This window comes from Panthera pardus, unplaced genomic scaffold (genome assembly GCF_024362965.1).
Source record: "Panthera pardus isolate Hobbes unplaced genomic scaffold, ASM2436296v1 HiC_scaffold_6, whole genome shotgun sequence".
In the NCBI taxonomy this organism is placed as follows: domain Eukaryota; kingdom Metazoa; phylum Chordata; class Mammalia; order Carnivora; family Felidae; genus Panthera; species Panthera pardus.
In genome coordinates, this window is record NW_026526991.1 from 35,306,303 (window position 1) to 35,378,391 (window position 72,089).

Sequence of the window (72,089 nt, forward strand, 5' to 3'; positions counted from 1 at the left end):
ACCGAAGCCTGTAAATTTTGCTTCTGTCAGTTCAGACAGGGTTCAGGTAAAATGTGAGCTCATGGTCTCTAGCCAAACCAAATGAGAGGCCAAAATCCTGGTATTGTCAGAATACTCTTAATAATTTCAACATTTATTGTTCCATACTCTTCTGTCTACAAATATGGGTGAATAATAAGCATTTTTTTTTTACCAGAAGTATATTGCCTTTGTAACTATACCTATGCTTGCTGTTAATAAACTATACTGTAATTAATAGTTGTAAACTTTTTGGATGAAGTGATTTATAGAATCAAAACTGATATCTCCATTTTCACAGTATTCTGGAGGAACCAACCTCAGTAATGACTGCTAGGTTCAAATATTAAGGAAAAGCATATTAATTCTAAAATAAATCTTTAGTTGCTTTGTTTTTGCGAGTCTATAAGGAAACCAACTGGAAACAGATGTATTCTCACATTACAATAGTTAGAAGAGGGTTTATGGATCAGGGATTAATTACACTAGTGTAATGTATGGAGGAAGTAAAACGGATAGTGCAGAAACACAGCTAGAGCAATGGGCTGTCATCACTGCTAGGCCCAAGGGACAAGGGGAGAGCTGTTACTGGAAACTGGAAGGAAGGAAATGCATGTACAGTCAACCTCACTGAGAATAACAGTGATCTTCCCTTTCAGGAAAGTGAGTCCTGGTGATTTCAAGGAACCAGAAAATAAATATATGACTTCTCTTTCCTCCTTCCCAAGTGTCCTGATTAGTGTCCCATTGGCACAACTTAAACTGAAGGCAGAGTCCAGGTTGCAGTGATGTAATTTATGAATATCAACATCCTGGTTAGAGATCAAGATAGGCAAAGGTGAGAGATCTGGAGGGACAATTGAAGAAATACAGCATACTGTAATATTTCAAGCTCAGGAAGATACATTATAGGAGAAAAACAAAAATAAAGTATTGACTACATTACTAAAATTCTGATTGGAAAAATAACAATAACAAAAAAATCCCAGATTTTTCAAAAGGTAATGTGAAATGCTAATGAAAAACTAGAGTACAATAAATAAGTTAGTTATACCACTTCCTTTTGTGTATACATATATACTTGAGTATTTTATTTTTCTTTTGAAGTAAAGTTAATTAAATAATATTTTAAAAGCTTTAAATATTTAATATCTACATGAAAATGTATTACAACTCTAATACTATAAGCATTCTTCTGTGATAATAAAAATTCCATTGTAATGAATATTTCCATAACAAAATGAAATATGCCATTTTTCCAGAAAAATTAAATTCACATAATAGTCCTCAAAGGTATTTTTTAATCTCATAATATTCTAAGCAATAAAAAGTTCAGATAATAAACAGTTAATATTAAAACCTGGATATAAATTTTAAAGTTTCATTCCACTTTATCTTCATGATTCCAAAGACATTTACGAGACTGTAAAACTTTATTTCCTCCTTACAGAGCAAATCAGGACAACTTTTAAAATGACGTATATTTTCTTATAATTTTACTTAAATATTTCATTCCTTTTGGTAAATGAGAAGCAGATTCAAAATGAGGGAATTTGATTTCTTGGTGAAATACAGATATTTGGTGCCATTTTTTATTTGTTTTTATTATTTTGGTAGAGCTAAGAATACTACCTCTGTGACCACAGAAACCTGGGTTAAATTCTGACCTGGGCAATTTTTTGCTACAAATAGGCAAGGTACTTAGTGTCCATAAGTACAACTTCTTCATCACTAAAGTGGAGATAATAGGAATGTAATTAGCAATAGCAATCATAGCAATCATCATAATAAATAATAATAACTACCTATCTAATGTTTTTAAAGATGTGAAATAAGACAAGGTATCTCATTAGTAGACATTACTCTTCTATCCCACAACACCAACAGTTAAAGCAGATCTCAACAGCTACTACCTCCTAGTAGGAAGATTTAAGCAGGTTTCTGCTAGGAAGAAAACTTCCCTAAAGTCTCTGAGACACTTAGCAAGTTCTTTGATTGGAATATGGTGCCAGAGCTATATGCTAAGAGGGAATTACTTGTTTGTACAATACTTTAAAAAAGTAAGACAGATTTTAATAGAGCACAACAAGAGCCCACTGTCTCTCACCTCATCTAATGAATTATTTTTTCATTAAACATAAGGTTCGTCTGCATTAGGGTCTTTCAGAGAGACAATATATAATAGGAAATTATATATATGTATATATTAATTATATATTATATATAAATTATATATATTTAACTATATTCACATATATTCACATATACATTCACATATATATTATATTATGTATATAATTTTATATAATTTCATAATATTATAATATATTATAGTATATATATAAGAACCAAATAATGGAATATATATATAACTTTTTTAAGGTAAACTTAGGACATACATTTAATTAATAAACATTGTCTTATAAAATTACAATTGTTTATGTTTGCTGAAGCTGAAGTTATTATAGTACAGGTTTTATTTTATTGCAACGTGAATCATTTGCAAAACCTACTTATTTACTAAAACAAGGAAATTTTATCTTACTTGAATTTGTAAGTATCTGTCTTGAGAGTTACTTAAAAAATATGTAATTTAACTGAAGAAATATGTCTTATTTTTAGTCTAGAAACTATATATTAGCTTATATTAAGTAAGAAAATATTTTTGTTGCCTAAAATTGAGGCTTTGTTACAGATTAGTTGGAAATTTTACTGTAAGATATCAAGTCTTTATTGTATAACTCAAAACAAAGATACAAATATAATAAACTATATATTATATAGAATCAATCCATTTGTTTCAGTCTACAAAACTCTATCTAATATTCTGGCAAATAGTCTTTATCCATACATTTGTGTATCTGATATTTGGTTTGGAAAATGTTGCCACCATATAGTGCCAAAATATTTGGGGTAGTGGGAAATATTTAGAAATATTAGTGTATCATCATGTGTCAACTAGCTTTTTCCTTACATTCCACTCTCTCTCTTTTTACCCTTATTCCTTCTTGGGTAGATTATCCTTTGTTAATTTCAAAATGGATGTGTATTTTCCAAGTGTACATATTCTGACTATATTCCCTTCAATTAAAAGCACTTAGTCTATAAAATCTATTACAGTTAAATCTAGGCATTGAATCTAATTCTTACTAAAGTTAAAAACCATAAGGCAGAAAAAGAGACTCGATGAATAACAGGTGATGTATGCATCAGCTTTCAGCATTCTTTATATTGCACAGTATAGATATGTGAATATTCTAAATTAAGTGCCGCAATCTTTCTTTAATATTATTTCCTCTAGGTATTTAATAGAACCTGAAAATAATAACAAAGTGCTAATGTTTACCACTAAGAAACTTGGAAAGTAGTGAAATTCTAGATAATTTTAGATCTTTTTCTCCAGTGAGTATCACAAAAATGCTAGCTGTTTGCCACAATCTGTTTACTTCTCCGTTTCTTCATGGGCACTTAATTAGTTAGCCTGTATGATCTAACAATCCACCCCAGAATTAATGGTTCAAATAAACAATCATTTTGTTTCTTTGGGTTCTTAATTTTGTGAGTCAGTAATATGGACTGGGATCAGCTGAGACGTTTTTATGGTCTGGGTTGGTCTTATTAAGGCACCTGCAGTCAGCTGGTAGACCTACTGGTGCTGGATGGTCTTAGGATGGCCTCATTCACATGTCTGAGGTTTTAAAGGCTGTTTGCCAGTTTCTTCTCTATGTGGTCATTCTATCCAGTTTACACTGATTTCCAATCTTGGCAGTATTGCAAGAGAGAGCAGAAGCTGCAAGACTCTTAAGTCCTAGGCTCAAACGTGCACAAGTCACATCATATTCTTTTAGTTAATACAGGTCATTTGGGCAAGACCAGATTCAAGGAGTGGGAAAAAAGACCTCACCCCTTCATGAAAGAGACTGTAGAAATATGTAAACAGTTTTTTCTAGCTCTGTGAGAAATACTTCTGGTATTTTGATAAGGATTGTATTAAATGTTTACATTGCTTTGAGTAGTATTGACATTTAACAATATTTGTCCTTCCAATCCATAAGCATGGGATGTCTTTTCATTTCTTTGTGTCATCTTCAGTTTCTTTCATCAGTGTTTTATAGTTTTCACAGTAAAGGTCTTTCACCTCTGTGGCTACTTTTATTCCTGGGTACTTATTATTTTGGGTGCAACTGTAAATGGGATTTTTGTCTTTTCTTTCTACTGCTTCATTATTAGTGTATAGAAATGCAACAGATTTCTGTATATTTATGTTATGTCCTGCAACTTTACTGAATTCATTTATCAATTCTAGTAGTTTTTGGTGGAATCTTTAGGGTTTTCTACATACAGTATCATGTAATCTGCAAATAGTGAAAGCTTTATTTCTTTTTACCAATTTTGGATGACTTTGTTGTTGTTGCTATCTGAAAATATACATTACTTTTTATTTTATTTTTTTATTTCTTTAAGGTTTATTTATTTATTTTGAAAGAGAGAAACAGCACATGAGCTGCAGAGGGGCAGAGAGAGAGAGAGAGGGAGAGAGAGAATCCCAAGCAGGCTCTACACTGACATGCAGAGACCAACATGGGGCTTGAACCCATGAACCATGAGGTCATCACTGAACCAAAACCAAGAGCCAGACACTCAACTGACTGAGCCACCCAGGCACCCTTAGATTACTTATAATAAATGTATTTAAAGTGTTTTTTTCTTTTTAAAGTAATTCATGGGTATATCAAAATCTACTTAGTACAGAGGATAAAATGATAATTAAGTACCTCTCTGTCTGTCTCCATGACCTCAACTCCCTCCATTCCTAAAAAAAAAAAAAAAAAAAAAAAAAAAATTAGCGACTCTCCACAAGAGAATTCAAAAAAAGAAAAATTATTAGTTTTCTTCTCACAGTTTCTGTAACTGGGACTTTCAAATAATAATATAATTTAGAGATATTTCTATTTAAAAATGTACAGAAGTCTCCCTTTTATGACTTCAATTTTAGACAGGTTTTAATTGATTCTTCTATGAAATATAAGGACTTTAACACACTTACACAGTCTGTCATTTCTCTTCCACCATCTTTTTCCAAATATCCTCATGTTTTATTTTTATGTTATCAAGATTTAAGACATTGACGTTCTGCTCTATATGTTAAATTCCCAGAAATATTTTGTTACAGTTTTCTGTTTAAATGCTTTTCATTCTTACTGTCATTCCTTTATCAAAGTTTCTTTAAAACTGAGATAGGTATTATTATTTTGATACATCTCTAGTTGGCTAAATTTCAACCACAAGGTTATTAATTTGCATTTGAAATTGCTAGTAACTTGTCTGGGAACAAAATTACTCAGTCAGATCTTAGGTCTTAAACTTTTGTAGACCCACCAAATGTTATCTTCTAGTATTGACTAATAAATACTATACAACAAGCCATTAAATCAAATTGATTTTTTGTTTATTTTTTTTTTTTCATTAATAAGTGATTGGCTTTTTGTATTTGGAGACTGTGAAGTTTTGTCTTTAAAATGAAAAACAAAAACAATAGGGGCATCTGGGTGTCTCAGTCGGTTAAGTGTCTAACTGGACTCCAGCTTAGGTCATGATCTTGCATTTTGTGTGATCGAGCCCTGTGCTCTGTGCTGACAGTGAGGAGCTGCTTGGGATTCTCTCTCTCTCTCTCTCTCTCTCTCTCTCTCTCTGCCCCTCCCCTGCTCTCTTCCTCTCTCTCAAAATAAATAAATAACTTTAAAAAATGAAAAAAAAACCCAACAAAACAGTATATGACGTTGTTGATCATCATGTGCCAAGGCTTCTTGGAGCTTGATGTGTCCTTTCAATGGAAAGATACAAGTCGTAGTAAATGCTGTGTTCTGGCTCTATCATTTCAATTACTTTTATCATCCTCATGGGCACCAGCTCCCAGTGTGCGCTTACTCAAAACAATGAGCACCTGAGTCTCTCTGTTAGCAGCTGTCCTCAGGTTACTGGATTCATTTGGCCTGCTCTTGACACGCTGGAGTTCCTGAGGATTTATATCCCCACCTGGACTGGGAGTAGCTGTTCAGCAATGACTGATGCACTCAGGATATAAATGCTATGGTTCCCTTGCCTCTGGGTGGAACAACTCTCAGATAGGAGCTGTACTGTCTCCAGAGCTGCCCTATGGGATTGTATTCATGTTTCTCTCCTCTGGTATTTTACTAGGTATCATACCACTGTTTGGCTTCCTTCCATTTCTGTTTCTGTTTCTCCACTCCCGTATTGGTTTTATCTCGGAAAAACTCATTATCCTTTTCATACATTCTTCATCTCAAAATCTGCTTCTGCTGTATTGCTTTATTTTAGAAAAGTTTTCTCCTTTTATATCAGAATAATTTTTAGTGTATTTGCTACTTCTAGTTTTAAAGAATTTGCAGTTATGCTTATGCATTTCCTTTTTTCTCCTTATCTATCATCATTTCTTTAATCAGATTCTTTGCTACTGTCTTTTTGTTTGTTTCATATAATTTCTTTAAGCTGATAATATACATATTTTACTTTAGCTTTCATTGCCTAGTTTATTTTATTGTATAAAATTTGTATTTATATTTTATTTTTATTTCTAGTATAGTTTTCATGTCTAAAAACATCTTTATTATTATGTTCCATTTATTTCCAAATTTCTGCCAGTTTACTTTTCATACACCTTTTCAGTCTTACTTCTTCTGTGCTCTCTCACTCTCTCAAAAATAAATAAACCATTAAAAATAAAAAAAGAAGGGTGAGGGACGGTGGATGAGAGGAGATAAGGTGAGTAATTCTTTCCAAATGGAGATGTTCCTACAGTGGATCTCTCAATTTACACATTGTTCACATTCAGTCCCTTTTGTTATCATGTCTTACTTTGTCAAGCAGTGGTCTAATAAACCAGGAAAATGTGAAATATTCACTTAGTCTTCTTACATTGTCTCTTATTTTTGCAATGTACTTCCTCCATTCTAAACATTCTTTCTTTTAGGAATTATTTTAATTTTAATTTTTTAATTTTTTTTAATGTTTATTTTTGAAGGAGAGAGAGAGAGACACAGCATGAGTGGGGGAGGGGCAGAGAGAGAGGGAGACACAGAATCTGAAGCAGTCTCCAGGCTCTGAGCTGTCAGCACAGAGCCCGACGTGGGACTGGAACCCACGACCCGGGAGATCATGACCTGATCGGACACTTAACAGATTGAGCCACCCAGGCACACCAAGACATTATTTTAATTAAAAAATTTGGTGTGTTTTTTGAGAATTCAGACATCCCTATGATCATACTTTCCAATTATAAAAAACAGAATAAAAAAGTTCCGCATGGTGTTCTGAAATCCATGGAAATGGTAAGGATACCAACTGAGTTTGTTTAAGAACCAATTTTAATTCGCTTCAAACACCAGGTCGGGCTCTGTGCTGACAGCGTGGAGCCTGGAGCTGGCTTCAGATTCTGTGCCTTCCTCTCTGTCTGCCCCTCCCCCCTTCACACTCTGTCTGTCTCTCTCTCTCTCAAAAATAAACATAAAAAAAAGAGCAAATTGTAATTCTAAACTTACTTTGGGGCAAATAATATGATCTTTACTTCTTTATTATTGAACTTCCCTGTGTTGCCTTAAATTGGATTTATTCCAAAACTTATATTTTAAATTATCACCTATAATTTATTTCAGAGATGTGTGATGCCCCACATATTAATTCACTGTGCTTCCTTTCAATACACACTTGTAGTCAGAAAAACATTGATTTGAACTTTATTTAATGCCTTAATCTCTCAGACCCTGGACAAGGAATGTAATCTCTTCAGAGTTGGTCAATGACTAACTTAGAAGTTTTGGGTGAAAATCAAAGTATGCTAAGGCATGTTAAGAACACTCAGCATATTGTAAATAAATGGTAGCTGGCATTCTTGTTTATATTTGTCTTACTCTTGAGTCACTACTTTTTGTCTTGGACTGTATTTAAATTATCAGCTTTATAAATCACAGAAAGTAGTCTATGGTTTGGGATCTCAGTGATCTAAAAGGACTCACCCTTGATGATAAATAATAAAAACAATGAAATATATTACATTTTTTAAAAACTTAGGAACAGCATTGTAATGATTAACTGGGTGATAGTGATAAGGGAAGAAGTTGAACATGACAGACAAAAGGGGCAGGCTCAAATGTGTTGCAGTACCTGATGAGATATAAGATTATTGATAATAAATGCCAAAAATTCAACTACATAGAATAATGTCCATGACACATTGTTAAATTTGAAAAAAAAATAAAAAGGAAACAGAACAATATATATAGTGTGAATATATATATTTTTTTATTTTAATGTTTATTTATTTCTGAGAGAAAGAGTGTGACCCGGGGAGGGGAAGAGAGAGGGAGACACAGAATCAGAAGCAAGCTCCAGGCTCTGAGCTATCAGAACAAAGCCCGACATGGGGCTCGAACTAATGAACCATGAGATCATGACCTGAGCTGAAGTCAAACGCTTAACCAACTGAGCCACCCAGGTGCCCCTAGTATGAATGTTTTTGTACAAATGAATAGACATGGGACATTGGTTAAGCATCCAACTCTTGATCTCAGCTCAGGTCTTGACCTCAGGGTTGTGAGTTCAAGCCCCACTTTGGCTGCATGCTGAGTGTGGAACCTTCTTAATGAAAACACACACACACACACACACACACACACACACACACACACACACGCACCAGAAGAACATATACACAAACATACATTGCATTAGACCTTTCTCATTTGATTCTAAATGTCAGAAGACTGATTTGAACTTTCTTAAATAAAATAAGGGAATTTATTAAAAGCATATTTGATTTTCTCATGTAATAAAAAACCAAAGACAAGTCATGAGTCTAGGCGTTATGGACTTGTAGAACCAGATATTCATCATTCTCTCCCTCTCTCTGTCTTCTTTCTCTATTTCTCTACCCCTTTTTTCTAATTTTTATCTGCACATCAGTTTCACTCTTTCACATCACAGAGATGTCTGAATTCTCTTTAGATTACCTGCTACTATTAGTTCATGTCATGGCTTCCAACAATTTTGTCTCCCGTGGAAGATACACCAGAGAGAGGCCAGTCTTCTTTTTCTAAATCCTGCACTTTTCTAAAAAGTACTGGTGAAGAATTCTGAAAATCTCAACTAAATGAAGTTTTTACCCACTGATCATTAGTTGCATACAAGGAGGTATTGTCAAGCCATACAGTCATGGGCGTTGAGACCCCGTTATTTAGTTTCAGGGTGATTCCAGAAGAACATGCATCATGACTCTAGCAGCTACTTCAAAGAATTTTATATCTTTATACATTAATTTATACATTATATAATTTATATAACTTCTACATTATATCTATATGTAAATCTATATCTGTGTTTGTATATGTATAAATATATGAAATAAAATGGAAGGAAAGAAGGGGAATGGTGGGAAAAAAGCATGAAAGATGGGGAAATTTGCTTTTACTTACTATCCTTATGACTATTTGTATATTAAGGATATTTTTTGATGTGGCCACATAGCTCCTGATAAATTATTTGGTGGCTGCCAAAAAAAAAAAAAAAGTTAGTGTGTGCTTAGAGTGTTTCTGGTTGCTTTAATAGACATAAGTCTCCAACATAATGGGGAAAAGATCCATTTTAATTCAATTAGGCCACATTTGAAATGTGTGTGGTGGGTGTAGTCAAATTCTAGCAGATCTGTTCAAGAGCAATCAGCAAGGGGAAGGAAAACTATAATGGGAAAAAGGAGTTTACTATCAGGGGAAGTCAAAGCAATAGCCAATTAGCAAGTTTATGGTAGATGATATTCATGTATCAGAAGGACAGCTGTTAAATCAATATTTGTTATTCTCAGAGCTGAACTGAAAAACTTCAATATCACTTATGTTTTTATCTGTTCACATTTGATGTAAGATAGTATTTTATCAAATTTCCTTTCCAAATTTCCTTTTAAAGTTTGAAAATGACAACATTAGGTGACTGAGTTCTTACTCCTCTAAGATTCGGTACTGTTCCCACATGACTTACAGCAACCATGCCTGTAACTGAAAGGGCGGGCCTACCGGCCGACTCCATCTTGTTCTGTGTCCTTTACCTTGACCACGCCTCCTCCCCTTGAGTAACCTCCCACTCACCCAACTTCCCAATCAAAACACGCCCTGTGACCTGCGTAACAGGACTCCGACCCTTCCCCAGCCAATTGGCTGAGGCCACAGCCATTACCTCAACAACTGCCCCTAGACCCCCAAAAAAACCTTTGTGCTTTTGAAACTCGCTCTCTCTCCCCGGTATCTCACTGCTGCATCGGTGCAGGTAGGGGATTGAGCTTGAGCTAGCTCGAATAAAGGCTCTTTTCTTTTGCATCGGACTCGGCTCCCTGGTGGTCTTTGGGGATCACGAATACTGGGCATAACATTTGGGGGCTCGCCCGGGATCCCCAAGACCCCCGAGGGACCCCTGACCCAGAGAGCCTGACTGGCCACGGTTAGTGTCTGTTCTTTCCCACATGACTTACAGCAACCATGCCTGTAACCAATACATCTCAGTGCTGATTAAAACTGACATGAATAAAGTGACAATTTCATTTCCCTTTCTCATAGTTTTATATATTGTATTTGATTCAGTTCCTTTTTAAAGTTGTTACCTTTACTTTAAAATATACCATGATGCTGTGAAGTTATGTTATGTAAAATGTATTTGTGAGGTATGCACAAAGAAACATTTGATTATATAATTTACTTCCTTTTATTATAGTGGTCTCTTGAACTTAATAGCAAGTTAACAGCACCTGATAAGTATAGCTTTCAACAAATAAAATAATATAATATGAAAATTACTGATTTTTTCATCTTCCATTTAGAAAAAACAAACTACAAATAGGATATAAAATACATGAAATACAGCAATTTTCTTAAAGCAAACTATATCTATAAATGGGAAATTATAGAGATATATTCAAACTTTGTAGCACACTATTGATGGGGTTTTGGGGTAATGGTGACGTGGTCTGGAGCTGATGGCCAAGAAAGAATTCTTGAAGAAGTCTTTGGTGCAAAAAGGTGATTTTATTAAAGCACAGGGACAGGACCCAGGGGCAGGAAGAGCTGCCCTGGGGTCGTAATGAGTAACTGATTATATATCCTCAGGTTGGGAAGGGGTTAGGAATAGAGTAAGTCTCTAAGGAACTTTGGAAGCAAGGTTTCCAGGACCTTGAGAGTTTAGGTGTTGTTAGGAAAACGCCATTTACTACCGTTTAGTAAAACCTGTCATGAGACTTTTTCAGATGTATATCAGGGGGCCATAAGCTTGGAGTATGATTGCCAGCATATCTTGGAGCAGCTGAGATAAAGGAAGTTTACAAAGAAATTTTTATATGTTAAAGTAGACTTACAGGATCCTCAAGGTTGGAATTAAGCTAAGATTCCCTTTTGCCCCTAGCAAAGTGTCATCCTCGAGGCAGCTGAGCTCCTAGAGGGAGGTCTTCTGCTGGTTTCTAGGACTTGTAGGCAGTAAGGGAATTTAATTTTTTATTTGCCTTAGTTTCCTACATTGCCATGGCAAGTACTTAAATCTCTTTTCTTAACTCCTACTCTCGGGTTAGCCAAGGAGTGTCTCTCTTAGCCAGGAGTGTCCAAGGAATATCACATATATCCCACCTGGTGGGGGAGGGGAGGGGAGGTTGTTGTTAGCCTATACTTTGCCCTCAACTTTCCCCACTGTCCCTTATCATTATGGCATATTAAGCACAAAGGTAAAATAAAATTTTGTCTATTTCTGAATAGTACATATTATTTTATTGGGGACTATTTTGCAATTTACACAGAGATAGTATTGTTTTATCCTGAAGAAAAATAAGAAAGCATAATTAGAACTATTGGTTGAGTGACAAACATAAAACAAACAAAAAAAAAACCCAATAGAATAAGACTATAAACTAGACTGAATTAAATCTTAAGAAGATAATTTGTAGGTTTAAATAAAAGAACAAAAAAAATAGTTAATAAAATTATGCGGTTTTGGAGTGATGGTAGAGTTCTGAGCCAACAGCCAAGAAAGAATTCTTGAAGACGTCTTTTGTACAAAAAGGTGATTTTATTAAAGTGCAGGGACAGGACCCCTGGGCAGAAAGCGCTACACTGGGGTTGTGAAGTGTGACTGCTTATATACTGTGGAGTTGGGGGAGGCAAAGTCAAGAGGAAGTTTCTTAAAGGGGTTTCCACCTGCTAAGGAAGAATCACAAATTACTGAGGTTTAGCTATTGTCAAGCTAAGGTTGTTTTCCCCTCTAGCAAAGCATTATCCTTAAGACAGTAGGAAGTTCTTGGAGATTAGGCTATTAATAAGATAGCCCTTTTCTTACAAAATTACTAAGATATTTGTAAACTGATGGAAACTCTATCAGTTTAACCATTTGTTTTCCATCCTTTCCTTTTTCTTGGGCAGACATGAGAGCCTGAGGAATGTCACACATGTCCCACCTGGGACAGGGACAAGGGGTGGGGTGTGGTGGGGATGGAGGATATGCTAGCTTGTGTTTTGCCCTCAGCTTGGTTTATGGTCCCTCATCAAAACACTAAAAAAAAAAAAAAAAAAAAAAAAAAAAAGAGGAAGAAAAGAACATGTCTTCAAGAAATTATTTATTTTTTCTTTTTGGATAATTCAATGTGAAAAGATGTGAAAAATCAAAACAAATTCAATATGGTCACCATATAGTTCATTCATCAACAAATATTTTTAGCATATACTACCTATTCCTGGGATAAGAGTCCTAGAGTTGGAGGTATTATAAGGTTGCATAAAAAGTCGAGGTTAGATAGTACCCTGTATGAGAATACAATGTGAATGCACAAATAGGATGAGTTGATTTGACATATGCAAATTTAATATAAGAAAGTGAGTATGATTATATAGTACTCTGCAGCTGTATCCAACTGGCCCAGAACAAGGAGGTACAAAACAGATATTTAAATTGAACTGGCTTTGCAAGTAAGAGGTAAAGGAGTTGAAGGTGACTGCAGGAATTTGATGCATAAAATAAATGCATATGATTTATTCTGGAAAGGAGGGAAATGTTCTTGAAAAAAGTAAAAGCATGCTAGGATTAATGGATTTTAAGTCTTGATGGAATTGAAGGATTGTTCAAATTGTAGAGAGAGTGAGCTGGAAAGGTGGACAGTGTGGGTTGGAGATTTTGATGCTTAAACCAAAAAAAAAAAAAAAAGAAAGAAAAAGAAAGAAAGAAAAAAAAAAAATCTCCAACCAAGATTAAATTCTTTTTATATAATGTGAGTTTTTTTTTTAAAGACACCAGTGTAGATAACAGCACAGCTCTCCATATTTATAGAAACGCATGTCAAAGCATATGTTCTAGCCATGGAGGGCCAAGAGCATGAAGAATAACATGCTTATGTCATTGTCAAAGGTCCTGAGAAGCTTTACATGCTCATCCAGGAGAATCTTCAGCAGCAGAGGTGTTGCTGATAATGACAAATATCTTAAATATATTCTGTTTGTTATGGAACTCTTAACAGCCACGATAGTAATAATCTTTTGTGTAGAATAAAATACAATGCAGTTCAAAGTTATATTTTCCATTCAGAAAGCCTTTTACTTTTGGTGAAGGGTTTACATTTTATAGTAAATACATATTCTTAAATTTAAAATTCAGGCAGGGTGAACAAAAAATAAAAAGATTCCTCTGACTCCATTATACATCCTGATGTAAATCTTCTTAAGAGTGTCCTGTGTATATTGATGTAATATTCAGAAAATCATTTAAGTTAGCAAAAATTAAATTCCTAAACAAATTTTTAAAACAAAGAACAATTACAGTTAAAACAATAAAGGGGCGCCTGGGTGGTGCAGTCGGTTAAGCGTCCGACTTCAGCCAGGTCACGATCTCGCGGTCCGTGAGTTCGAGCCCCGCGTCAGGCTCTGGGCTGATGGCTCGGAGCCTGGAGCCTGTTTCCGATTCTGTGTCTCCCTCTCTCTCTGCCCCTCCCCCGTTCATGCTCTGTCTCTCTCTCTGTCCCAAAAATAAATAAAAAACGTTGAAAAAAAAAAACAATAAAAATGAGCGGATCTGTTTTAGAAATGTTATACTATGACACTCACTGATTATAAAAAATAAGGTGTGATAGTAAATAAATGCATCTTGAAAAATGTTTTATGGTATAGAGATTAATCCTTCTAATTAATTTCACTACCATACTGTTTCTGTGCCTGAAGAAAAGGTGGAGTGGGGGCAGTTTTGATTTCTGAGAGCATTTTCTTCATTATTAAATATTTTCAAACACTAATAATCTTATTTTGAGAAATTCTATCTAAAGACAATAGCTTTTGTTTCTTCTACAAATGGAGTTTTATTGAACGACAAAGTGAGATGATTTGTCCGTACAAGATGTTTCCCTAAACACCTTGAATATACCATCAAACTTTCAAGTACACCAAATTTTAACCTGTAAATTATTTGAGAAGCTTTTTTATATGCACACTGTAATCTAGGAAAATGCATACACCAAGGGGAGACCATATCCTCCAACAAATACATCCTTGTGTTTCATATAAATTATAATTTTCTTTCCTATGCAAGCAACTTTGAATTTCTATTTTCAGCCTGCTTGCTAAGTAAGTCTCCTGCTATATATAAATTTGAGGTATCATTACATTAAAGGAGTTACCAGGAAGAACTATTGAGAGAAAGAAAAAACAGACAACTCACCTTCAACATACACAAGCTATGTAATTAAATAAACATCCACATGGACAGAGATACAAACTATTCCATTGAAAAGAAAATAATGATTCCTCAATGATAAAACAAACAAACCTAAAGAAATACTCAGAGAGAAGGGACCTTTTACAACTTCTATCCCACTGGCACACCAGTTCCATTACTGCTTCAGTAACTTCCTACTACCATGTTATGGAGGGAAGATTCAAGGCAAAGGGCCCTACAACTTGTACCTCTACACTTTTTCTGCTAGAACACATATGACCACATTTGCTTCATGTTGACATAATTGGATGGAGACCTGAATAATTTTCTTTTATTTGAGTCTCTTAGAGATTCTGGGGTGTAAAGATACATACCCATCTAGATGAGAGGTAATAGTAGTTAAAAACTTGGTCTCAGCAATTATGTCTGAGAAAACTTTCCTCTTCTACATATTACATTTCTGGCCTTGGGTAACCCATTAATTCCCTTGGTCCCCTTGTATTCCTCTGAAAAATGGGCATAACATTTGTCTATGTCATTAGGATTATTTCAAATATTTCTTAAAAATAGCTCACAGGGGCGCCTCGGTGGCTCAGTCGGTTGAGCATCCGACTTCGGCTCAGGTCACGATCTCGCGGTCTGTGAGTTCGAGCCCCGCGTCAGGCTCTGGGCTGATGGCTCAGAGCCTGGAGCCAGCTTCCAATTCTGTGTCTCCCTCTCTCTCTGCCCCTCCCCCGTTCATGCTCTGTCTCTCTCTGTCTCAAAAATAAATAAATGTTAAAAAAATAAAAAAATAAATAAATAAAAAAAAATAACTCACAGAACTTTGCACAATGCTGAATAATGAGCACCCACCGGAAGTCATCTTTTATTATTATTCAGGATTTTATATTCTTGTAGATCCTCTTCACAGGTACATTCTTCCTAATCTTTAGCCAAAATCTATGGTTCCCTTTATCAGTGAAATAGCAATCACGTTTGATATTGACCCAAAGAATTCCCCAAGTTCCAAAGGCTCTGTGATAAGAACTTGTCTCAAAGTGATCCATGAAAAATGTTATGTTTTAAAAATTGTGGTTATTTTTTTACCATAGGATTTACTTTGATTTCCACCCCATTGTGCACAATTTATTATTTATTCTTCTCATTTATACTTCTCATTTCTAATGCACTAATTATATTTTTTCTACTTCTTGATTATTACTTGTCAAACTTTCTAGAATAAGAATTCCACGAGGTCAGAAGTCTGCCTTTTTGTTCTTTTATTCACTGATTTACCTTTTGTATTCACTGGTGTATCTCAACAGGTACTTAATAAATATTTTGTTTGAAATAACTAATGAGTCCAAGGGAAGTTTGATTCCTGAAGACCAGGATGGAATAGGAGTGCAATTCAAACATTATAGTTACTGAATTATTCACTCTTTACTTCAGGCTTAATTTTCCCCTGAATATAATTTATACATAATTTTGAATTTATTTTTTTATTTAAATTCAAGTTAGCACACAGTGTAATCTTGGCTTCAGGAGTAGAACCCAGTGATTCATCTCCTACATATGACACCCAGTGTTCATCCCAACAAGTGCCCTCCTTAATGCCCATAACCCGTTTAACCCATCCCCCTACCTACCTTGCCTGCAGTAACCTTCAGTTTGTTCTCTGTATTTAAGAGTCTCTTATGGTTTGCCTCCCTCTCTGTTTTTATCTTATAATTTGTCTTTGTAGTTTATTCTATTACTCAAATAAGCTATTTTCTATGAATATAATAAGATATAGAAGTGAGTAAATAATAGATAAGACCAAGACAGGATCTTCTCCTGGTATTATACCAAGAATGCTCTACGAGATCTTATCAGCCACAGACTGTGTCAATAAAAGTAATGGCAAGTTATAATCAAAAGTCCATGACAGAAATGATTAAAATGCAATTATTTAGGAATTCACTCCTATAATCTGCGAAAACACTTGTATCTGCCAGTCTTCACAATCAGACTACGTACCTCTCATAGTACAAAGTATACATCACACTTTTAAATTTTATGGTGCCTTTTTGGTAGTCAAGGAATTGATATAACATGTTTTAAAGAACTAATTTTCATTATTAATCAGGAGTTCTAGCTAGCTCTGTTAGTTACTTACTGTGTGACTTCTTTGAAATTAGGATGACAAAAATGCTAAGCCTTGTTTTAGTGAAATGCAGGAGAGAATTGAGGTAATTAAGAACTAGAACAGTGAAATCAAACAAAACTAAAACTGCATCTCAGTTATGTAACTCACTGCGAGAGTCATGTTTAGACAGTTTTACTCATCCATTGATGGGCTTAATTTCTTCCAAAATAGATGAAGAGGGTGCCTACTTCATGGGATTCCTACAAAGACTAAATGAAATAGTGGATATAGAGCATATGACCCAGTGTCAAGGTCTTAATGTGCAAACACACACACGCACACACACTCCCTCTCCCTCTCCCTCTCCCTCTCCCTCTCCCTCTCCCTCTCTCTCTCTCTCTCTCTCTCTCTCTCTCTCTTTCTCTCTCTCTCTTTAGGAATTTTTAAGTTACAAATTTAATGTGTTTGTAAGGCTAAGTTAAATAAGATAGCATGTGTCAGTTTCCAGTGTACAGGAAGTCTTTAGCAAATGACAATATGAAATTCATATGAAATAGTCTACATTAAATAATACATACAACAATAAAGAGTAGATGGGAAGGGGAAAGAAGGAGAAGAGGAGGAAAGGGGTTAGTGGACAAGGAAGAAAGTGAAGAGATGGAGGAAAAGAAGAGTAGAGAGAAAAAGGGTTCATTAGAACACATCAAAGATATGAAAAATGTCAATTTAACATCAAACCTTATCTTAATTTTATTTTGCTGACTTTTATATTTTTCCCTCTTTATCACCTTTTGAATATTTGCAGGCCAGTGTATTCAATTAATGGTATTCCTCTGCCATTGTGTCCTCTGAGGAACCCGCACTTTGATACAAATAGGGTAAGAAATCATAAAATCAAAGTCAAAACATAAATCCTAATGAAATGCAGAAGTAAAACTTGTTATATTTTGGTACCTCACTTATCAAAACAGGACTAGAAACCCTTGGATCATGCAGCTATAGCACAGATATTTAAATATGCGAAGTCAAATGCACAAGGAATGGTGGCAACATGCATAGTGTCCTACAAGTCATCTAACTTTTAGGCCTGTATATATGTATGTGTATAGATATAGATATAGATATAGATATAGATATAGATATAGATATAGATATAGATATAGACATACATATACATATACATATAGATACAGATTATAGATATAGATATAGATATATGCAGATATATAGATATAGATTCAGATTATAGATATAGATAGATATAGATATAGAGATAGATACAGATGATACAGATATAGATATAGATCCAGATTATAGATAGATAATAGATACATATATAGAGATAGATAGATACAGATATAGATATAGATAGATGATATAGATAGATATAGGTATATAGATATGGGTATGACTATGTCCAGAGTTTTGAGTTGTCCTTACTGCTTGCTGACAGGAATATGGAAAAATATATCTACTCCATTTTCCTTGAAGTAGAAATATGTACTTGTTTCATTATAGAGAAGGATTGCCGATTTTCTCATATTGCCGTAACTGGAAGTCCCTCTTTTTACTTTTTTCTCTTAAACTCTTTTTTATTCTACTTTTGTATTTTCTATCACTAGTTGAATAATCATTTTCAGTGATATTAAATAATTAAGGTTAAAAAAATAAAATGTGACTATATTCAAAGCATTCTAATTATCTATTGGCGTGTAACAAACCATCCCAAAATTTTGTGTCATAAAATGATAATTGTATTATCATCGTGGGTTATCTGTGTCAGAAATTTGGACAGGATACAGCAGAGATGGCTTTTCTCTGATTCTAATGTCTGTGGTCTCAGCTGGTAAGTCTCCGATAGCAGAGGGGGAATTTTAATGGCTGTTGTCCAGAATCATCTGTAGATTTCTTCACTCACATGTCTGATCCCTGGACTGGGGATACTTGAAGGCTATACTTAGCTGAAACTATTAACTGGAAAGACTACATGTGGTCCTTTCTTGTGGCTTATGCTTTTTCACAATATGGAAGCCTCAGAGATTTTATTTGTTCTAATTAATTTTTCTATTGAGATATAATAGATATAATATTGTATTAGTTTTAGTTATACAATATGATTTGATATATGTATATATTGTGAAATGATTGCCACCATAGGTTTAGTTAACATCCATCACCACACATAACTAAATTTTTTTCTTGTAATAAGAACTTTAAAGATCTACTCTCTTAGCAACCTTCAAGTGTACAATAGAGTATTTTTAATTATAGTTACCATGTTGTATATTAAATCCTCATGATTTATTTTATAACTGTAGGTTAAGAAGGTCATTAAGTTTCAATGAGATAATAAGGGTGGGCTCTAATCTGATAAGATTACTTTTCTTTTAAGAAGAGCAAAGGGCACCAAAGATCTCACTTGCACACGCTGAAGAAAGTCCATGAGGACACAATGAAAAGGTCACCTTCCACAAGCCAGGAAGAAAGGTGTCACCAGAAACCAACACTGCCAGAACTTTGATCTTGGGCTTCCAGTCTCCAGAACTATGAGAAAATAAATTTATATTTTTTAGGCCACCCAGTCTGTGGTATTGTTTGAGCAGCCCCAAATACAGTAGAAAGGTATTGGGACATTTTAAGCAGAGAAGTGACAGATTTACATTTTAAAGTGATCACTGTGTCATATGGAAAATTGGAGAATGGAAGCAGAGAAAAATGTAAGGGTGTTGAAAATGATAAGAATATAAATTGGGTCAGTCATTTTGGAAGGCAGCTTGGCAGTGTATATAAAATGTTTATAAGTGCATAACATTTGATGAATAAATTCCATTTTTAATCTCATTACAGATGGAGTAACACAATTACCACAGATATTTATGCCAAGATGTTCATTGCAGCATTATTTATAATACTGCAAAATTGGGTCTAAGTACAATTATGTAAAACCAACCATGGTATAACTATAGGATACAACAAAACACAGAAATTGAAAATAATTATATGTATATATATATGTATGTGATTTTTATATTATTCAGTATACATATGTGCATTTATATATAAATATATATGAATATATGTTTTTTTCCAAGCAAGTGTGTATATATTTGTATACACCCAAATGTAAACACACACACACACACCCACACACACTGAATTTTCTTGTAAATAGAAATCTTCTCAGAGTATACATAAAATAGGGTTAGCAGTTGTTACCTATGGGTGGTGGAAATGGTGAGGTGGGTAAGTACGGTGAGTCCAGAAAGTGATTATTGCTTTTCCCTTAATACACTTCTGTACTGTTTAATTTCTTATGAGCATGTATTTCCATTAAATAAATGATCTATTTTAAACCAATAAACTATTACAATTATATATCAACGTTTTCTGCAAAGTTAGTGTCCTTAAAAATCTGGTTTTATGTGCATTGACTACATAATGAGTTGATTTCAATTTTGCTTTGTACAAAAATAATAACATTATATTTTAGAGACATTTGTTAGCTAGAGAACTGTTACATAGAAATGCTTGAATACATATTGAATATGCTTTTAAATTGACAATGCAATTGGCAAAGCAGATGGAATGCATCACATTATTTTCAGTAGATTAAAAAAAGACTATATAGTTACTTTTCATCATAGGACTTTAAGTAGGATGCCTGTGTGCCTAACTGCATCATTAGTATTACCTGTGATCTTCATTAGGGACTTTTTGTACTGCTTTATCATCTTAAATAGAACCTATTTCTTAAAAAAGACAACTGTGTTTAAGACAATAAAATTTCTATCACATATTTGGAGCAATATATCCAGTGTTATTGAAATAGATCTGTTTCATCCTTAAACTACTCTTAAACTATTACCATGTTGTGCCACTTTATCAATTTAATAATCGGAATTGATTAATTGCTCATAAATCTTCATTTGTTGTCATCTATAATATGGCGTCAGTATTCTCATCTTTAAGTCATGTGGTGTGAGTTGCCATTAATTTAAAATAAAATATTTTCAAATCATTATATTGTTCTCCTGATTCACATCTACTCTCATCTGCTTTATGATGGCATGTTTTTGTACACTTTTTTGTTCATTCTTTTGTTTAATCTCCTCTTTTGTATTGCCACAATTTATATACCCTAACTTATGTGAGTATAGTAAATCTCCAGCCAACTTCAGTAAGTTTCTATGAGCCATCTGTGCAGTAAAGTACATTTGCCATATGGTATTATGCTGTGTTCATATTTTATCTGATTTTTTTTTCTGGCTACCGAACATTTGTTAACATTTGATTGTAAATTATATAGACCAGACATTGTTTTGTTTTGTTTTATATCTTTATCATCCTGGTAGGAGATAGTGTAATTGGATGTTTAAGAGCTCCTTAAGGATGGGAACACATATCCCCTTACTCTGCCTTTCTTCCTAAGATACTGTATTACCTCAAAATCATAGTATTCTTCATAGTTATTTTGACATAGATTGGCAAGTTGTTAAACCATCTTCTTTTTTTGGCACTCACGCGTTGAAGTATATTAAGAAACATAATTATTGTCGGGGCACCTAGCTGGCTCAGTAGGTTAAATAGCGACTCTTGATTTCAGCTTGTGTCCATGATCTCAAAGTTGGTGAGTTTGAGCCCTACATTGGGCTTTGTGCTCACAGCGTGGAGCCTGCTTCAGATCCTCTATCTCCCTGTCTCTGCCCCTCCCCCACTTGTGTGCATGTGCATACGCACATGCTCCCTCCCTCTCTCTCTCTCTCTCTCTGTCTCTCTGTCTCTCTCAAATAATAAATGTTAAAAATTTTTAAAAAAGAAACATAATTATTGTCTATATCCAATCAAACTCCATCTATATACACATTGACAGTAGACTTTAATATACATAAAATGCACCCATCCAATTTGTCCAGTTATCCACTCTCTGCCCATGTGGTTAGCCATTTAATATAAGGACAGGTAAACTAAGTTTTCTAAAATCAAGACTGAAAGAAGACCTCTGTTGTTTATTACACTGTTCCAAGGAACCTTGGGAGAATCCCTTAAGGAAACATAAAACTAGAGGATATAATGCACCCACTTAATTAAAATGATGATTACAGGCATCTTTCCTGCCCACAGTGGTATGAAACTAGAAAAATCAATTATAAGAAAAAAATCTAGAAAGAATACAAATATACGGACACTAAACAACATGCTACTAAACAAAGAATCAGTCAATCAAGAAATCAAAGAGGAAATTCAGAAGTACATGGAGACAAATGAAATGAAAATACAATGGTCCAAAATCATTGAGATGCAGCAAAAGAAGTTCTAAAAAGGAAGTTTATAGCAATACGGGCCTACATGAAGAAACAAGAAAACAATCTTAAATAAACAACCTAACTGTACACATTTAAGAAACTAGAAAAAGAGGAGCAAACAAAGCCCAAAAGTAGTAGAAGGGAAATAATAAAGATTAAAACAGAAATAATATAGAGACTAAAAAATAAAAAAAAAAATCAAAAAGATTAATGAAACCAGGAGCTGATTCCTTGAAAATATAATCAAAATTGATAAACCTTTAGCTAGAAACATCAACATAAAAAAAGATAGGATTCAAAATCAGAAAGGAAGGAGGAAAAATAATACCCAACACCAAAGAAATACAAAGGATCATAAGAGAGTATTATGAAAAATTCTATGCCAACAAATTGGACAATCTAGAAAAAATGGATAATTCCTAGAAACATATAGCCTATCCAAACTAAAGCAGGAGGAAATAGAAAATTAAATTGGAGCAGATCACTTACCAGCAGTGAAATTGAATCAATAATCGAAAAACTGCCAGCAAACAAAAGCCCAGGACCAGAGGGCTTCATAAGCGAATTCTGCCAAACATTTAAAGAAGAGTTAATACCTATTCTTCTCAAACTATTACAAAAAGTAGAAAAGGAAGGAACACCTCCAAATTCATTCTAAGAGGCCAGCATTACCTTGATATCAAAAACAGATAAAGGTTCCACTAAAAAGAGAACTATAGACCAGTATCTCTGATAAACAGATACAAAAATCCTCAACAGAATATTAGTAAACTGAATTCAACATTACATTAAAAGAAATGATTTACCATAATCAAGTATGATTTATTCTAGGGGTGCAAGAGTGGTTAAAAATTCACAAATTAATCAACATGATATGTCATATCAGCAAAAGAAAGGATAAAAACCACATGATCATCTCAATAGATGCAGAAAAAGCATTTAACAAAGTACAAATCCATTCATAATAAAAACTCTCAACAAGGTGGCTTTAGAGGGAATATACCTCAACATAATAAAGGCCATATATGAAAAACCCTCAACTAACATGCAATTTCGTGGCAAAAAACTGAGAGCTCTTCCTCTAAGATCAGGAACAAGATAAGGATGCCCATTCTCATAACTTATATTCAACATAGCACTCAAAGTCCTAGCTACTGCAGTCAGAAAAAAAAGAAAGAAATAGAAAAGGCGTCCAAATCAGTAGTGAAGTAAAACTTTCACTTTGCAGATGACACGATACTATGGAAAACCCTTAAGGCTCTACCAAACAGCTATTAGAACTGATAATTCAGTAAGGTTGCAGGATGCAAAATTAATATACAGAAATCTGTTGTATGTTTGTATGCTAGTAATGAAATAGAAGGAAGAGAATTTAAGAAAACAACCCCATTTACAACTGCAACAAAAAGAATAAAATACCTAGGAATACACTTAACCAAGGAGTTGAAAGACTTATACTGAAAACTCTAAAACATTCATGAAAGAAATTGAAGAAGACACAAAAAATGAAAAGATACTCCATACTCATGAGTTGGAAGAATTAATATTGTTAAAATATCCATTCTACCCGAAGTGATCTACAGAATCAGTTCAATCCCTATCAAAGCACCAACAGTATTTTTCACAGAACCAGGGCAAATAATCCTAAAAATTGCGTGGAACCACAAAACCCTCAATAGCTAAAGCAACCTGGGGAAAAAAGACCAAAGCTGGAGGTTTTGTTTTCAAGATAACAGATTTCAAGATAACACTAGTAAACTGTAGTAATCAATATAGCATGATACTGGCAGAAAAATATACATATAGATCAATAAAACAGAATAGACAGCCCATAAATAAACTCATGCTCATATGGTCAACTATGACTAAGGAGGCAAGAATATGCAATGAGAAAAAGACAGTCTCTTCAACAAATGGCATTGAAAAGTCTGGACATACATGTAAAAGAATGAAAATGGACCACTTTCTAACACCATGCACAAAAATAAACTCAAAATGGATTAAAGATCTAAATGGATTAAAGATCTAAATGAAACCATAAAAATCAGCCATACCAATATTTTCTAGATATGTCTTCTGAGGTAAGGAAAACAAAAATAAGGTATCAGGACTATACTAAAATAAAGGCCTTTGCATAGTGAAGGAAATACTCAACAAATGACAAGGCAACCTACTGAATGGGAAAGATACTTGCAAGTGATATATCCTACTAGTAATTAATATCCAACTAATACAACTAATAAACCAAACTAATACAACTCAACACCATAAACCAAAATATCCAGTTAAAAAATGGACAGAGTACCTGAATAGACATTTTTCAAAATAAGATATACAGATGGCCAACAAATACATGAAAAGAGACGCAGTTTCACTAGTCATCAAGAAATGCACATTAATACCTCAATGAGATATAACTTTGCATCTGTCAGAATGGCTAGAATCAAAAAGACAAGAAATAACAAGTGTTGACAAGTGTGGTGGGAATATAAATTGTACTACTGAGGAAATACAAATTGGTGCAGTCATGTGCAAAATAGTATGGAGGTTCCTCAAAAAATTAAAAATAGAAATGCCATATGATCCCATAATTCCACTACTATTTACCCCCCCCCCCCCATGGAAAAAATATATAATATATATAATGGAACATTACTCTGCCATAGAAAAGAATGTGATCTTGCCAGTTGTAATGACATTGATGGAGCTGGAGAGTATTATACTAAGTGAAATTAGTCAGAGAAAGGCAAATACCATATGCTTTCACTTTTATGTGAAATCTAAAAGAAAACAAATAAAAAATAAACAGATCATAAATACAGAATATAAACTGGTGATTGCCAAAGAGGAGGTTGGTGGGCATGGGTGGATGATATAGATAAAGTGGATTAACAGGTGCACACTTCCACTTATAAAACAAACTCACAGAGATGAAAGTACAGCATAGGGAATATAGTCAGAATTATTATAATAACATCTTAAGACAGATGGTGATTACATTTATCATGGTGAGTGCTGAATAATGTACAGAATTATTTAATTATTATGTTGTACACTATAAAATAATATAACACTATGTTAATTATACTTCAAACTGTGTGTGTATATATATGTATATGTAATGTTATGAAATATTAAAAAATCATTATAGGTATTGTCTATGCCAAATATACGCTAATTTTAGGTTGTGATCATTTTCTCTTACTAATTGATATTCCAAATATTTTAAGCTCCCATTCGTTATAATGATTTATCAGGTATTATAATAACAATCTTTGCATACCAAGTCTGTATTAAATGAAATAAATCAGGGTGAAGCTGGGACGCCCCTAAGGTTTGTCTTGGGCACTCACATATCTTCCTGTGATTAACCATTTGGCATTATTGGATATAGATTCTGATATGTTATCTACTTCAATTTCCTTGGCATTTCTGTCCCTTATGCTTCTGTCTATAACTTTGCCCTGTGACTATTTTATTCCTAGGTCACAGAACTCTTTCCATAGCAAATAATTAGATACGATCATTCGCATCTTAGAAACCTAGGCAACATACACCTTCTGAGGTGAGGTCTTCTGAGTGAGGTCTTTCTAGGTAACAATGGAAAGCACAGAGAAAAAAAAATCATTCATCCATTTAGTTTTATTTCCTACCATAAACTAAGCATTTATTTTACTTTTTCTAAATAAAATTAACAATTTATGGTGAAAATATGAAAATTTGTACAGTTATTTGATTTAAAACTTTTAGAAAATGAGATACAATTTTTAAAAAGTATATAAAACATTCTTAAACTTACCGAGGAAGCCCCTGATGATCTTCTTTTTTGTCTTTTCTTATATACTGCTGCCTAAAAATAAAATTTTCCTAATCAAAATTACATCAGAATAATATATGTTTACCATGTACTTCCATGACTTTAGGTAAAACAATTTAGAAAACTTACATTGAATGATGAAAATTGTTCTAATGATTTATTTCAGTATGTTTATTGTAAAAACTTGGAAACAACAGAAAATAAAGTAGGGAAATTGAGCTAAATCTTGTTAAAGTCAATCACTTGTTTTCTCATTTTCCCTTGATTTTCTATCTTTTCAATATACTGGAGTACCGATTTATATACAATAATGTATTTTTCCACTTATTAAAAAGTCAGCTTTATCCCATTTCTTAAACTTAACTATGAATTCTGGTAGCTATATAGTAATCTGTTTAAGAAATATATGTAATTTACTTAAGTAACTCATGGATAAGCTCATTTTTTTCACTATTTTCCCATTACATTTAAAAATATAATGAAAAATAGTTTCCATGTATTTTTGCTTATAGTTCATATTCTTGTATTAGAAATTATAAATGGAAGTAGAATTATTGGGACAATATGATATAAATGGTTATGATTTCTTGATATATGTTACCATAATGCTTCAAAGAAGACTTTTATAAAATCCATATAAAATCCAAAATTATTGATAATTTTCTTTGTGATTTTCCCTAGACATTAATTTAGAGAATATTTCCCAATCACATAGATTTTCCTTCACCTCAGATGTAGTCTAATATTTCGTGGGCATCTATTTGTGTTTGTGAATGGGAACAATTCAAAATAATGCTTCTTTGATGTAAAAAAAATATCAATTACTCAGGGAATATTTATATAAGCTAACCTTTTCCTTTTGACTAAGTATTTTATTTTTTTAATATTAAAGTTAGTTTTTGAAAAAAGCTTTATTGTAATATAACTCACATACCATACAATGGTTTTGAGTATATTTATACTGTTGTACAACCAACACCACAATCAACAAAACATTTTCACTACCCCAACAAGAAACCACATACTGTTCAGCAGTCGCTTTTTATTTCCCCCTCAACTAGTTCTTGGTAATCACTAACCTATTCCTGTCACTGTAGATTGACCTATTCAGTATATTTCATATAATAGGATTCAGACATTATGTTGTCTTTTTGACTGGCTTCTTTAACTTACCAGAATATTTTGAAGGGCCGTCTATGTTGTAGCATGTATCAGTATGTCATTAGTTTTTATTGTCTTACTTCATTGTATGAATATACCACATTTTATCTATTCATCAGTTGGTGACCATTCAGCTGTTTTTACTTTTTGGTTACTAGTGTAATGCTTCTATGGACATTCCTGTACAACTTTTTGGGAGGAAATATGCTTTTATTTTTCTTGAGACATACCTATGAGTAGAACTTTGAAGGGTCATATGGTAGGTAACTCTATTTTTAACAATTTAGAGAGGCATTAGACAGTTTTTCAAAGTGGTTGCACCATTCTACCTTTCCACAAATACCGTATGAAGTTTCTAATTTCTCTGTGTTTATGCCAATACCTGTTGTTATTATTATTATTATTATTATTATCACCATTACCCTAGTGGTTGTGAAGTTGTTTGGCTTTGATTTGCATTTTCTTACTGGTAAATAAAGTTATTTTAAAAGTTTATGTTCTATTTCTAGGATGTTGATTCTGCTACATTTAAATGCATACATATATTTTTGATTATTGTTCTATAATATGTTTTAACATTATTTCCAGTTTTCAGTACAGCCTTTATTTTTCAAAGCTTTTTTGTGTATATGTTCTTGTTTCTTAATTATTCCAGATTAAGATTAGAACTATTTTTTATGGTTCAAAAACACAAGTGCCAATTCTACTTTGGAGTATTTATCCAAAAGAAATGAAAGCAAAAACTCAAACAGATAATTGTACATTCATGTTTGTAGCAACATTATTCACAATAGCCACTAGACGGAAACAACCCAAGTGTCCATCAACAGATGAATATATTAAAAAATGGAATATAGTTTAAAAAATGAAATATTATTCAGCTGTAAAAAGGAAGGAAATTCTGACACATGGAAGGACTTTGAAGCATTATGATAAGTTGAATAAGCTAATCACAAAAGGACACATGTTGAATGATTTCACTTATATGAAGTTCCCAGAGTAGTCAAAATCAGAGACAAAAAATACAATGGTAGTCTCTAGGGACTCGGAGGAAGGGAGAATGGGCAGATACTATTTAATGAGAGTTTCAGTTGGAGAATTTGTAAAGGTTCTGGAGGTGAATGGTGGTGATAGTAACAGAACAATGTGAATGGACTTAATACCATAAGAATTTACACTTAAAAATGGTTAAAGCAGTACATTTTTTGCTATGTATATTTTACCACAATAATTTGTAAAAAAAAAAAAAAAAAAAAAACAACAACTAATAAAAGCACAGTTGGAAATTTCAAGAAAAAAATTAATTTGAGAAAAAATGTTGCTATTTTGTAAAATTTAGTTTTCATACTATGGAAAATTTTATCTCACTTGACATTAAATTTTACTTTAGTTTTGTTAGTGAATTTTTAAGTAGTTTTCCCAATATGTCTCTTATTAAGCTTATTCTGATCTCCTTTACATTTATATTACTAATCTAAATAATAGTTTAAAATATGGCTTCTCATGGTCTCTTGGCAGTGTAAGTAATGCTTCTTGTCTGACTACTCATTAATCCCTATAACTTAAACTTATATACCTTGAGTTTTCCTGAAGCTTGTTTATTCAAAACATTTCTTAATGGTATACAGTCATCCATTGTTAGTTAAAACAAGAAATCTTGGAAATAATGTGCCTATATTTAAATGTTAATTAAAACATGGCATTTACTCACCACTACTTTGAAGTAAAGCAAAGGCTATCTTTCTGAGCATGGATCTGCCTATTTGAGTTCTGCATAGTTTCTTACCTAAATTGTAATCCATCACATATTTTTTTATTGTGGTTGTTGAAAACCATCCAGCCATAGTGACAAGAATCATTCTAAATTTAGGCTCATTAACCTCAAGTCAGTCCTTCATGCTGCACATGAGTCCTATAACATTCACTCTGTCACTCTCCCAAATAACTGCATCTCTCTGTCTTCCAACATCCAATATTTCTTTCCCATCCATGCTCCCAAGTGGTGTCTGTACTTTCTCTTTCATGGAAACATAAAACAAAAGAGAAATCTTTTGTGTTTCTACTACCACATCTACCAATCTTTTTCCTTAAAGCTCATACCTTCATCTTCCCTTCTGTTCCTATAGAATGGGTGATCTCTCTTTTCCCCAGAGATGGAGCTTTTCACATGTGCACCAGAACTCTCTTGCTTAATTGAGAACATCTTTTCAGCAATTTTCCCTAGTCTCACTCTAAGCATCTACTTCCTTTCCATTGGATTATTGCTATAAGCATATGAACTATTTGTTATTTCTCTTATTTCACAAATAGCTGTCTTTGACCTCACATTCTTCTGCAATTAGCAGCACTTTTTTTTTTTAATTGGTTCCTGTTTAGAGAACACAAGCAGGCAAAACAAAACAAAACTTTGAATGAGTTTTATAATCCAGTTTTCAATCCAGAGCCACCTATTACCCTGCTTTATATGTGTGGTAAATTCCTTTTAATTACCATAGTCCACATCAGTTTTTTAAAATTTAAATGACTATTGAAGGGAAAAGGCTCATTTTTCTACAAAAAGGCATCTTTTTTGTCTTCTTAAAATTTATTAATGGAAAGATATGATCATGTAACTGATACCTAAAAACAAGTCTTTTTCATTTTTTCATTATTTTGTCCATAGCAGGTAACTTCTACTTAAAATTTAAAAAATATTTTGTTTAATGTAGGTCTTAAATTCTTCTTGAGGGTCGGCGTCTTAACTTTTTCATTCTCACATTTGGAGCTTTCCCTGGCAAAATAGGACTTTTTTTAAGGTTGGGGGGCAATTTCAGGGGGTAGGACATAATGATAGTAAAGTGTTGAAAACTTTTTGAGGCATATGTTAACAGATCAAAAACAAATCTCAGTTCAGCTATCTGGATATTTACTCTATATGGTGGGATTTTCAATTGATGTGATAAAATAAAGATCTCTCTCTCTCTCTCTCTCTCCGCCCCCCCCCCATCTCTCTCCTGTCTTTCTCTCTGTCTCTCTCCCTCTGTCTTTTTCATCCTGTAATAAATAGTCCAGGATAATTCTCTTGCTAATCCCATGGTTTTGACCTACTAACTAGGCAGTATACTGGAAAAAGGGAATAATAATATGTAGACGTGTGAGAACTGAAGCCCAAAAGACACATCTGGTCATCAGAAGGGAATGTAATGTGCCAACAGCAAATAGTAACACTTACATGATACCATCTGCTATAGTGGAAATAATGGAGGACAGAAAAGAGCTAATTTGAAGTAAGTGACATATAAGTGGGTTGCTCACCCAAATAGAGTAGGGTAGGGATGTCATTCTCCCGTTTGATTCAGTTTAATATGTGGGCAGTACATTTATGATCTGAATGATGTCTGCCACTCTTCAAATTCCAGAGCATTTCAAGTGATAAGCATCTCAAGATAAATCAAATCTTTGGAAGAAGCAACTATGCTAATTAGTATGAGCCAAGAAACTCAGGGTTTTACAATAATAAATTTATCTAGACTTTGAATATATCGATCATTTGATTAAGTAATGTTTAATAAATATGGAGTAAACAATTAATAATCTTTTCTAAGATGTTCACCATCATCAAAAGTGCTATCCATTTTCTCTGGATGTCAATTGTTGGCAGAATTTTTCTGACTTACACAAAATTTGTGACAGTAGGGAATTTTTTTTTTCCTGAAAATTGTCTGAGTGTTGGCTTATGCCCATTTTGATTCAGTCTAGTGGTTTCAATTTTTTTTTAAAGTGAGATAAAACATGCGGAAGTTGAGGTTGGTTAACAGACACTCCTAAGTGACTTAACAGGAAAACGGATCATTGAGTACCTTGGAAGGAGAATAAAGTTTGAAGCATTGCCTTCTTGAACATTCTATTGACAGTTCCTCCAGTGAAAAATTTTATTTTGAGCTTAAGATCAGCGAAAACTATCTGGTTCTGCAACAGTATTAGTGAGGCTTCAATATTTTTGAGCTATAAGAGTCAATAAAGGTGTCAGAGGATTGCACAGATTTTTGAGTCCAGCAACAGAAATTATAGGAGACCCTTTGGCATTGTAACAGTAGTCACTGACATTGATTTAGCACTGGCTGCAGCTTCTTACATGTACATAATTGTATGTGTTAACAACTCATAACACTTTTCTAGAGCCCTAATAGTAGGGCTTTCACAATAAGAATATGGGAACTAAATAGATTATTTTTCTCTGCTATTTGCAGTAACTACTCCTTCCTGTCTTCTTGCTTTGTATGATAAAATTGCCTTGATTATCATTCCATTATTTGATATGATATGATAATGAGTCAATTAGAGTCAAGTTAAGTGCATGTATTATGCCATGATTCATGAAAGTTAGCAAAAAACAAGCACCCTAACTATTTCATCCCTAAGACAGTTTAGCGTCAATTTATTTTCAGGGAAGATACTGATATGTAAACTTGGACATTGTCTAAAATTATACATGATTATTATTTCTTCTTCTTCTTCTTCTTCTTCTTCTTCTTCTTCTTCTTCTTCTTCTCCTTCTTCTTCTTCTTCTTCTCCTTCTTCTTCTTCTTCTTCTTCTTCTTCTTCTCCTTCTCCTTCTCCTTCTTCTTTTTTGCATTTCTCTGTAGTGCAATGTGTAGCCCAGAGTTGAAGCATTTTGAATATGTTTAGACTAATCTTCTTTGCTTTTTATTTGATATAAATTCATTTAAATGTGTTATTCATTTGGCCTTTCTTATGCTAGTGTGTTGGGGATTATTTTCTCAATACCTATTTTAATAAGGCTTATATTGTTATTCACAGATGTGGGAACATCATGTCTTTGAGACAGTGTATTGCTCAAGGGATCTAAAATGCTATAAAGGCAGTTATGTTTTTCTGATATATTAAGGTTTAGATTTGGTGAACATATGTAAAGGCACATGAAACTACTGTAATAACATACAGGCAGATGCTAGAAAATGCTCACACATACATCAGAGGCTGGAGAAAATTGATTTGTAACATTTTTGAACTGAGAATAATTTTAGAGGTAGGTCCCAATTTTGAGCTTGCATATATGTGACCATCAATGGCAACTTTTCAAAGTAGTAATTTTGTCCTTTTTTTTCTTCTGATGGTGTGTCTGGCAACAATCTTTCTGTAGCTTTTTATAGTTTCTAAAAATACATCTTGAGATTCTCAAAATACATGAAAGCAAATTCCCAGCCAGTTCTTCACTTGAGCATATTTGCAATGGTGGTATGATTCTAAAAATAATATTTATGTTTAATGTATCCTGCTTTGAGATTTGTATAAGAGGTTTTATAGCTTTGTGAGTTGTTAGCATATATGATTATATAAATTTGAAAAGCTGAATCCAATGCTAAATAAATGTCAGTGTGGTTGTAAGGGAAAATGTAATCATTTACATCAGCTACCAAATCTAAACATTGTATAAATATGGTAAAATCGCTAAGAATACTCCTGATAAAGAAGAGTGAATTTTGCAGCTATAGATTTGGCAGAGGGTGAAATAAAGGACCAAACTAACTTTCACAGACTTGTGAAGCTTTGACAGTCTCAAGATGTCACCTTGTGAGTGTAGACAAAATTAAACCCAAATGAAACTTGAAAAATAATGCAATACTTTCACACACTTTTCAAAGAATAAAGTGCATCACAGTTTCTTCTGATGCCACATGCTTCCATGTGTAACACTGGCCTGGTCATTTTTCATTTCCTCATTTCTATTGATTCCTTTTCATGGTGAAATTTTCCCTCTTCAATCTTAAAGTTGATATTAAAGAAGTAGAACTCATTGCTATCCCTGAAAAAAATAAGGCAACATAAATTGTTGTTTAACCTAAAAATTGGCCTGTTCATTCTATTCTCCATGCCAAAAATAAAAAATAAATTCTTTTGTTACAGTTGTTGATGATGTTTTGTTTCATTTTTACTTGTTTATTCTGCAGCAGTATTTCATAAGCTTGGAACTATTTACATGTGGAGCCAAATAATTATTGTAGCAGGCAGTCTCATGCATCGTAGGATGTGCAGCGGCATCCCTGGTCTTTACTCAATAAATGACAGTCCCACACAGTGTGACAATAAAAAAAAAAAAATGTCTCCATACATTGCCAAATATCACCCTGTAGGTGTTGAGAACCAATGATGTACAGGCTAGTTTGAGAATTTGGTGACTCTAATATTAGAAATATAAAGGGAATACACAATATTTTATTTTATAATAAAAGATATAGTTTTGAAAATAAGGAAATCAGCATGATACATAATGTCCATGTGTTCCAAACAAATAATTGGCAATTAACTTACTAAGCAGAGAAGTGGTTATTGGGACAATGAGATATTTGAAATACAGATTTTCCTGGCACAGCAAATATGTTAGACTTTGTTTCTTTCCATCTCAAGGGAAAATGGTGGGGTGATTTACCTTACCTCATAATTCTTTGGTCCATTTATGGTTTGTTGCTGCCTCACCTTAGCTGCTTAATATTCTTCAATTTTCATAATATATATATTCAGTATAGTATGTTATTATAGTAGGCTATTGATGGATACATGCATATCAGAAAATTAAGTCGTCTTTGTATCTAAGACTTAATTGTTAACTTTGAGGTATTGTATTATGTAAAACAGTTCATACTGTATGTTAGTTTAATAAGATATTAATATATAATAATAGTATTTAATATATAGTAATATATAATATAAACTATAGCTTATACTATATTCCATACAGTATGTAACAATTGACATATATAACAATATTAATATATGTTAATATTGTTAAAATATTAAACACTGTTAAAAAATCTACATTCCTATCTTGACAATCACAGAGAATTAATTGATTTTATCTATTGAAAGACAGGAATTAATAAAGCCATGCTTCCATGACAACAATGAATCCCCTTTGCCCTAACAGTTGCAGTTTTAATTATAGCTTACAGGTTCCTAGTAATAACTAGTAAATAACTATTTACTTACTAGTTTCTATACTGAATGTTTTTTCTTGGTGCCTGAGCTCCAGTCTACAAAACTGAATGTCAGGCTACACATTAAACCTGAATTTATCACCCTGATACTATACCTTGACAATTAACATCAGAAAGAGTGACATTAAATCAAACCATATGAATGGTTTCTAATATGGAGTTCTCCACGAATATAGCATTATTATTGATATTTCAATATTTTTTGTAGTTTCCATTCAGCAATAATAAAAAATGCGTTATAATATGATTTTATTTTTTATTACACATTTTTTAAAATATTTATTTATTTTTGAGAGACAAAGACAGCATGAGCAGGGGAAGGCAGAGAGAGAGGAAGACACAGAATCCGAAACAGGCTCCAGGCTCTGAGCTGTCAGCACAGAGCTGGATGCAGGGCTTGAACTCATGAACCCCGAGATCATGACCTGAGGCAAAGTCAGACCTTAACTGACTAAAGGTGCCAGGCACGCCAATGATTTTAATATTATATACTTCAGACTATCAAGCTTTAACAATATTTAGAGAAACTTATTAAGTTAAAAAAAACTATACTTGGGTAAAATGTGTCTTTGCAATGACTTCTGGTCTATGTGTCCATTTTTGGTGACTGGCCTTCTTCTGTTTTCTCCTATGTCATCCCATCACTCAGGATGTCTCTGCTTTGTTCCAGGTATTATGTTGCACAGCTCATGTCCTGAGTTTGCATGAGTAAACACTAGGTGGGCTTACATTCGTATCTCCTGCCTCCCATGGTTCACTGTTAGTGTTCCCATACTAGATTCAAGATTCAACAATAGTATGCCCCAAGTAACGTTGGCTATGTTCCAAATCATCTCACCTCATCACATCACCTGTAAGCTGGTTAGTGCCACTTCCGACTTGAAGATGGGGAAACCAAGGTGTAGAGTGTTTTGAGTCACCTGCTCGTATGTAAACAGCCATTTCCTCTGTGCCTTTCACAGTTTGACTCACACATCTGATAAACTCATCTCTTCTAATGATGGTCATGCATTAGCCATCATTCCCGTTTTGATAGGAATATTTTTAAATGAATCTTTTAAAATACTGTGACTTAGATTTTGTTTAACCAAAGAGGAAGAAAATAGTGCTAATTTCAGATCAGAAATGAAGGGCTCTGTGGCTGTGGAGAGGTAAAGGAAAGATATTTTAAATCACAAATCACAAATCTAGGTTATGATAAAAGATGCATTTATATGGCATGATGCTAATGGCAGTTTAACTCATAAGGATGTTTGCAGTGGTTTAAAGCAAAGTTTATGAAATTACAATTAGAATAGTATATTCTTGGGGGGAAAAACTTGTGATTTCTAATCCCTGATAGGCCAGGTCAACTATGAACTATATATAAGGCCTAGTTAATAATTAAAAGTCCATTTTGCCCTTGACTTTTTTTTGTAGAACACAGCCCTTAGAAGTACATTATAAAGTATGAATTGATATGAGAAATGTAATAAGGCCTCTACCTAGAAAGTGACTTGTCTAGGTCTATTATTCAGATAGTAAGAAAGCATTTTGTTGAGAATACAAAAAGAAAAAAAATGAGTTTTCAAGTCTTTCTCTTAGAAATGAATAAAATATTGATGCCCCTTCAAAAGGATTGTAGTGAAAATGTTCACCTTATACATTGTTAATTTTATGAAATCAGTGCAGGTTGTTTGGAGAATTACAGATTTTTATAGAATATTTCTTAATAGAATTCTGAAATTTATCAAGTCACAATACAAGTTATGGAATTAGGAGCCTTGTTCAATGATTATTCTTTAGGAAACAAAAGCCCCAAAGCAAATGGATAAAGAGTAAAAAAGTCTATATTCAGGGGCATAATAATCATCATGTCAATTATGAAGTTTTGGTGGTAAATAATTTTAAAAATACATTTGAATGTACTTTTCAATTATTTTTGTCTGCATATATTAATGACATTAAGCATAGATTACTGAAATAGAGACCAAAACATTCTTTAAGGGTAGTAGGTATTATAAACTGGATGGAAGAAGAAAGTGAAAAAATTGTATTAGAAAGAACAGAAGTTCTCCAATTCCCATAATTTCCACATAAGCTACTGCAAGTCATAATCTTTTGTAAGGTCTTACAGAGAAATGCAAAATGGAAATAGCCAATTTCACTTCACGGAGTTAGTGTGCAAATAAATTCTACAATGGCAATGATAGCACAGCCTGTAAGAAAGCAGCCTTAAACACGAATCCAATAAATTCCATTCTGGCGAGGTTTTTGAACATTAGAGACAAAAATGTGTCAAAGAATTCAAAGACTTCTGTGCAATGTTATGACTTTCCAAGTATTAGCTGAACAATTGGCAGTTGTTCTCAATTTACAAATGTTTTTTTTTTCCTTTGAAAACAAAAATCAGGTGCTATAAAACTTTATTTTCCCAAAGGTGCATTCACAGAAATACAGAACTGGGCATAGGGAAAGATAATGGTGTGGAGTAGGGAGCTTTAGTCTAGATTTTAAAAACCCGTTGTGTGTGTGTGTGTGTGTGTGTGTGTGTGCGCGTGCGCGCGCGATTAAGCAGACACACCAGGCATTTTCAGAACTATTGAAACAGAAAAGCTTATATTCCAATGTTATATGAACCCATGAGTAAGTTCCTGACAGAGAAATAGTCGATTAAGGATCTATTTGAAAACCAAAATTGAATGACTTATTAGATAATGAAAAAGAATAATTTGCAACTGATATTAGAAGTCATGCTCTGATTTCTCCTTCCCCTCCCTACTCTCCTACACACAGGCAGCCACTGATCTTTCTGTCACTAATAGAATAGTGTGCATTTTATAGAATTTGATATCAATGTAATCATATTATATGTGTTCTTTTTAAAGAATCATTTTGATGTAGGCTAGAGTGATACGTGAGCAATTGGACAGACGTCTGCATGATGTCAAAATAGAGGGCCAGATGAAAATCTTATTGAGAACAAGACAAATAAGTGGAGATGTTACCTGGATAAAAATTGCCACAACTCGTTGGAAAGGAAGAATTAGAATTCAATACCAGAACAACATTGTGTATTATTACCTTGTTTGTAAATAATCATGCATCCATTACTTATATACTTAAATATGTGTATTTTTATTTTTGTAGTTCAGGTTCAAAGGTCCTTGTATTAGTTTGCTGAGGCAACTATAACCAAATAACCACAGACCCAATGCCTTGAACAACAGAAATTCATTTCCTCATAGGCTAGAAGTCCCAGATCAAAATGTCGACAGGTTTGGTATCTTCTGAGGCCTCTTAACTTGATGTAGAAATGGCTGTTTTCTCATGTCCTTACGTTGTCTTCATTCATTCCATGTATGTCTGTATCCTATTGTCTTCTTTAAGGATACTGGTCATATTGGGTTAAGCCCCACCCATATCTTCAAATACAGTCATATTCTGAAGTACTGGAGGTTAGGACTTCAAGATATGAATTTTGTAGAATAAAATTCAGCCCAGAAAAGTCCTCAATTATTCCTTTTCTTACCTTTATAAAATCCTGAATTAAAGGTACCTAAACCTAGGCCACAACTGAAAACTTCAACTGAAAATCTAAGAAAGATGCTCCTAACATTTTCATTAATGATGAACATTGCAATGAATGCTTTCTGGAACAGAAAGTACTTACAAACTGTAAAATGATATGTGCATTAATTCCATTTAACCCACAGTTAAATTTTTCTGTATTTTAGTGAGTGATATGTAAAATGTATTGCTTTGTCTCACCTTTGTTCTGGGAAATATGTTTATAAATGCTTCTTATCGTGAACATATTCTCATGACTAATTTTTAAGCTATCCCTATTTAGTGCCTCTCAAAATAATTTCCCATTATAATTTCAGATAAAGCCAGTATTCTATTTTTTTTATTTCAGTTAATAACCAACCATACATTCTATGAGCACCTGGTTGGCTTGGTCAGTTAACCATCCAACTCTTGATCTCAGCTCAGATCTTGATCTCAGGGTTCTGAATTCACACCCTGTGTTGGGCTCCATGCTGGGTGTGAAGTCTAATTAAAATTAAAAAAAATTTTTTTAAATAACCATAAGTGTTAATTCTTTCTTTTTGGAGGATAGCTTTAAAATACATACATATTTATCAAACAAAATTCACCAGAATTAAAATGAAAAAAATTGTGTTGAGGTTTCAAATTTCAAATTGTAAGATACTTAGACTTGAAAATTATGATCTTTCTGGGGTGCCTGGGTGTCTCAGTCAGTTAAGTGTCTAACTCCTGGTTTCGGCTCAGGTCATGATCTCATAGTTTCATGAGTTCAAGCCTTGCATTGAGCTCTACGCTGGCAGCACAGAGCCTGCTTGAGATTCTCTTTCTCCCTCTCTCGCTGCCCCTCCCCTTCTGTTGTCCTCTCTCTCTCTCAAAATAAATAAATAAACTTAAAAAACAAAAGACAAAAAATAAAACATAATTTTAAGTGGGTAAATAAAGTACTTTCCTCTTATGCTTTACTTCAAATATTTTATATGTTTAAGCAGATACATAACACATTTACTTAGAAAACATCCTTTATTTATTGTAGACACTGTGATTTATAATTTCTTATGTTTATAAATTATATATATCTATATATATCTATATATATCTCAAATTAATAAACTAAAAATTTCTAGTAAATTTAAACACATATAGTTTTAGAATTCCAGTCCTTAAAACTTACCTTGTTTGCTTTAAGGTTAATTAATATGAGATCTTATTTTTTTGGACTCTGTAAAAAAGGGTTACTGTCAATTATGAAAATGATAAAGCAAACAGTATAGTGTACATTACAAATTTTAATCTACAAAATTTCAGAGACCTGTATATAGTTGTAAAATGATATGTGCTTAATAGCCACATATTGCAAAAAAGTGCAATCACTTTGCAATAGATTTTGTTATGAGATGAAGTGTTGTTCCCCCAAATTCCTACGTTGATGCCTCATCCCTCAGTACCTCAGAATGTGACTATATTTGAAAATAGGACCTCTAAAGAAGTAATCAAGTTACAATGAGGTCATTAGGGTAGGACATAATCTAATATGATTGTTGTTCTTATAAAAAGATGAGATTGGAACATAGACACACATATAAAAGGAAGACCATGTAAAAACACAGAAGACACTCATTTGTAGACCCAGGATAGAGCCTCAGGAAAAAGCAAAACAAAACAAAACAAAACCTTGCCAGCATCTTGATCTAGGGCTTCTAGCTCCCATGACTATGAGAAGATAAATTTCTGTTGCTAAGCCACCAGTCTGTGGTGCTTTGTTATGGCGACCATAGCAGACTAATACAGATTTCATGTAATCCTGATACATACACATTAGTAATAAAATCACAAATATTTTTCCTTCCATTTCATGTATCCATTTCACATATATTTATTAAGTGCTTGTATTTGGCAGGTTCTTGAGTACCCTTCTTGGTTCAAGGCATACAGTTTCAAATAAGACAAACAAGCTCCATGATTTTTTTTTTTAATTTTTTTTAACATTTATTTATTTTTGAGACAGAGAGAGACAGAGCATGAACAGAGGAGGGGCAGAGAAAGAGGGAGACACAGAATCTAAAACAGGCTCCAGGCTCTGAGCTGTCAGCACAGAGCCCGATGTGGGGCTCGAACTCACAGACCGTGAGATCATGACCTGAGCCGAAGTCGGACGCTTAACCGACGGAGCCACCCAAGCACCCCACAAGCTCCATGCTTTTAAAATTTTTTTTCAACGTTTTTTATTTATTTTTGGGACAGAGAGAGACAGAGTATGAACGGGGGAGGGTCAGAGAGAGAGGGAGACACAGAATCAGAAACAGGCTCCAGGCTCCGAGGCATCAGCCCAGAGCCTGACGCGGGGCTCGAACTCACTGACCGCGAGATCGTGACCTGGCTGAAGTCGGACGCTTAACCGACTGCGCCACCCAGGCGCCCCGCTCCATGCTTTTAATCAAGGTATCATCAGGACTAGAGTTAAGAGAGACAGACAACAAACAACTTTAAAGCCAAGAATATCATGAAGTGATCATTTCTATAGTGAAAAACAATTAGCTTGAAGTATTAATAATAGCTTTCTGTAGCAGTGGATATATGTGCAAGTCAATTTGGCTTAATCCAGAAAAAAGTGACCTGTGCTTATTATAGATATAGATATAGATATAGATATAGATATAGATATAGATATAGATATAGATATAGATATTTAGGTTGCCATTATTTTAAATAACCCTTTTAGGTAATTTCTTCATCTCTGATGGCTGATTTTGAGAGGTTGCAGGGGAAACTTGTAATTAGAGAGAGTGCAAAGGCGAATATTCAAACCAGGCGTTCCTTGCAAAAACAAAAGGATTGTGCTTGACTGGTGAATAATGCTAGGTAGAGAGTGCTGCTGCCAGCCATTCTCCACCAACGTTTTGGTCCCAAACCTTTATTTGAGGGCTGGGCCACTCTGCTCTAATGGTGCTTGCAGGGCTTTCTAATCTGCACATGGCATCTGCAGGCAGTCTGCATGCAGGAGCCTTTGCTAGTACACGAGGCACTACATCTTTCAGAAGTGAGCATAGATGTCCTACCCTAAATGACCTGTTATTTCTGAGTGCACTTTTTATCCATTTTGCACATGACTTGGTCTCTTATTCACAGCCATGAATGGTAGGAAAGAATACAGTTGTTTCTGGGCTACTTCATAGTCTTGAAATAGTTTATAATAGATGGTTGCTTTTAAAACACAGTTCTCACACCTTCATGGATATGAAGACTGACAATTTCATTTTCAAGTCTTCTTTATGGCAAAATTAGAAATTGATCTTCAAATTAACATACGCTTCCTTATAAAATCACTCACAAGATGCTAGAGAGGTTCGGAGCAATCCTTTAAAAGGGCTACAGAATGCACATATACCTTCCTTGGTTTTTGACACATAGTAGATACTCAATATACATTTGTCAAATCAAACCATGAATTCAATTTCAGAGAATTCTACATACCTTTGTACTTTATTTAGTTGATATTACTTCACATTGTACTATGCAAATCTTTGGAGTAATAGAACTTCAGTGTTATTTTTCTACTCTTTGTATGTCAAAAAATACATGACATAATTAAGTATTGCTTTTATTCTTCAAATTATTCTAAAGTATTATTTCTTAATAGTGATACAGTTGACTAAGTAATATTATGTTGTGGGAGCTGTCCTGTGTATTGTAGGGTGCTTATCAGCAGCATCCTTGTACTGAATTCACCAGATGCCAGTAGGACTAATGCTCCCTCCAACACACACACACACACACACACACACACACCGAATGTGGTAATAAGCAGAAGTGTCTCCAGACATTGCCAAATGGCCCTTGGGGAGCAAAACCACTCCCAGTTAAGAACGACAGCTCTAAGGAGTTTATTAGAACACAATAGCATGTTAAAAAAAAAAAATTAAGTCTGTTTGAGAGAATTTAAATCCCCACTGTGCTGTTTACTAACTTTGACTTTTAGTGTTTCACTTTATTCTCTGAGATTGTTTCCTCATTTGCAAGATGAGGATCATCTTCCTCTGCTGTTTGAAAAAAAAAACAGAACAAAATGACAACTCCCTAATGTGGCTTCTAAAGCAGAATTACAGTTTATGATTTAAAAAATAACCCAAGGAAACTAATTTATTCTTGTTGATCAGAAAAATCTCTTAAGGGTGACATGTAAAATGAAACATGAAAGAATAAAAATGCGAGTGCTGGGATGAGAAAGAGAAAGAGTGGTCTGTGGAGGAGGAGAAGCAAATGCAAAGACCCCAAGGTCTTTTGCTAAAAGCACATGCACTTTTCCTCTCATTCTGTAGTGATTTTTGTCTGTTTGTTGAAGGAGATCATGTCACCCCAAAATGTGCCACTTTGGCCAATGGATCATTTTGAATTGAAGACAATTGAGAAAAAGCAGACACAGGAAAAGCTCTATGCCACCCCCACCATCTGCCTGAAAGCAGGGCATACACTCCCCTGTGGAAACATTGTCCCCTCTCACATACCAGTGAGAGGAATGTGGCCCTTATCACCACAGAGGGAGATAGCACTGAGATGGAGCTGCATAAATAAACCATATTAAATATTCTTTACCTGTCATTAGTTTCCCCATATATTTACCTTTCCACTATTGATCACCCAAGAAGCCCAAACCCCCTTTTGTTTGTTAATCACTCCTCCACAATTTATCACCCTTTGTTAAAATGTTATATAAGCCCTCAAATCCAACTACTTCTTTGAGTTTTTCACTTCCATGAAGCCCCTATGAATATAAAAACATTAAAATTAAATAAAACTAGCATTCTTGTCTTTCATTAACCTTTTATCAGTATGAGTTATAAGCCCCATTTATAGAAACTAACAGAGTAGAGGTAAATTTTTTTCTCCCCTACAGCTACTGTATGTCCACTTAACCACCCGAAATTCTGGCATATATTAGAATCTCACTAATTATTTGTTGAATAGATAAATGTATGAGAATAATATTAATTTTTAGGCTTCACATAAAAGGAGACACTGTGAAAGAACTACAAAAACTAGATAGTACTATATATACATATATACGTATATGTATATATGGTACTATATATATACATATACAGATATATATACACACAAAATCAGGAGTTTACAGTGTATATACAGTGTATATATGTATATATACATATACATGTATACATATATATACATATGTGTATATACATATATACATATATATGTACATATATATGTATACATATATATCCATACACACACACACAGCTTATGGTTATTACCATTTTTACTTACACCTAATATTGATGTTATACAAACTTGTATAGTATATGCAATAAAAACTTTTATCTCCTAATTTGGATTGGCATAAATTTGACTTTAGGATTACAGATAGAACCATACCCCTTTATGTAACTTGGTTTCAGACACATTTCTCTTATATTTCATTCTTGGTCTCTAAATGAGTAACTCATCAAAGTTTATGAGTATAATGTGATTCCCATATTCTAGAATAGGCATATTATCATTACTTTAAAAAGCTGTAAACATAGCATATTCCATAAAGAGCATGGGCTTAGTCAGGACCCAATTTTGGTTCCTAAATAGCATGTTTAGTTAAAGAATTCCAGACTCTTTGCAAACATAACTTTTATTTTTCATATTTTGAGAATTAAGTCTTACGGGCTATGTGGCATTTACCACCCCATTGATCCTACTGAGCTGTAGATATAACTCTATGAAACTTTCATCTTTCATATTAGGTTACTTTGGCCATCTTTTTGATAATGCCTGACTGAAATTTTATTTTTGCTGTAAGATCCTGATTTTGTTTGCATTTTTCTCCTTAAGTTTATTATTCCTTATAAGCCTCTTCAGCTACGGACAATTTTATACAAGCCTTGGAATTAAAAGACATAACAGCTTATAAATCTCAGTAATAATTATTAGTTCATCTAAGGTTGTTATTCTATATGGTGTGATACAACCATTCTGTAATATCTCCAAGAATAATATGAAATAAAAGATAAAACATGTTGTCCACCCATTCAATCACAAGAAAAAGTTAAAATTTCAGACAGAGTGGTTACCTGACAGTTTGGCTGTATGGTCATTGGCAAACTGAGGCCAATCTATTCTTGAATGTAAATACTGATGTTCTATTTTTTCCATGTCCAGAGCAACTAGGAGAATGGACCCTAACTACTTCACTGACAGTCCAGAGAGAGTTAAGGTAAATTCAATGTTATGCTTCCCAAACAAATATATTTGTTGAAAAATGTAACTGTATATCACAGAATGGATATCTCAGGAAAAAAAAAAACCTATTTTGTTAGCCACAAATGAATTATGAGGAGGAATTCAAAACTATTTATCTCTATGGTAAAAAACAAACACCGAGTCAGAGGATAAAATGGCTTCTGATTTGATACTTTACCTCTTTAATCATTGTTATGAGAAATATATGATCTTCATCAAATTATAGGATTTACAATCAAACTGTAAAATAAAATGAAATTGCTATAATATTAAGATTTACTAGGTCTTTCTAAATTCTGTATTCATGCGAGAAGAAAAAAATTACAAGAACTAATTTGTTTTCATAGTCACAAAAGATTTCCTTTTTTTTTGTCTGAAGTTATCTTCAATTTGCATCTTTTCCCTTCTACTTTAGTAAAATTTTATCATATTATCACACATATATTTTGGTGTCTGTGGTAGCCAGAATTCTGAGATGACCCAAGTTTCTTCCCACTTGTTTAAGTCACCTTTTCTTCAGTTTGCACAGGGTGACAAATAACTCTGGTGATTATGTTAGCTCATATGGCAGACAGGATTTTACAGATGTAAATATGGTCCCTAATCTGTTGACTTTGAGTTTATCAAAAGGGAGATCACCATGGGTAGCCTGACTTACTCAGCTTAACTCTTAGACATGATCAAAACATTGAAGTGAGAGTCTCCTCTTGGCCGTAAAGGAGAAAACTGACACATTTGTAGAGAGAACTATGTGGCAGGGCCCCCTAAAACAGCCTCTAGTCATCATCCAGTAGGAAAACAGACTTCAGTCTTACAATCACCAGGGACTAAATTCTGCCAACAACTAATGAACTTGGAAATGGAGCTTGAGTTCCAGATGAGAATGCAGCTAGACTGAACCTTGATTTCATCCTTGTGAAACACTAACAAAAGAACCTAGTTACAACATGCCTGGACTTCTGATCTACAGAAAATATGTGATAATAAATGACTGTTGGTTTAAGCCACTATGTTTGGGATAACTTATTTTTTTTATGTCACTAGGTTTGTGGTAGCTTGTTATTTGTGATTTCTTTTCTCTAATAATGCCCATTTCTAAAGTATAACAGAAACTCAATGCAATTTGACACTTTAAGGAATCATTATCCTTGTCAGTCTCAGTTTTATGTTCACTCTTTTTTTTTAACGCTTATTTATTTTTGAGAGACAGAGACAGAGCACGAGTGAGGGAGGGGCAGAGAGAGAGAGAAGGAGACACAGAATCTGAAGCAGGCTGCAGGCTGCAGGCTCTGAGCCATCATCAGCACAGAGCCCGACGTGGGGCTCAAACTCACCAACCCTGAGATCATGACCTGAGACAAAGTCGGATGATTAACCGACCGAGCCACCCAAGCACCCCTTATGTTCACTCTTACACATTTATTTATATATGGTAAAGGAGAGAATACAAGGCCTAGGTCTATCCTGCTTAGAAGTGTGCAACACCCTAGGAATGTGAAAATGGATTTCAACTCCCATCGGGTCAAACACTCCTTTTACAAAGGAAAAATGGAAGAACTTGACTGGGGTAAAAATATATGGTACCGGAGGGGTGTCTGGGTGGCTCAGTTGGTTAAGCATCTGACTTTTGACTTTACCTCAGGTCATGATATCACTGTTCAAGGGTTTGAGTCCCATGTAGGGCTCTGCACTGAATGTGTGAAGCCTGCTTGGGATTCTCTCTTTCCCTCTCTCTGCTCCTCCCCCCCCCCCCCCCCACATGCTTTCTCTCTCCCTCTCTCTCTCTGAAAATAAATAAAAACAGAACTGTGGGGTACCTGGAGGGCTCAGTCAGTTAGGCATTGAACTCTTGATTTCGGCTCAGGTCATAATCTCACTGTTCGTGGGTTTGAGCCATACGTTGGGCTCTGCAGTGGTTGTGTGGAGCCTGCTTGGGATTCTCTCTCTCTCCCTCTCTCTACCCGTCATCCACTCGTGCTCTCTGTCTCCCTCCCTCTCTCTCTCTCAAAATAAATGAACTTCAAAAAAATATTCATGGTATGATAAAACTAGGGTAAATAACTAAGTAACTTATTTACATTTTTTCAAACACACTTGAATTCTTCATGATTCACCTGTAGGTGGATTATTCGGATCTATTTGTTTCATATCCTGTGTACTAGTTTTTTCTTCCTGATTTCTTGATTATATCATTGCTTATGAGCAGAGAGTGAGCAATGCCAGAGAACATTCCCAATGAATATCTTTTAAAATTTATTAGCATCTGTGATCAAGGATTTAGTGAAGGGCAAGGATGAAGTTAAAGTTTAAAAATTAAGCTGCAGTACTTTTGGTAACATTGCAAGTTAAAAACAAACAAAACATATCATAAAAATCTTAACTTTGAAACATGGTACTGTGAGTCCTTTTTATAAAAGCTGCAAAATGAGAATTTTTAGCTAATGAGTGAGACTTGGCAGGACATAAATGGAAATATGTTTCTTTGGCCAACATGTTCTGGAGGCATATGAGTGTCTAAATAGATGACGCTCAAAAGAGTATTTTTGGCATGAAAGTGCCTCCAAACATTTTGATCAGGAATTTGATTGCCATATGTCCATACCCTCCAACTTAAACGATGAACATACTTCAGGTCTCTTGGGGTTTCTTATTTCCTGGCAGTACTGAGTCTTTTACCATTAAGAATCATGGCTTGCAAAATGCATTGTTTTTCTCTGTTTCATAATTATCCCTGTATATTGATCATTTCAATATAAACTGGAGCTGGAATTTGAGCTCAAGCAATGATTTATTGTAGCTTATTATTGAGAGAAGCAGCCATGTTTAGTGCTCAGTCTTGAGCAGTGTTTATGAATTTTCCTGTCATAACTCTTGACCACTAAAGCTTCCATATGCAGATTCATGTTTAATCATAGATGTTCATTTTTCCTCTAAACTCCTAGATTATAAACTTCTAATGTGATTAAGATGTCATTTTCATTTTTGTTTCTCCATAGAACCTTTCAAAAGGAAGGTATCAGAAAATATTTGCAAATATATTATGGAATATCATGCTAGATATTTCATTTGTTCAATCAAATCACTTTAACAAAATGCACACATTTCCAATGGTAGATATCTGAGTTTTAGAGAAGGTAATTGGGCCTAAACTTCCCTAATGCTTTGGAAATCCTAAAATTACTTAAAATGTATAACGAGGGAGGAAAACACTTTGTTAATGGTTTTCCAACTCACCTCACATGTGCTTCAATTTTTTTTTCTGATACCATGGACATGTTAAACATTGGTAAATGTGTATGTACAAGTTATCTTGCTTTATGAAAGTATTAAGAGTAGCTATTTTTCTTTTTCTTTTTTTCATGTGAGCTAACTTTCTAGATTGGATAGGCAATTGATGGTTGCATGATTTTTAAGTTAATAGACTTTATTTTTCTAGAGCATCTTTACGTTTAGAGAAAAATTGAAGGTACAGAAAAAATGTTTGCTATTTATTTATAAATGAATTTATAAAATTCAATTATTAGATATTGTGTGATACACCTTTGCAATTCTTATCCTCCATTTTATTTCATCTTCTAAATAAAAATGTTCACTTTGTCTTTTTTTTTAATGTCCACTCTTTGGATATCTGAGTTTAAAATGTAAATGCATTGTTAAGGAATCCTGAGAATCATGAAATAAAAATCATCTAAATGAAATATAATTGATTAATTTATACCACAGGCAAGGTTGGCCTGCTTCCTTGGCAGCAATAGAAATGGTTCAATCAGGAGTTCAAGTGCCATAATTGAATATAAAGGTCTTTGTATTTGATACCTCACCTACTGAGAAAGGGGAATTTCTCTTCTTGCATTAGATAGCTTGAGGCCTTAATCTCATATCTGATGGTGTCTAGGCCCATTTAAGTTATATATCAAGCTAAATAGCTCCCTGGCTGGCAGTCATTTATGAATAGAATTCTGAATGATTTCAATCTTTCAATTTAATAAAAAAGAGATAGTATATCTTAATAGTTTTTGTGTATTCAAAGGACTTTATAGAGTTCAACAATGACTGAATATAAAGCACTTGGAAGACAAGAAGAATGACTGGTTGAATCAGAGAAGCATTAAGTTCACAATCTGTGCACCACAATCCTGACAATGGTGCATGAATGACCTTGGTTCTCCCTGTGGCAAATTGCCATGCTCGACATCTGTGGAAATCGCTGCATGCCTGAATCCCTGAGACACTGTTCTATAACTTCCATCCTTCTGCTGGACTTCTTTCCTCAAACTCAAGTGCTGAGAGTGCAACAGTAATTTGGAGAATTTTATCTGACTGTACAAAACACCCCGCCACATGCAAACTGAATTTAGAAAATAGGATAACCCAATTACCAAAGTGAGGACAATATGCTTGCAACAGTTCTCTACTTACACTCAAATCTGTATATGGAAATACAGAGTCTTCACTCTAGCCAATGTGAGGGGAATCCTTTCAATGACATGCTGGTAATTAAGCCAACTAATCTCTCCAAGAAGAGTATCTGCAGGCTATGCCCTATATCCACCAATGCATCCATCCTTCCACCTATTGATCTATCTATATCTGTATCTTCGCTTTCAGTCATCTGTTTGCCTTCATCTATCTCTCCTAAAACCATCTCCTGTATTTGAGTGTTTCTCCATTTTTCTCTACTGGCTACTTAACTATATTAAAATTTTTCTTTGGGGCTTCTGGGTGGTTCAGTCAGTTGAGTGTCTGATTCTTGATTTTGGCTCAGGTCATGGTCTCACAGTTTTATGGGTTAGATCCCCGCATCTGGCTCTATGTTGATGGTGTGGATACTGCTTGGGATTCTCTCTCTCCCTCTCTCTCTGCCCCTCCCCTGCTTGTGTTCTATCTAGCTCAAAATAAAGAAATAAACTTAAAAAAATAAAATAAAATAGGGGCGCCTAGGTGGCTCAGTTGGTTAAGTGTCTGACTTCAGCTCAGGTCATGATCATGCTGTCTGTGAGATCAAGCCCCGTGTCTGACTCTGTGCTGACAGCTCAGAGCCTGGAACCTGCTTTGGATTTTGTGTCTCCCTGTCTCTCTCTGCCCCTCTCCCACTTGTTCTCTCTCTCTCTCTCTCTCTCTCTCTCTCTCTCAAATAAACATTAAAATATTGTTTCTAAATAAAAATATTTTTGTTTCACAATACTAACAGAAATGCATTTCTTCCAAACAATACTTACCATTTTCTCAAGTCTGATTTCATCTTCATCATAGCTGTCCATCTCTCTTTCATAGTATTGTATTAGACTGGCTAGTGTTTATTCCCTAATTTCTTGATTCCTCAAATTGATTGTAGTAATCTTCATATCAGAAGCCATATTTCATTTATTTTTGTGTCCATCGTTTTTCCTACTCTAGTGCCCTGTGAATAGTCAGAGCTAAATAAATATGTATGGTATTAGTGATAATGAGTATCTTTTACATTTTCATGCTAACTTAATTTAGAATATGAATATCTTGGTGCATCTATTTTTAAAAATTTTTTTAATGTTAACTTTTGACAGAGAGAGATAGACGGAGCATGAACAGGGGAGGAGCAGAGAGAGAGGAAGACACACAATACGAAGCAGGCTACAGGCTCTGACCATCAGCACAGAGCCCCACGCGAGGCTCAAACTCACAAACTGCGAGATCATGACCTGAGCTGAAGTTGGGCGCTTAACCAACTGAACCACCCAGGTGCCCTTTGGTGCATTTATTATAACTCATAGTTATGAATGAGGCTAATAATCATGAGTTCATACTACATGTTAGATACTGTGCAACACTCTTATATATGCATCCATTGGTTTCTGACAGAGCTGAAAGATTCAAGGGGTAAGAAAGCTGAGGATTATGGAGGGTGAGTGGCTTATCAGATTCAGAGAGCTAGTAAGTTGTACAGCTAGGATTTACTTTCTGAGCTTTAAGACTCCCCATGTGGGGTTTATAACTACATTATGTTGTAACTGTTTGAGTTTGGCATGTGAGATAGTCATTAAAATGTCCACCATTTTGGCCATCTTCCTTTTGGACATATAATACAAGTGAGTTTTCCCTACCCCATTTGATTTTAGTGTAACCATGTGATTTCCTATAACATAATATATAAGTAGAAGCTACAGTGCCCTTTCTGATAGAAGTTTTGAATACCACTTTGTGATATATCACATTTCTTACCACTGCTGAGGTGATTTTTGGAAACTTCCATCAGTGTGTCTTTGACTACAACAAGCATAACTGAGTGCCAGTCTATATTATGCCTATACCAGGAATGAGAAAAAAAATGTGTTCTTCACTGGCATTTTGGGATCTTTTTTATTACTACAAATTAACCAAGACCATCCTAATTGATATAATAAGAATCTATTCTTGAAAAATATATTTTTTATGTTTTTTTCTTCACTTACCTCTGGTTCTTATTTGAAAAGCAATATATTTATGCCCAGATATATATCTTCAACATTGCTTTCATCGATATGCCACAACTGCTGAAAGGACAATTCTTATGGAACAAAACTTCAGTGAGAGACCTGAGGCCCCTTTACTAGATCATTTGAGAGTTTTTGAAAGATTTAGAGTCTGGAATCCACTCTACATCTACCAGATCAAAATGTCTGAGAGTAGGCCATTGACTCTGAATTTTCACTGATATTTTACAAGAGTCTTATGTATAGTAAAGTTAAGGAATTAATGCCATGGATAGTAGAAGGCAACATTTATTTCTGTAGCTAAATCCTGGGCTCAGTTTCCTCCTTGAGGCATGGCAAGAGCTTTTCCTAGCCATTGCTTTAATATCCTTTTAGTAAGTGACAACCATAAGCAGAAAAAAGAAATCAACTTTCAATGCAAATTAGGAGTTTAAGAACATTTCAGTTTTCAAGATAAAATGAGCAGGGTATAATGAAAAGGCATATTTAGAAAAATGAAATGGAGACTCAGAATGTAATTACTTCAGATCATGTTCCTTGAGTAAGAATCCAAGTAATATGTTTCATTATGGAAAATATATGGATGCAAACTACAGATAAGAAAAAAAACTAAAGAGATAAAAATCAGTTATAATTTGGTATATCTTTCCAGTCTTATTTTCTTCTTCTTTTTCTATGATATCTCTAGATATAACAGCACACATTCAACATAAATTATACCACACATTAAATACTGTTTTTAAGTATTCTGGAGGATATTGTTTCTTTTTATTATTTTATCATTTCTAACAATGTTGTCGTTCTTACAATAGAGAATAGTACCCAATTTGTTTATAATGTATTCAAATTTTATAATCTACTATTCCCCTCATGATTTCTCAATTTGAATGCATCTGGAAGGTATGGGTTTGAACACATTTCTGCTACGAATTCTTGTGACCCTAATAGAGTTAGTTAAATTCACTGAGTTTCACTTTATAATCTGTGTAATCCTGGTACTATGCAAGCCTTAACTGTCTTCTTCAGTCCTTGCGACACCTCTTTAAGATAAGTATCTTCATCTCTTTGTAGAGGAGGATAGATGACTTTCAAGATGCAACATGGCCATAATTAAAACCAGTGCTGTCTGTTCCTAACACCTTCAGACTTTCTCCCACATCCGCACCATGAGTCCAGTTGTTTTGATGTTTAATAAAAAATGAACTATGCCTTCAAATGTGGAAAACTTGTCATTGCAAAAGTTAAAATATCTATTTCTTCTTTGGATGGTATAGTCAAAAGGGCACTGTCTTTGGAACAAGAAACTTCCAGGATTCACCTATCCCCTCTAGCATCTACTAAGCTCTGTGGCCATGGTCAAGTCCCTTTCCTGTACAAAGGGAATCATAAGCTATTTGAATTTTTCTTTTGAAGTTTATAGAAAATGAATCCACAGTGCCTATAGCTGTGCATGATACATAGTGGATGTGCAATGAATATTTTGGTTTTATTGAATTTCTTCAAAACCTACAAGTAATATTTGACTAATCGATGTGCTTTAAAAGTATGTTCTTTAAAGACAGGAATATTTTCATAAATATGAATATTACTTTACTTCTATTGGGTGACATTATTTTCTACTCCCTGTATCATTTTATAGAATATTATAGTAATATTGAACAAGAGACTGATGACTTTACCTAGGACTTATGAGTAGGTCTCCTGTGCTCACTGTAGTCATAGTTTAAATTATACCTAGGGACTCATAAACATCGAGTTTATTATGAATCACTAAAGATGATTGTGCATGTGCAAAATAATTACAGGTAAGTGGTCATTAAGTCTAATAGGTCTACTTTATCTACAAAGGACACTAATATCTATAAAGTAATGCAAAACCTTCTTCTATGAACAATAAAGATCACACAGATTTCTTGCTCGAATGTAGCTAGGTTGAAATATGGAAGACAGGCTTGATTATAAATAAGGAGCATGCTCTTTGCATTAAATGGTATATGGCTAAGCAAGCTGCATTCATTTGACTTTCCAGACAGCCAGAGTTGGATTCAGAAGCAGCTAATTGCCTTGGGGACCTTCCTTTGGCATCTAGCCCAATGGTACTCTTCATGGGAGGAGCGGCTTCACACGCAGTGCTTAAAAGCATCTGGGTTGCTGTTGTTCCGAATGCTACTGCTGACAGATTTACCATCTGCCTTTGAGAAAGACAATAGTCTGGGGAACTTTGATACTAAACATTCACATGATAGCCTTTGACAGTCAAAAGCACTCATTAAATAAAAGACCAAAAGATATCCTATCTAAACCAAACTAAAAAAAAATTACCAGATTTATTTTTTATTTTAATTATCTGCAAATGAAACATGAAAATTCATTGATGGTAGAGCATTTATTGAGCATTAACTATGTGCCAATACTAAGTGCTTTACATTTCCATGTTGAACCTGCACAGCCACGCACTAGGTACAATTTTCATCTTTATTTTAAAAATAAGGAAACTAATACTTACAGGATAAAAAATTTCCTCAAGCTTACTTTGGACCAGAACAAGGCTCCTGAATATCTAAAACCACATAGTCAAATACTGCATTATTCTCCATTTTCTCTTGGAAGTTCATGTTCTGGAATGCCTTAGCATAGGTTGATTATTTAATTAGTGTTGCAGGTATACAGTATATCTATTCCAGTAGATTATACAGTGAGGTTAGATTATGCAGACACGGTTACATTGAGATCAAGATTGTAAATTTGATCTTTACTTGCTTCGTGATCTCCTCCAGGAAAAAAAAAATATTATTCAAGGAGAGATTGCATCTCTAATCCTTAAAAATGTGTGTCATAGGTAGGACCAGGTACGGATGACAAAAGTGCACTTCACCTTTAAAACAACCAGAGCACTTGTCACAGTGATGTCAAAGTACTTACAAAACAATAAGTGCACTATGCAATTTTAAGGTATATCATATCTGAGGGATGGCGTGTTCGGTTAGTAAAATGTTTATTAACACTTGTAATTTATAGAATAGGGTTTAATCATCATTATGCTTTGCTTTTATGGAGGTTTGATAAAATATATACTTTTAGCAAGTGAGATGTGATAGGCATGTATAATCATATTTGCACACTATTACAAATTATATACACTGTTCCTTTGTTTAAACATTCTTGGCCTGATCTGTAAACACTCAAATGCTGATGGTCTCAATGCCATTAATAAGATATCTATGTTAACTTTAAATGGTAATTTAATTTAAAGTCCCTAAACAGAAATGCATGGATACATTTAAAATTGAATTGCATCTTTTAAAACCACTCTCTGTGGACATTTCCTTCTGTTCCTTAAAAGGCAGGCACATTCCAGCTGTAAGCACTTGCAGTTGGAATGCAGATCTTGACCTACAGTTGCCCTGCTTTCTGTTCCCTTGGGGAAATCTACCAACCTGGTTGCAGACTGTCAGTAGGAAGATAGGTAGAATGATTTATAACCAGCCTGTGGCTGTTTATACTAAAGTGCATATAGCCAAATCACACTGGAGGGGAAAATGGAGCGGAAGATATTGATTCATATTTTTTTAGGAACAGCCCTAAACCCCACAAGTACAATCAATATTGAGTCTATTAACTCAAAATATGCGGTACACTAATGAATAATAGAAAAAATTGGAAGCAATAAGGTAACTTTAAATGTGGAGGAAATTCAACATACAGAGATGATGTGCATGAGTCTGAAGCTCATGATTTAAGATTACTCAGTATAAAATATGAAATCTACTTCCCAGTTATAGTTGAAGATTGTGGATCACTTACTGGTATCAAGGAAAGAAACAGGTAAATTCATTGATTGGATATAATAGTTTCAAAAAAAAGTCAATTTAGAGTCTAAGGGAGGAGGAAATGTGTGGATCAATTAAATTTGAGGTAATGCATAAGCATAAACACTAATCTACAAGAGTGTGGTGTGGTGGCAAGAAATGGGTCATATGAGTCTTGTTTCACTAACGTAGGAAGAATTCTAGGATTTGAAGGCAAATACCCGTGAGGACAAGTCTTGCTTCAGCCACTTGTGCCTCTCTAGATAAGTCGCTTAACTTTTGTGGATGTTTTTGCCTCTAATTTTGCAATTGCAAAATAGGATAATAACACCAATTTCATATTTTCATTTGGAGGATTAGATAAGAGGAAGGGAAGTGGTTGTATATAGAAAGAATTGAGTCAGTGCTAGTTTCTGCCTTTCCTTTATATTTCATGGCTTACTGAAAACGTCTTAGCCTGATGTTCAAGACCTCTCTGAACCTGCTCCCACTCATTCTTACAGCTTGATTTCCTGCAATGCCCCATTCAAAATTATACTTTAAATTGGTTGGTTAGTAGTGCTTGGCTTTCCTATATTTTGTACAATCCCTAATTTTTTGCATTAAAAGTGAAAAGGTGTTTAGATCTTTCTCAAGTTAAAACCAGTCTTTTTGTAAGTCAGCTCACCAGTGATAATTTTGATTGGTTTTAAAGAGACTACATGTCAGTCAGTTCCTGTTGGTCAGAAGGCCTGTTTTTTCAGGTTTTTTTTTTCCTTTTTAAAAATTCTACATAATATTTTCAATGGAACCTTCAAAATATTTTCAAGAGCACAATAAAATGAACATTTTCACCTTGCTTACACCCTACTCCAATGTCCTGAATATATAAGAGCATATTTAGGTAGCTTATATGTTAGGATTCTCTGTGAGATTTCCTTTACTGAAGGAAATTAAAATTAAAAAAAAAAACAAAGAAAATTATGCCTTGAGGAGTACCATAGAGTGGTTCAGATTAACAAACTGGTTAAATAGATTCAAAATTTAGGAAGGATAAACTGTTTAGATTAATGATCCCAAACACAAGTATTTGCAAGGGTAAGGAGAGTAACAATGGAGTGCAGTAACAGTGTGATGTAAGAGGGAATGATAGCGACAAAGGCATATTGGAGAGTGCAGACTTCATCTAAGTTAATATCTCTGTGTCTCAGTATCTCTGCATCTCTGTTTCTATCTATCCGTCTGTTCATCTATCTCTATTATCTATCACCTGTCTATCAATCACCTATCTATCTATCTATCTATCTATCATCTATCTATCTATCGTGCCTCTCTAGATAAATCGCTTAACCTTTGTGGGTGTTTTTGCCTCTAATTTTGTAATTGCAAAATAGGATAATAACACCAATTTCATATTTTCCTTTTGAAGTTTAGATAAGAGGAAGGGAAGTGGTTGTCATATAGAAAGAATTGAATCAGTTCTAGTTTCTGCCTTTCCTTTATATTTCATGGTTTACTGAAAACGTCTTAGCCTGATGTTCAAGACCTATCTATCTATCATCTATGTATCTATGTATCTGTGTGTCTATCTGTTTTTCTATGTATCTGTATATTTTTTCTTGACAATCCAAACTTCTCTACAAGCCGAATTCTTCCAGAATGCAGCAAGCTTGTGAACCTTGTCCACATGCAGATAAAGAAGCTATACTACAACAAACACACATGTACATATACTCATAGATTTACTTGCAATTATTGGATATTAAACGGAAGAAAATCTGGCTTTATAAAAAAATGACAAACATTGAATCAGAATCAGAAGTGATATAACTTCCCATACTCTCCTTTTCCCTTCTTCCTTTTTTTCTTCTTTATCCTATACATATTCCATATCTTCTGTCCTTGCATGTTCCAGGAGTCCCAAGCTGAATGAACTCTGGCTACATGCAGGGAGGCACCTCCCATTTATAGAGGCAGGGAGGGGAAAGGGAAAGAGAAGCAACCTCACTAAGGGAGAGGGATCCTCAGGATGTCCAAGCAATGTGGGTATCCTATTGGAAGAGATTGTCTTATTCCTGAAGTGGTTAACAGAAGCTTCCTAAGAAACCGGCCAGTGAGAATGCTTTCTTATCACTGCCCTTGTTGCTTAAGCTTGGCCAAGACATTTAAAAAATTGCAGAGATGGAATTATTTTGTCAAAATACTATGGCAAATACTATAAATGTACATTAGGATTCTAGTAACAGTTCATTTTTATAACATAGAAGTCTATTTTTCCAACTTTTACATGTGGCTTTCAGACAGTTTCAAGAACACGTTGTGTGTAGAGTTCCTAAACTTAACTATTGTTTCTTCATCTCGGACAATCAAATCTTATATATGTCTCCCAGGATTTGTCATTCCACTCCACAGATTCATTCCTATCTGATCACAGCATGAAATTGCAGCCCCTTCTAAACCTGAAAAGCACTATTTTTTTTTTTTTACCTTTTATGGCACTTATTTTATAGTTTCTGTCATAATTGCTTGTGACTATGTCTCATCTCTATTCTAACGCCACCTTTTCAGAGATCTTAGAAATCTTTCTTCCCCCAGATGCTTTGTGCTCTGTGCTGAAGCAATTATGAAAGTGAATAATTAGTTGTTATAATACTTTTAGAAATTAATGAAATTAGTCAGATTAGATTATATATCTTTTCATAATAGTATATTGGTTGATTAGTTCTCATCAATGTTAAGAGTCAATGCATGTGAGTCAGATGAGGAATATAAATAAACTAATATAAATCAATTTATTCATTTATGGTCTCTTTAGCTTTAGACACCCAGGTACTGTAGCATTGGGTAAATTTCCTGGTATGCATATCTTTACCTCACTGATTCATAGCTATCTTCTTCTGGGACTGTTAACATTTTATTTAAATTTTCAAGAATGTTTTTATCTGGTATTCACTCTTAAGCACACCCTGACACAGAAATCACAGGACCGTGTTTTCTCAATTTTTATCCCAATTCAAAACATAACTTATAAACCACATTCTTGTCTCTGCCTCTTGCTGTATATGTGTAAGTGGAACACGTTCAAGGCTCGATGTCATCTTTACTGTCCTACAATTTATTGCTGCATGTTGGCTTAACTGCTGAAGCTATTAGGTGAGGAGAAATTTGCATTTGAGGAGAAATTGTGGTTGTTAATCTCAAAAAGATATTTACCAGCATCTTTTTTAGAATTCAAAATTTTAGCAAAGGGTAATACTACACCAATTCTAGAGAAGTAATTAAAATCTTAGGGAAAGGGCTATAATTATGAATTCTTAAGGAAGATCAGTGTAAATCCAACAAAGTATTTCCCACATCTTGGAATTTATATTAAAAGTAATGCTTCTTTTTGACAAAAGGTGTCAATAATGAAATGAGAAATAAAATGAACCAATTTAATCTACCCTGTAGGAAGCAAATTAAATCCTTTTCTCATTTATTTCTATGAAGATAAATAGATTTGAAAAGTAGGCCTTGTGAAAAGCCTCGCTTGCATTATTAAAATGGACATCTAAAATTGGAAATAAAAAAAAGTATTTGGAAAAATATATTGATGTGGTAAGGACTTTGCAGTTTGGGAGCAAAATAGAAAATCGCTTCTTATAGCTACTATTCCATTTTGCATTTTTGCATCACATTAAAAAAATATCATAGTGAATTTCAAAAATACACAAAGCAAAATAATATTAACAGAAAGGGGAAGTAAATTGAGAAAAATGAAAAGGGGCATCTATTGCATGATTGGAATCTTTCATGGCTATTGTCAATAATGTGAGGGAAAATTGGGAGGTTGTAGCTTTTTATTGAGGATATGGTGAGTGATATCATACTTTTTTTTATATTATTTTAACCAATCCCCACAAAAAATTACTAAATTGAGTACTGAAGAGGAAAAACGGTATCCAAGAGATATCAATGGTATCATTTGTACAAGTTCACACATGTAGTAGCCCATGGCTCTTCTTTCCCTGCTATTTGTAAATGAATAATTTTTTTCACAAACGATATTGCTAAAAAAGGGGCAGTGAATACCAGAGGAATTATCCAGCCCAAAATGTAAATCAGAAAAACAATTTTATAAGATTAAAACACACATTACAATAAGGCAAGGAGGATGATAATAGCTATTTTTCAGATATGTTTTCTATTTTCTATTTCTATGACTGAAGCATATAATATGAAGGTAAATATAGTACGGTTTTAAAAAATATTTTATTGGAAAGTATAGATCATTACTGTCTTCACCTGTTTCCAAAAGTTAAGAGATTTTCTTGGGAGATTATTTTTATTTCTATTTGTCAATGTGATCAAAATATGGCTGTACCTAAAGTGAGAGGGCTAGTGATACCAGAGACTTTCAGTAATATGATTCTATGATATGCTATTATGTATCACAAATCAATAATTTTTGAAAAATCAAAAATTTTGAGCTGTTATTTTTTGAATCATCACTGTATAGAAAATATTTTATCATCACTCTAGTTTTTATGCCTTTTACCTTTAGTATTTTCAAAAATTTTAATCATATCTATGAAGCTTCTTTAAAAACAATTTATATCACAGTTATTTCATTAAGCTTTACCTACAGGAAGGAAAATATTTGAAATTAAATAAAATATTTAGGGAGTACCAGAAAAAATGTACTACTCTAGGGTCTAGGGATATTCATGGATCAGAAGACCAACAAATTATATGCTCATGGTGTGTGTATTACAGTGAAAGAGACAAGCAATAAAAGAAAATTAATGTGCAAATAATTAAATTATAGAATTCATTTAATGAAGAATTCTGTGGTTACAGATTAAATTAGAGGGTAGATGGGGGTGCAGGGAAGAGGGGGAAAATGGTTGATAGGCATTGAGGAGGGCACTTGTTGGGATGAGCACTGGCTGTTGTATGTAAGCGAGAATCATGGGAATATAGCCCCCAAAACCAAGAGCACACTGTACACACAGTATGTTAACCAACTTGCCAAAAATTTTTGTTAAAAAATAATAAAATAAAATAAAACAGCATCAAAAAAATTAAATTAGATAAAGGCATAGAAAGTGATGGGGATGGTTAATGGTTTTGATCTCAGTTTAGAAACTCTGTAGAGCTTCACCAAGGAGCTACCATGTTTCTGGAGGCATGAATGGTATGGAGCAAGCTATGTATCTGCTGAAATACTGACAAACTGAAGGCAGGTGGACATAAAAAAAAAAATGACAAGAGTAAATCATTCCTTAGAACCTAGAGTATACAGATGAGGCTAGATAATCATCACAATCTTTATAAGAAAAGTAATGAAACACAAGTAGAACTAATAATGAGAGAAATTGTGTATTATATGAAAATTGGTCAGATGCCCATCTGCACACAGTTTATTTATCTAACTTCATTGCAACCAGGTAAGTATGGCCATATGACTGGATACTAGACAACGGAACTAAAGCAGAATTTCTACTTCCAAAGCCTTTCCAATAAACTCTCATTTAGAATAATTCTTACTCTTTTCAGGTTCTTTGGAACCCAAGAGACAACTTGGGAGTTATGGTTAGAATATGATTATTTTAACCATATTGGGAACTAATATGGGAGTTATGGTTATTCTAACTTGGTTAGAATAAACCAAGATCACTACTTGGAGGAGAGCTGATCCACCTGGACAACCCACACTGTACTTTTATGAGTGAGAAAGGACTTTATTTTGCTTTGCCACCAAGATATAGAGGTTTATCCATTACAGTAGTTAGTGTTACCCCTAAGTAGAAATGGCCAAATTGCTAGCATTATGAAAGTTAAAAAACAAAACAAATATGACTTCCATAAAGGGAAATCTGCCATTGTGGAAATGGTAAAAAATAGAAAAGAAGGAAGTGAATTAAAATTTTTTTTAACATTTATTTATTTTTGAGAGAGAGAGGCAGAGCATGAGCAGGGGAGGGGGAGAGGGAGAGAAAGACACAGAATCTGAAGCAGGCTCCAGGCTCCGAGCTGTCAGCATAAAACCCCATGTGGGGCTTAGACTCACGAGCAGTGAGACAATGACCTGAGCTGAATTTGGACGCTCAACAGACTGAGCCACCCAGGCACCCCAAGAATGAATTGAATTTTTAAAATGTGTACTTTCAGTAAAATTGTCAGAAGTATGTCAGTGTCAGGGACAAGAGATGATTAAGACAGAAGCCCTATTCTTGTGAGACTTACAGATTAGAGATAATATTGTGTAGTGTTTATTAGTGTTGTTAGGATGAACTCCTGATCAATCTCTAGCACATGTATATCTTTAATTTAGAGGAGGGAAGTTGGCAATTACACCTGTCATTACTCTCATTAACTTTTATTAATTTATATTTTTTAATTATTTTCATCCATCTGATTCTAGCTGTCAGCTACCTTTGCCTTTACAAATGTGGTATTCCTGGAATGCCTGCTTGGAAAAGCAGTTGTAGATAACTTATACACAGGGGAGAAACACTGAACATGTAAAGGGCAAGATTCAGATTTCATTTTGTGTTTATTCACTTAGTTGGTTTGCAGCAGTTGTTTGTGTGTTTTATTTGTGTTAATCTATGTTTTCTAGGCCTCGTTTGGTGAGAACAAAATTTGGGCCTAATGGTTTCATCAAGGTCATGTCTCCCTGTGAAACACAACCTGACCAGATGGCAGCCTTTCTTAATTACACAGCTTTCCTCCATTATGGACTTCAAACCACAACATTAATTATACTACTCAAACTTTTACCACATGCTATTCAATAATATTTTAAATAAATAGTTTATGAAGTAGGCTTCATGTTGGACATTTTCCTAAATACAAAGAAAGTTGTATATGTAGCTATAGTCATTAATTTTAGTCAACTGATATTCAGTAAAATTGTTACGATGACAGAAACAAAAATGTTCTAAATTCTTGACTTCTAACTAGCTATTCCTATTGTTCAGAAATTTTTAAATGGTAAGTTTATGGCAATGTTATGGAAAACTATGATGTGAAATAGCATATTTTAATAAACTCATTGGCCCTCTAATGCCATTTTATATCTGAATATTGATGCTAAGTATTATAAAATTGCTTCCTTTAGAAAATATGTAAAGGTAAACTATAGAAGCCATTGAGAATACAGTTAATTCCTTTTCAAAAGCCGCTGTAGTATGTGCGTAAGTCACCTTAAAGATGGTTTTAATTTCTTCAGTTAAATTTCTAAGATCAGGAGTACAGTCTAATGTCAGTACGTAACTTCTTTGTGGTTCAGTGCAACTGTAACATCATGGAGTGATTTTAAAATTGCTTTCTGGAGTTCTGACACTGAATATGAATAGAGTAAAAATAATATTACCTCTAATGAACATTATTATTTCAGAAATGTTAATTTTATGTTTTATCTTAGTTAACAATAATAACAGTAAGACACCTTACATATGCTAAATTATTTCATACTCATACAAAGCTCCCTTGCAAGGTATTAGGAATGCCATTTTACAGTTAATGATCACATTGTAAAGTAACTTGCTAGTTAGCAAAAAGGTATTTAACTTGCCCCTAATTTGTAGCAAGTATTGAAATTGTAATTCAAGCCCAGGTCTATTAGACCCCCTCATTTGTTTTATCACCCTGCCATGTTATCTTAGTTCAAATAGAAGGGCCAGAAGTGAAAACACACACACACACACACACACACACACACACACACACACACACAAACCATACAGGATCCTTTCATGTTGCTTTAAGAAACTGGGCCTTTATCTGGAAAGCAATAGGGAAACCTGAAACAGAAATTCCTTCCTTCCTTGGCAACTTCCTTGCACATCACTCTCTTTTGCTGTGTGTTCTTCAACCACACTAAGCTTTCAGGTGCTGTTTCTAGTCTTGGTCTTTTCTAATTCTGTTACTCCTGTACTTATTTCTTACTCCTTCTTCAAATCTCAACTCTAATGTTATTTCTCATGCTAAGTCTTCCATCTCTTGTAAGCCATCATATTTTACTTTTTGTTTTTTAGCAATCAAATGTATTTGTTAGAGAAATGAACTAATGAATGAATGAGCTACATGCTATGAATGCAAAGTCGAATTTTAGAAAGAGATTGGGCTACAAAAATATATTTCAAGAGCTAGAGAGACAAAGAACTAGTTTTCGTCAAAATGGGAAGGCTTCATTGCAATAGTAGAAGAAAGAATTAAAAGGAAAGGAAAGGACATGAAGGATGTTATAAAGGATGCTATACCAAAATTTAAAATCTTAGGAAAATGGGAATAATGGGAGACTTGTAGCAGAATGAGACATTTCTCTTAGATGATTAGTACTCTGAGAGTGAAAACAATGATTTGGGCTTAGGACACATTGAATTTGAGAAGGTATACTTGTTGAATTTAAGGAGGTGAATATACAAATTGTGCCATTCAGTAAAAAAAAGGAATCAATGAGGTAAAATACTTATAAATACCTTTGATTTCTCAGAATCTAAGGAATTAAATCAGACAGGATCACACCGCACTCAGTTATTAAGTGCTGCCGTATACATGATTCAGTGCCATGCATTTGTATAATTTGCTGATAAGTAAGAAATGTCTACTCTGAAGGTGTTTATGAATAAATTGTAGATTATTGTTATAGCCTGACAGAATCATTATTTGGCCAGTAATACCATGTGTTCATTGTTTCTCAGTGATTTAAATACATTTAAAAATAAATGAACTTGTGGTGTGACTGGGGATTAAGCATTCAGATTTAAGGCAAATAAATGACAAAGTTAAAAACATTACAACCAGTGAACAAGTATGTAAGATCCTGTAATGTACTATTTGACTTGCACAGACATAGTCCCTGTTTTTTATTGGTGAACCAAAGTACAATTCAAAGACATTTGTTCAACCATTTCTAGTAATATAATGTACTATACTGTGTTTGTTGATGACAGAAATGATGTTAATTGGTGAATGAGGAAGTATAAGGAAAAATTTTCAACATTATGTTCCTGGGAAGGGAATGGTAACATAGATTTCCTGAATCTATCTTTCATTTGAAGTTTTACATGGACTATCTCTAAATCCTAATGCTACTTAAAGGTAGAGGTGAGAACAAGTACATTGTGTGTTATCAAGTCCATTGCTTTCATAAAGCAAATTGCTTTGATTTCAAGATTCTCTTAATGTTACTGTATTACCCTCCATCTGCTTGTTACCTATTACCTTTCTTTATCATATGATATATTTATTACCAGAAGATCCTATCATAGTTACATATTCGAAATAACTTCTAGGAGGGGCATCTGGGTGGCTCAGTCGGTTGAGCATCTGACTTGGCTCAGGTCATGATTTCAGTTCGTGGGTTGGAGCTCTGTGTCGAGCTGTGTGCCGACAGCTCAGAGTCTAGAGCCTGCTTCAGATTCTGTGTCTCCCTCTTTCTCTCTGCCCCTGCCCTGATCATTCCATGTCTCTTTCTCTCTAAAATAAATAAAAATATTTAAAAAATTAAAATAAAAAAGAAATAACTTCTAGGAGAATATTAACCATTAAGCCTGAAAGATCAATCTAGATTTTCTTCTTTAGATATGTCACTAGGATAATGGAAAGACATTGGTATTATGTTGATGTTATTGTTGGTATTATTGCAATATGACTATCATCACACACACACACACACACACACACATCCTGAAGTATCCAGTGAAATTATTTTCATTTGATAAAATATTTACATTTCCCACACCTTCCAACGTAACTTTCAGAGTCTGAGATATTTTTTTTCTACATGCTAAATATTTAGGAAGTTGATTTTGCACCTAACAAGCTAAATGACCTAATGAATACACTTCTATATATGTTGCATTGCAACAAGAAATTATTTTTATCTATGAAATCAGTATTACATACTTTGCTCAACATTTCACCTCAATAGCGTGCTTTGAAGATCCTACAAGCTTTTCTAATAATATAGAAACCTTTTAATTGCCTAAAAGAAGGAAAATTCTTGAAATTGTATACATTTGGGTAAAAACTTATAAAGTTTTACCAGGAGTTTGTATTTGTTTTTAAATGTATTGTGAAGAATGGAAAGAGTAAGGATGATGTATCACATACCTGTGACATTTCCTAGAATTATGGGTCAATGGAAAAATTTTAACCTCTCTGTGTCCCAAATTTATCATCTATAAGATGAATAAAATTATGCCTACTTCAAATGTTAAATTATTTCAGGGTGACGAGAGGTATAGGAGCATAGGAGAATTACTCTCATTATTCTGTTACTTTTCAAATTGGTTCCCACTTTAAACATATGCTACCCATTACAGGGAGTTTTCTCCATCACTTTCCTTTTTTTCTAATTTTTATTCCTTCTTCTCTATTTGTCTTCTTTACACTTATTCTTCAAAGCCATTTATAGAAATGAAAGAATGGAAAAATCCAATAGGAGGATTGGTCAGGTCAGAGGTTGAAAGGAAAACCACTTCCTTTATCCCCCATAAACCCAATAACAATTAGTGACAATTTAAGTATTATGTTCTTCATTGTTTAAGAAATCCTTTAAAAACTGACTCAGTCTTCAAAATAGGAAGGATGTCTTTGTAATTCTTCATAATACAGTCAATCACAGATGTATTAAAGCAAAAATGGAATATTATTTATGTAAACCATATAGTGAGAATTATGACTCACTAATCAAGTTCCCATGTGCCTTTCCTCCATCCTAACAGAACCTTGTTTTTATCTGGATTTCTACTCTTCTTATGCAGAATCCATTTGACTCAGGGGAAGTCAATCCCAAGAGTGAACCTCAGAGTAAACTAATCAGCCATTGTGTTTCCTTAGCTGAATCCACAGTTTCAGTAGTGGCATATAGCCAGAGCAACCTAGTAAGTTAGGGATGCTTGATTGGAATACTGAGATGGAAACATTCTTTCTTTTTTCCCTTCTTCTGGAAGGTGTTATGCATGAAGGTGGGACTAAAAATGACTGCAGTTTTTTTATCACCCACATGAGGATGAAGCCAATGCACAGAGGAAAGCAAAGTCAACAGAATCATGGGAAATAGAGTCAGAATCTAAAATCTTCTATCCCTCTGGGCTTCACGTTATATGAAACAATAAAATTTCTCATTTTAAAGCCAGTTTGGTTTGGGTTTTTTATACTTACACACAAAGCCATCCTGAATTATAAAGGATAAGGTTTGAAAATTTTAATGTGATGGGAAAACTTGAGGCTTAGATTACAAATGTGACATGTTAGGTCTCACCGATAGATGGCTTGTTGCAGAATTTGAACTTGTCCTTAGATTTCTCCCCTTCCATTTGTCACACTTTTTCGTACAGTAAGTGGAGTAAACCTCATGACAAGAAAGTATAAAGAGCAGAGTCCCAGTCTTGTCATTTTTGTTCCATGATGCAAAGAAACATATGAAAACCCTTAGTCTTTCAAAGGGAATAGTGTCTCCTGTTCTTGTCCCCATGGACTTAATTATGTGCTTACCACCTCACAATTTGTATCTTAAATCCAAATATTTCAACTGAGCTCCTCATCAGCATACTCACATATGTTGTTTAATTCAGATGGTGTATTACCAAGACTAATAAAACCAACTGAACCACCACTAGAAAGGGCAGATGAGGACTGATGGTATGTGAAATTGCTTATACCATAAACTCATTGGAGATTTATTCCTGGCATGATACATTGATAATCACTCTTCAAGTCTCTTTAAGTGCTCCTAAATTAAAACCTGCCTCTAGCTAGTTTCTTTGATTTACAATTTTTAGAAGTGTTCATCTACTAGACACAGTGATGGTTTTGATACTCTAATTATGTAGGGTAGTTATTGCTGTATAAAATGCTACCCAAAAATTCATGGCTTAAAAAACTTAAAAGAAACAGGTAAGTAAAATTGAGTAAGATATATAGATAGATCAAATAAATAAATAATATAACAATAAAAATACATGAGAAACAACCAAAAGCAAAACATTAAACATAAAAGAGGGGAAAAACAGTAAGAAAGAGAAAATAAAACAAGAAAAGAAAAAAGAAAAGAAAAGAGAAAAGAAAAAAAAGAAAAACTTGTTACTCTTCTTGATCCTACATATTTGCTGTGTAGTTCTGCTGGTTTGGGTTGAATCACCAAACACGGTTTGGCCTTCCTCACGCATCTGCAGACAGTGTGAACATCAGTTTCAATGATCATCTCTAATTGATTCGTCTCATCCTCTAGGACGATAGTTTGGGTTTGTTTTCATGGCAGGGGGAAGATTCCAAGAAAGAAAACAGAAGGCACTGGATCCCTTGAGTTCTAGTCTTAGAATTGGCATAGTGATTGATTGTTCATGTATTTTAAACTTTCTCAGTGTCATAATACCTATTTCTTCATTATCGATCTTTTACAAAAGTTTAGAGTCATTAGACCCGCATTGATCTTCCTTTCTTAAGGTGAACAGTCATAGAACAATCATAAGAACTGCCTCCCCACATATAACAAAACAACAACAATAAATCAGTATTATGAAGACAATGATATAAACTTTGAATGCATATAATGCATATATTTTAAAAATTAAAAATAAAATATAAAGAAGAAATGGATATAAAAATATATAATGGAAGATTATTTTCTAGCAATTAGAGATGGTATTCCAGTAGATTGATAGGGCTCATAGTGTATCAGAAACGAAAAAAAAAATGAAAGAAACAGTCAACCATAAACAACACAACATCCTGACGACATTACTGAACATTAAAACAAAAAAGAATGCTGTAAACATTCAGATAGTATAAATCAGATCATTTTCCAATATAAAAATGTCAAGGAGGCCTCATTTCTGTACACCCAAAGTGAGGGTACTATATACTGTTGTAAATTCTACACAGTTTTTCTAAAAAGATGTGACATAATTTTAGCTTTTTAAATTAATTTTAACTAGCCACACTATAAAAATTAAACTTACAAATCGAATTCATATTTGTTCACTGCACTACCTACCAAGCATCTCCCTTGTTCCCAGAGAAAATACTATTATCACACAGCAAAAAAGACTGGTTTATTTCTGAAATTGATGGATTAAGGAACATAGATGCAAGTATTCACTTAAAGATATAAACATATCCACCATAAGAGCTAAAAAGGGAGCCTACTATATGTTTCTCCACAGAGAAAGAAAAAAGGAAAAGTAGAGAAGAAAATATGGAAAAGGCAAAAGGAAAGCAGCAAAAAGGCTAAAGTTAGAAAATATTGCATATAAATTACATAAAGATAAAGACAGAATTATTGGTGAACATACTCTTAAAAAGTGAAAGGTTGAGTGAGATAAAGTCACCTCTTACACTTGTGGTGAGCACTAGGTGTTGTATGTAAGTGATAAATCACTAAATTCTATCCCTGAAACTAATACACACTGTAGATTAACTAACTGGAATTTAAATAAAAACTTGGGAAAAAAATAAAACACACACACACACACACACACACACACACACAGAAAGTCAAGTCACCTCTTAAAGGGGAAACAAAAGAAATAAATAAACAGACTTCCGCTTGGATTATATAAACAAAACCAAGTGGCTGCTATCCTTAAGAGACACAGCTAAAACCAAACAATCAAGGAGTTAAAGGCAAATATGATGAAATGTATAATAGGTGTTGGGTACAGCTGTGTTTACTACTTTAACTGCTGAGCAAGCTTTTCCATCTCTTCCTCTCCACCCTCAGTGCCAACAACTCTGGCCTAGGGTGGGAATGAGGAGGACGGAGGTGCGTTTCCTGTCAGGCAGCTTCAGGCGTGCTCTTGCCTTTCATTATCAGTCTAGATTTTGAGGCTTTGCCTCTGGGTCCATACTAGAGGGATAGAATTCTGAGTCTGCTATATCATTTATCATGTGTGGAAGACCTGCTAAAATTAGGAGAAATAAAGCCGAGAAAGGCTAAGGAGTGACAAAGTAGCAGCTACTTTGACTCTGTGTAGTCACCAAGGCCATGTTGTTATGGCTCTTCCTCAGTCATGTGAGTTACACTGGTCCTTTGTGCCAACAAATTTCCTTTTTTCCTTAAACTAGTTCGACTTTCATTTTCAGGGACTTGCCAATGCAAGAGTCTTGACCAATATCTCAAGCAAATGCTTTGAAATTAGAAAATAACCATTGTGATACTAGTATTAAAACAATTTTGTTGACAAGGCACAAAGCAGTCAATGAAGTGTAGAAGGTCATTGTACCATTACCAAGAACAAAATGAATAATGGCAATACAGCTACCAAGAAGTTTTGGCAAAAGTAATTCCCCAGCAAAATATGTAAAGCAAAAACTATATAACATATAAAAGAAATCAAGAGGTATAAGTAGTTTTTGAGGAAATTTTAGTATATTCCTCTCAACAGTTGGCTAGATCAAGTGGGTATCAAATAAGATAGATTATAAAGACTTACATTTATGTAATAATGGTGACTTATTAGATATATATATAAATAGTGAATTCTTTTAACTTTCATTCAGAAAATTTAAGCTTCAACTATTATTCAAGAAGAATTTATTTAGCCTTACATGCATATATGTAAAAATAAAAAAGGCAACAAATTCAGTGATATAAGCATCCATGTCAAGAAATTAAGGTGAAAAATACCAGCAAGTTACATTTAGAAAGAAAGAGAGAGAAAGAGAGAGTGGGAAAGAAAGAAAGAAAGAAAGAAAGAAAGAAAGAAAGAAAGAAAGAAAGAAAGAAAAGAAAGAAAGAAAGAGAGAGAAAGAGAAGGAAAGAGTCAGTTATCAATGAACAAAATCAAACACATAAAAGGAAAGATGGGCTAATAAAATTTATAAATTCCTAGCAAGTCTGATCAATGTTATTTTCCCTTAGAGAAGATTAACTTTTACTTATGGCCTGAAACACTTCTGGAGGCAAATTAGCCCCATTCCAAAGATGGACTGAGATAGTTACATGCTGGCTTTATTCCCTCTGACAGTTAGTCTATTTCTGGTTCACCTTCATTCCTTGTGTGTTCCCACGACAAGCCCATAGTTTTTACCAGAGGCCTTTCTCCTCAGACTTCTGACTTTTCTCCTGAGCCCTATGAGACCTCTAAAAATTCCACTCGGTTTGTTATCTTTTTTTGCCACCAATGTCACTTTCGGAATCAGCAATTGCTTAAGGGAAAAAAAAGTGGCCTCTAGGTTTGAGTTAACTTCTCTCATCTTTTCTTCTTTTCTTTGCACAACATATTCTCACTGTGTTGGTAATTTCCTGAGGCTTCAAAAGAGACTTTTTTAAAACTTTTGTTCAGTTTATTGAATTATTCTCAGCATGAGTGTTGGCCTCAAACAATCTAGCCTATTGTTGGATGTGAGATTCCATCTAAGTAAATTTTTTCTGTGAGATTAAAAAAAATAAAACTGCAATCCATGGCACCTATAGAGGAATTAAGAAACCACTTGAGAATTTTCTCTATTGTGAAAATTGTATTTCTCTATTTCACGTCATGGCAGCTCTTTATGGAGCCACAGATGGAGCATCGACGTTGATATATCCTCTAATTATGACCCTGCCTTTTTCTCTATAATCCATTCTTTCAGTGCCTTTCTTTGTCTAAAATCATCCCAATGTCTGCTCTTGTTGCAGTGGTGCTGTCCCATTTGAAGCCGACATCAAACGCCCTGCACAGTCCTCACAATGGATTGCAATCAAGCTCTGGACAATAAGAGGGGTGGACTAGAGCTTTGTTGCTGCTAGCGCATATAAACACTAGTTTAATATAACACACTGGTTGCTTTTATTTGGAGGCTGTCTTGCCTAGTCTCTTCTTTATATAGGCTGAAGATAGATGATTGATAGGGTAATGCCCAGGACCTCAACTGACTATTTTTTAAGAATCCCAGATAAAATATTCTCGCAGTTCCTGGCCACTCTACGGAGTTATTCTGTAACTATTGTTATCAGTTTGGGAGCCCAAATGAAATTTCCCAGACAACAGGAAACATTTCCTACATTTTCTTGTGTTAGATTTGGTTAATTTTGTTTGAAATATCCAATGAATTCATTAACCTGAGACTCTAGAAAATAATGCAAAATCCCAAACAACACTACGGGAAAATTTTATATACATATGCTGCAGATGTATATTAAATATTAACTAAATATTTATAAGACCTGATCCTATTTGACTGCCAGTTCCTTTATACTAAGAATGGGTGACTTTCTAGATCATAGTTAATGCTGTGATTATCTTTTCCAAAAAAGAAATATTTCCAGCTAAGGAGAATGGGCAAACATCCCAAGAATTTTGCATTATATTTAAATCATATGCAGTTTGGTTTTAATAAAAAAAATAATCAGGTACTTTTTATTCCATATTACCCAACACTTGAATAAAATTGCCTCACTAGAAAGAGTGGAATATTTATCCAGTTTTTTAGTTTCTTTCCTCTGTGTCCAAGAGTGACTCTTCTCTGTGAGAAGAACAGGTTCTGATTAACCAATCAGTCTTGGGTAACTACATACACATATCAAATTGTTTAACCTTTAAAAACAAACAAACATTTTACATAAGAAGAAATTAAGGCACAAAGACACTGACTAAGTGTGTTAACACAGTAAATGGCAAACTGAGTTCCAGGAGGCATTCTGTCTGTATGCCTCCTGCTCCCCGCTCCTGTTCTACATTGCCAGAGTTCTGGTACTAGTCCTTAACACCCTTCTGTTTTGCGCACTGCCCTTCCTGGTTATATCATATTTTTTATTGGCATGTAGGACTCTGAGAATTTTACTTCATTTTCTCACCCTTCAATATTTAACGGCATATGTTGTCATATTACATGACATCATATACATTGAGGGAGTTTTTGTAGATACCTAAACTTGGCCACTCTTTCTTTGGTGAACCTAGTGTATGCTTTGCACACTTCGATTATAGCAACTAGAGCACTTTTTATTTATAATATACTCAATGCTATCCCACTAGACTGTAAGATCTTTGATTCTGAGGACCATGTCTAATTTAATTTAGTATTTCTCATACCCTGCATCTCATCTGATACCTTCTAAGTACTCAACCCATGCTCATAGGATTAAAGAATTCAAATGTGCTTCACCCTCTCCGGATAAAATCTCTGTGTACTCTTTCTGCTCATTTGGCTACCAGTGTCACTGCATTCTCTTCACTTTGTACTTCTGTATACTAAGTCTTTTCATCTCGACAGTTTTTGTGAGGATTCTTTTACATGTGGGAGGCTGAATGGCTGCTCTCAATGGTGCCTTTTCTGTCACCTCCCTCCAATGGTAACATAATGGACAACCTGTTCCAGTCACATTACTCAATGCATGACTCCCTATCCCCCAAATTGTCCTCTTGGGCCTAACAGCATTGTGATGCTACTGGTCAAACTTCTGTTCAGTACAATTATGCACACTACTCCCAATATACTCTTTACACTGGCCCTTTGCCATATCCCAGGAAAGTACATTGACAGCACTGCTTTCTCTCCTGTCTGTAGAATATCCACATGACTGTGTTTGCCACCACTCTGCAAATGAGAAGGGAATTTGTTTATATTCACCATTCATTACTAACTAGGAAATAGGCCTTCACCAGACACTGAATCTGCCAGGGCCTTGACCTTGGACTTTCAATCTCCAGAATTGTGAGAAAAATCACTTTTTTTACTTACTGAAGCCACCCAGCTTGTGGTAGTTTATTATGCCAAGCTTAGCAAACTAATATAGAATTCATAGTTTGTAGCATTCAGTTGTTATTTATCACATATTGTTTCTTAGATTTATTTATATCTTTTCATATTTATAGCTTGTCTTCCCAACACATTAATAATGTCTTCCAAGGCAAGAACCCACCTTGTACGTTGTTACTTCATTAACAATGTCTGGCAGTACAACCCACATAGCAAATACTTAATGCGTTTTCTTAGGCTTTTTAATTCATTA